Here is a 71,610-nt window from a genome sequence, read left to right on the forward strand (position 1 = left end):
AAGCAGGACCAAAAATCAGCTGGGCAAACTCCAAACTCTGCATCTCCATGTCTGATGTCAAAGCTCTTCAGATCTCCAACTCCATTCAGCTTTGTTGACTGCAGCACACTTCTCTCTCTTGGGCTGGTTCCACTCCCTGTTAGCAGCTCTCCTCAGTAGGTATCCCACTCTGGCATCTCCAACATCTTGGGGTCTCCCAGGCAATCCAGGCTTCTCCTTCACAGCTTCACACAATGGCCTCTCTAGGTATCCATTCAGGGACACCTGTTGGGAAATATTAGTTGAAGATGTGTTATATTTGTTTATTTGTGGAATATTTGTTTAATGATGCAAAGATGTGTTGCATTCCTTTATGTTGCCTTTATTTAACTCTGTAAAGCTGTGTTAAGCTGTGTAAAGCTTTGTCTGTCTCAAACACCTGTCTGGTCTAACAAGAACTGAATAGCCAGTAGCTATGGAGGAGAGAGAAATAGGCAGGGCTGCCGGGCAGAGAGAATAAATAGGAGGAGAAATCTAAGCTTGAGAGAACAGTGAAGAAAGAGAAGAGAGAGGAGTGAGAAAAAGGAGAAGAAAAAGGACACTAGGGGCGAGCCACCCAGCCACACAACCAGCAGCAGAGTAAGAAGGGAAGAAAGACATATAGAATTAAAAAAGGTAATAATGGGAGGGAAGGGATGGCCAGACTGCAACCCATAACTCCAGAGAGGCTAGCTAACAGGAAAAGACCCTAGGAGGGACACATGGATGACCCTGTGAAGGAGAAGTGGATGAGATCTACATGAGTGGACTCGTGGGGGTGATGAGAACACAGGGAAATGGGAGGGTCAAGCTGGAACAGGGACAGAGTGGGAGGGCAGGGAGGAAGATACCATGATAGATGAGGACATCATGGGAATAGGAAGAGGCAGGGTGCTGGGGAGGCTCTCAGGAATCCACAAGGTTGACCCCACCTTAGTCTGCTGGCAGTGGTCCAGAGGGTGCCTGGACTGGTCTACTCTGGTGACCAGCCTAGCAAATAACCTAGCTGTCATCATAGAGCCTTTGTCCAGTGACAGATGGAGGCAGATACAGAGATCCATGACCAGGCACCAGGCTGAACTCCAGGAATCCAATTGATGAGAGAGAGGAGAGATACTGCAGGCGAGGGACGTCGAGATCATGATGGGAGGACTTGCAGAGATGACAGGCCACACTAGACGAAGCCCATGAACTGTGGACTAGTGGCTGTGGAGCCCCCATGGGACTAGACTAGGCCCTCTAGATACGGAAGATGGTTGTTTGGCTCAAACTGTTTGGGGGGCAGCAAAGCAGGGGGATTGGGATCTGTCCCTGGTCTATGGGCAGGCTTCTGGAATCTGGTGCCTGTGGTGTGACACCTTGCACAGCCTTGGTGCAGTGGGAAGGGGGCTTGGACCTGCCTAGGCTCAGTGTGCTGGGCTCTGCTGACTCCCCATGGGAGATCTCAATTTGGGGGATGTGGAGATGTGGGGTGGCTTGGGAAAGAGGGCTGGGGGGTGGAAGGAGGGAGGAGCGGGGGTCTGTGGATAGCATGTGGAGTGAGTAGAAAATTTCCTAATAAAGAAAAATGAAAAAAAAAAAGAACTAAAAAAGGTAAAAAAAAAAAAAAAAAAAAAAAAAAAAAAAAACAACCCAGAGGCAAAACCCAGTTAAAGAGAAACAGGGTAATTTAAGTTAACTTAGAAAAGCTGGCAAGAAACAAGCCAAGCTAAGGCCAGGCATTCGTAAGTAAGAATAAGTCTCTGTGTATTTATTTGGGAGCTGGGTGGTGGACCCCCAAGACTAAAAAAAAAAAAAAAAAAAAACAACTACAGACACTCTTGACACACACCTGGCCTCAGAGGTGTTCCTTGGCTGTGGAGGGAGATTCCACAATCCCTTTCTTTATTGTTGACTCTGAACCCAGAACCACAAGGCTGAAGCTGCCAAGTTCTGCTGCTTGATGGGGCTAGAACTCAGCCTCTTCTTTAATTCATATTTGCATCATCTTTCTGTTGTTGACGCTTTCCTTCAGTGCTTAAACTTTTCTTTAATTCCTTTTCACAAGATGGAAGTTTTACTGGGCGGGATCTTGCCCTGAGTCACCACTCCCTTTATTCCATTTAGCATCAGGCTTTTCTTTAAACTTTTTATCTCCTTGAGCATGAGGAATTACACTTTCTGGTGCTCCTTTTCTCCTCAAGCTACACACATTGTATTTCTCTTTGTCCAGCTCTCTCTTTTTCATTATAGATCTGCATAAGGGTGATTACTGAGCTAGCAGGTGAAGGTGATTGCCACTAACCCTATAACAATGAGTTCAATCCCCAGGACCCACTTGGTGGAAAGAAGGAAACAACTCCCACAGGAGCTGGTCCCACTCGGGTCCCACTCTGAGCTCCACAGGACTGCCATTGCACGTGTCCCCACCCCCATAAATACGTAAAACACAAATCTGTTTTTCTTAAAAGAGTGATTACTAATAATCACATGAACAATCAACACCAGGCTATCTTGAAATCTTCTCTGCCAACACCATTAATCCAAAAATTCTTCAGTTTAGCTTCAGGCATATTTTTCAGACAAGGGTAGAAAGCAGCCACAATTTTTACCAAAATATCATAACATTCTCTAGGCCATTAATATTCTTCCCCTCTGAAACCTCTTAAGCAAGGCAGCCATATTCTACATCACTCTCAGCACCACTGTCTTCCATGCTTCTGCTAGGATGGTCCATTAAGCCCTGCTTAAAGCATTCAACTGCTTTTCTAGTCCAAAGTTCCAAAATATACATTCTGCCAACAAGCAGCCAACAAGAGTATTGCCTGTCACAGCAATACTCCACTCCTGGTATCAACTTCTGTCTTGCTCACAGCTCTGTTGCTGTGAGGAGACACCATGACCAAGGCAATTCTTATTTTAAAACAACAACATTTATTTGGGGGTTTGCTTATAGTTTCAGAGGTCAGTCCATTATCATCATGGAGAGGAGCATGGAAGCATGCATGGTGCTGGAACAGTAGCTAAGAGCTACATCCTGATCTGCAGACCAAAAGGGAGGAAGGGAGGGAGTGAGAAAAAGAGAAGAGACAGACAGAGCCTGGGCCTGGCATGGGCTTTGAGACCTCAAAGCCCAGCCCCAGTGACACACTTCCTCCAACAAGGCCACACCTCCTAATCCTTTTAATCCTATCTGCTGTGGAATAATCCTTATGTACATTGTGTGGATATATGCTGCTATGATTGGTTTAATAAACAAGATGACTGGCCAATAGCTGAACAGGATAAAGTTAGGTGGGAATGTCAAAATAAGAATGATGGATGAGGAAGGGTGGAGTCAGAGGAGTTGCCAGCCAGAGGCAGAGCAAGCAGGAGATAACCTGCCATGGTAACAAAGGTACTGACATGTGGTAGCACATAAATAAGAAATATGGGTTAACTTAAAATGTAAGAGTTAGTAACAAGCCTGAGCTATTGGCTGAGCATTTGTGATTAATGTTAAGCCTCTGAGTGATTATTTGGGAGCAGGCAGTCGGGACAAGAAATGTTCAGACTACACCTGTCATAGAGTTCCACTGCCTGGTGACTAAAACATTTAAATCCATGAGCCTATGGGGCCGTTCTTGTTTATAGCACCACAGCACTCAACAAATTTAGGTCAATATTCAGTCTCTACTACCCCCCAGACGCAGTGCACAAGGGAAACAAGGCCCTCAGATAGCACTTGCTAGTTAGCAAGAGTGCTTCAGTTCATATTTATGCCTTGCTTGGTTCTTCCATCTTAGCTGTGGATGCTAAAACAATGTGCCATAAGCTATTAGCTCCCACCATACATATTTACTTCTCAAAGTTTTGATGTCTAGGAAGTACCAGCCTTTCAGTTCCTTGAGAAAGCTCTTCTTGGTTTGCAGGTGGAGTTTTTCTCACAGCCATCACTCAGGAGGAGGGGTTCCTCATGTACTATCTCACCTCTTCTCACCTTTACCTCTCATGGGCCCCACCTTCAAACACGATGGAGACTGAAACTTCACCTTAGATTTTTGATAAAGCTCAGCCCACATGGAGCCAGACGACTGGAAAATCCCTTTTCAAATGTTTGTTAAGCGGATAAGCCAGCAAGAGCTCAGTAATTGGAAAACAAGATAGTGAAATGGAAACGTGGGAGTATACACTGATCTTGGATGGCATCACAGGGAAAAATCAGATGCTCTCTATAGAGTGTTGTCTTTCTGATCGGATGGTAGAAGTGCTCCTTAAGGCAAAGGCTTGTTTAGTCCCATCTACTTTTCTGTTCCTTTTAGTTGCTTTTCAATTTTGTTGTCCTGCTTAATGAGGAAAATATTTTAGCTTTTAAATTTCTTCAAAGCTTTTTCAAAGTAGGGTGCGGTATAAATACTTTTTAAAAATCCAACTGGAGTGAGAACAATAGCTATCCCCTGGGATGAAGAGCAGGAAGGGCTGGGGTGGAGAAGGGCATTTGGAGGACAGAAAGTTCCCTGAGAGCATGATTGCTCCATGGAGTCCTGAGCATGGAGTTCTGTGCTGATCTAGACAAAACTGACCTTTGTGAAAAGAGTTGCTTTTCTTTGTTGTTTTTTTTAAGCTGAATTCTTTTGATATAAGCCCTCCTGCTCCTTAGAGATGGAAACCCATTCCCATTAACTGCACAGAAAGAAAAGGTAGTACATGCCTTTAATCCCAGCACTCAGGCAGGCAGATCTCTGAGTTTGAGGCCAGCCTGATCTACAGAGCTAGTTCCAGGGCAACACAGAGAAACCCTGTCTCAAAAAACAAAACAAAACAAAACCAAAAATAAAATAAACAGACCAAGATCAAGAAATATAAGACTAGAGTTGAACTTGGGCAGTAACTCAGTTGTCTTTGTTAGCAGAATCCACTGGGAAGGGGTTCCAGATCTTTCTGGTTTTGAGCACGTGGGCACAAGTCCTCCGGCCTCACCCTACTTCTTTGAGAGGTACAGGTGAAATCTGAACTCCTTATTGGAGACAGTCAATAAATCTCATTCCTTTTTCCTCCAAAGAGCCTCCACAGATCCAGGCAGTGGTTCTTTCTTCGCCCTTTCAAGGGTCGTTTTTTTTTCCCCCCTGAGATGGATGGTCCATGCCAAAGCTGTGCCTAAACTAAGCACTTGTTAGGGGTTCAGGGCTCATCCAACATACATCATTGCTCATGCGTTGGTAGATTCCTGGGGCTGACATTGGAGGAACTGGCTTCCTATCACATGCTGGCCTTCCCAGTCCTTCACAAGCAGGAGAAGGGGCTCCCCCACATTCTAAGAGTATAACTTGGAGCCGAGTGTATAGTAAGTAGATGCTAGTAGTTGTTGGTTTTCTGTAATTTGGACTTTAAATATGTTTCCCAACCCCAACTCCCCGAAGGCCTGCGTACTGGAGGTGCACCTCAGAAGGTGTGAGCAGGGTGTGGGAACGATAAGCAGCAGAGCATACTGGGAAGTCTTTAGATCACTGGGGTGGACCCCTCTTCCTCTCTTGATTCCTAGCCTCAAGGTTAGTGGCTTTACCTTGGCACTGGCTCCTGCTATGATGTATAGGGCCAACAGAAGGTGGGGTGACCCTCTAAACCCGTGAGGTAAAATAACCCTCTGCTCTTTCAAGGATCATGGTCTCAGGCATCTTTATTTTGGGCATGTGCATGACATGATGAAGCAGATTAACTCAAACAAAACTCAGATTCACTTAACAGGTCGCCATTGCTTTTAAAATGTGTACAGCTTTCCAAAATGAAGTGAAAACAGAACTGGTGAAAATCCCAAGTACTAGCCATGATGAAGAAAAACTACCACTTCAGCTGAGTGTAACACATGTTATGGCTGTTCTGAAAAGCAAATTGTAATTTCTTACAAACCCGAACATTCACTACCATATATGTCCAAGCAATTGCACTCCTAATAAAAACCTGTATTTACACAAAAAACCTGTATATGAATTTTATAGCAGCTCTCCTTACCACAGTTGCTAAAATATAGAAACAACCCAAATGCCTTTCACTAAGAGAACAGACAGATATGTAAATTCTGACCCTCACACATCATAGATTTCTGTAACAAGAAGAAAACGAACAATGTAGAAAATGACTCAACCAGACCTCAAGGAAATATACTGTACAGGAAGGAAGGAGAAAGAAAAGAAAAATAAAAGATCAAAGGCAGCAACCCAGAGCTGGTGTCCTTACTGCTTCTTGTCCTGGGAACCCACGTTCTCGGGTGCCTGTTTGTGCTTGGTGTCTAGTGCACAGGCCTCGAGGGGGCCCCCAGCGGGCTCCCAGCATACATGTGGGACAGGTGCCACAGTTCCTGTTGCTGCCCAAACAGCTCTGCTTGCGGTCTAGCCGACACAGAGTTCTGTTGAAGATCATCACAGTAACAGTTGTGGTAAACTTTCACATGCAGAGAGACCAAGACATGTTGACATGAGACCTGCCAAGTGAGAGTTGTGCTGTGCGGTTGTTGGAGGCCCCCAGAGTTGTCATTCATAAAACACAGTGAAGAGACTGAGGCAAGGCCAGACTGATCATCATGAAAAGGAAACATTTCTGAGTCTGCAAACCAGCTTGTCAAGATGTCGGCTGCAGGTTTAACTAGATGACCACCACTTCTGTCTAACTTATCCGCCGGGGTGTACCATGGTACGCTGCCAACACCAGTTCTCACGTCCATGTTGTTTGCCTTTCTTATTGAAACACTGTGGTACATATTTGTTTAAACAGAACAGGGATAAACCAACCTCATAGCTTGTAGGTTCTTTTGGTCTTACAAGGATTTGTCTCTTTGAATTTAAAATAATAATATTAGAATATAGTTTTAATCTTGAGGTTAACATATGAAATTATTCTCAAAGTCATATGTATATTCAGCTTGTACTCTGTAAATTTCTGAGAGAAACCACTGCCCTTTTATGTTAGTTTACTTAGGAAGTAAGTGGAGGCTGGCTAAGCTGTAAGCTTAGCTACCTCTTCCTGTAGCTTAGGAAAACCTATTGAGACCGGCATGCTCCTGACAATGGTAAGAACACTGGAAAGATAAGGTTTCCATGTTTCCTATCAAATTAGTTGTGAATGGTGTTCTGCTGAATTAGAAGCCGGACAGGTCAGTAATAAGGAGGTGGCGACTTTTGTGTTTGTCTTAGGAATATTTAATCAACCATAAAAGAAACAGATAGTGGAAATTACAAAAGAGAGAGAGAGAGAGACCTGTTCAACATGTGGATGAGTATTAAATTCATACCGCTAAGTGAGGGAAGCCAGTGTGCAAAAAGCCAGATTCTGTATGAAGCCAAGAAGACAAAGTCTGCAGAGGTGTTGTGAAGAACCCCAACACAGCAGTAACTCCCAGAGGCTGGGGCTTGGGTAGGCTGGACTAGGTCAACTGAGGCACGTTTTCAGGGCAGGCAGACTAGCCTGTATGACACTGTGATAGTCAAGATGAGACATTAAACATTTTCCTGGGCCTGGGGAACTTCACAGCACAAGGAAACTCTTTTTTAAAAGTACCTTTTCAGAAGGTGTGTGTGTGTGTGTGTGTGTGTGTGTGTGTGTGTGTGTGTGTGTGTTCATGCAGGTGTACATGTGGAGGTCAGAGGTCAGCCTCCAGTGTTGGTCTCACCTTTCATCTTGTTGGAGGCAGAGACTCTTCTGTTGTTCGCCGCAGCATATGCCCACTCCCAGGCTAGCTGGCCCATTAGCTTCTGGGGTGGGTCTCCTGCCTCTTCTTCCCATCTTGCAGTAGAAGTGCTGGGATTACAGATGCACGCGGCTCCACCCAGCCTTACGTGGGTTCTGAGGATCTAAAATGAGGTCCTTATGCCCTGTGCTTTGCAGCAAGCACCCTGCCCACCGAGCCGCCTCTCAACCCTAAGAAAACCTTTTTTAAACAAACAAAGGTCTCTTTATGCAGTCCTGGCATAGTCCATGTCCTGGAATTCTAGGTAGACCAGGTTGACCTCGAACTCACAGAGATCGGCCTGCCTCTGCCTCCTGAGTGCTGGGATTGAAGGCATGGGCCATCATGCCTGGCTAAGAAAATTGTAATATAAGCAAATTTAAAGCCTTTTGGGAAGTTGAAGGATTCCAGGATGGAATGCAGAATGTGACCAAAGAGCTTTTGTTTGTAATTAGGTGTGCATGTATAATTATTTTCAAATAAAAATCTAAGAAAAAAGTATGTACCAGAGGAGCCATATGTGGTGATAATGAGCCTCCAGGAGCTGACTGGAAAGGAGAGAGCTGAGAGGAGGAAATGGCTGGCTGCCGCAGAGCCTGGAGGAGGGCAGGCTGGACGAGGAGCAGGAAGGCGCACCCAGGCTGCTTTGAAGAGTGACGCTTTTATCAGGACCGGCCGTTCTACACTCAGAGTCTGTTCCCTGGGGAGGCTGTCATTTATTTCTTCTGTCATCTTTAGGAATCAGAGCTGAAGCCATGCGGGACAGGGACAGAGCCACACTCTGATTAAGGCTAATGTTCTTAGCCCAAGGCTTTTTCTGTAACTTATAATGTTCATCTACCAAGTCACTCAAAATGTTCAAAACCACCAAACTGGCTTCCTTTGCCAAGAATGGCAGGGAATCTGTACAAAATATGTTTGGGTTGCTAATACTGAAAATACCTTTTTTTAACTTTCAATTTTAAAATAATGCACACACATGCACACACACCACCACCACTATCTAAAGTGAAACTAGTACAAAGTGTGCCTTTCAGGTGACCTTTACAACCTCCAATGTTAAAAACTTGCGTTGGCTTGCAAACTTTTTTGTTTATTTTTAAAGGATTTTTGTTTGTTTCAAGACAGGGTTTTAAAGTTTTTATATTAAGTAACTTTTTTTTATTGGATTAAAAGCACAACAATATTAAAAAGAACAGGTGAAAATTCTTGTAGCTTCTGCCAGTCCTTTTTTATTGTTTTTTTTTTTTTGTTTTTTGAGACAGGGTTTCTCTGGGTAGTCCTGGCTGTCCTGGAGCTCACTCTGCAGACCAGGCTGATTAAGGGTGTGTGCCACCCCGCTGCCTCTGCCCTTCTTCTTTTTTATAATGTAATTATTGATTCTTTGGGAATTTCACATCATGTACCCCAATCCCACTCACCTCCCAGTCCCTCCATGTCCTCTCCTCACCCCTGCAGCACCCCCTCCAGAAGAGCCCCCCAAAGTCAATTAAAACAAAACAAACAAATAAATAAAAAAACACCTTGTTCCTGTCTCTCCAAAACCTCTTCATTCACCCTAGCGGCATCGGGAGCTGCGGTGTGTCACTCAGTACACCCTTTTGTCCAATCAGCCCACCCACAAATATTCATTGCAGTGAGTTATTGGTCTGGTTCAAGGCCTCTGGCACTCCATCACCTCTGGACCCTCACGGGAACTCCTCTCAGGTGTCCTGCTGTTGTTCCGAGTCATGACCTCGGCCCTTCTTTATACACCACTTGACCTCACATTCATGGGTGATCACTGGTACGTTCCTTTATGCAAACATAAACAAAATGTTTTTGTCTTATTTTTTAAATATTTTAAAGGTTTTTACTTTTATGTGTAGAAATGTTTTGCCTGCATGTATGTATGTACAATATATGTGTGCCCAGTGCCCTCTAAGTTTAGCAGAGGGCATCAGATCCCCTGGAACTGGAGTTACAGATGGTTGTGAGTCCCATGTGGGTGCTGAGAATTGGCCCCGGGGCCTTTTGCCAGGACAACAAGTGCCCTAAACTGATCTCGCCAGCCTCAGGGTCTCACTACATGGTATAGCCCAGACTTTGCTTGCACTCCCAGAGATCTGCCTTTGTCTGACTCCTGAGTGCTGTGATTAAAGGCACGCACCACCACATCCAGTAAAAATGTTTTAATTCACTTTCTGCACACACTCAGAAACCAGCATCCTGTGCATACTGGACCTTTGTTGATTATTTAGAGTACGTCCTGCTGGGGACATAGCTCAGTGCTAGAGCACTCACTTCAAGTACTTTCAAATAAGAATGTAGTAATGTATTTTCTTTTACTTTAATTTTATTCCATCTAAGCCCCATTTTTTTAGCATTACTTCAGGCTCTCCCTTTCCTATCTAACCTGAACTGCACAAATTCCAAATTCTCCAGGCCAGTTCCTTCTCTGTACTGACATAACCAGGTCTTACACAGCCCTCAGCCAGCATAACTGAAGCGGAGCTTCCAACGCTCTGGACTATCCTGAGCACTGGGATAGGCGTTCAAAAGCAGCAACAATAGGGTGATGATTGCCTTAGCTTGAGTGACACCCCAAAGAGATCACTCCAGGCCAAGAAGAGATGGTCTGGAACAAGGCCTTGTTGCCAAGCAACCCCAGAGGGATGAAATTAACACAGTCTGTTTTCATGTAACTGCATCTCAAATGAAAACTGAGTTGATCCCATGCAAAATTAATCATTGCTGTATGACTCTTTCTTTTAAATGGTTGCTGTCAGAAGCCAGGACTGAAGAAACAAATAGAGTCTTTATTTAAATGTTATCAGGGAAGGGGAGAAAGGCAAGCGCAAATGAATCCAGGTCTTGTGTTCTCCCATTTGCATCTTAGGTAGGAAATCTGATGTTTCTATCACAGACTGCTATTGAGTCTGCCTGACAGATTCTCAGGCACAATATGCCCCAACTTGCTGAGAAAAGATTTTACCCCTAGAGGCAAGAGAAAGCTTGGGATCATTTGAGACCACTTAGTGCCCTTCTCAGTAGATCTGAAATGTACTTCTTCCCATTAGTACGTTCAGAGAAGGCAAATTATTGTAAAAATAAAAATAATCCTGCCGCTTCCATTTACTGCTTAACCTCACCCCAAGGCTGCAAGAGCACAGCTTGATATGCCCAGCAGCCCTCGAGTCTGAGAGCTCATCAGCTACAAAGAGAAAATGGAATGGGAGAGAAGTCTTTAGCCCACCCTGCAGAGGCTACTTTAATTCCAGTAAGCTGCTGAGTGAGAGCAGACCAAGGACTTCTTACCCTGAAAACTCTTTAGATCATTGTTCTGTGACCATGTAATAATAAGACACGGAAAACAAAGCATTTTTATCCCAAGAAACTAATTTTATTTCAGATAGAAAACTTTCTTGCCTAAAGCAGTTAGAGCCAGACTTCGTTCTGAGGAAGGAAGCCCCCAGAAGTCAAGGCTTCCCTCTCTTGGCTCTCACACAGCTTATTTATTGGCTTTTGGTGTGTGCCCATGTGTGTGCAGGAGCAGGCTGGAACTGGCTAGGTAGCCCCGGTTGACCTTGAACTTGTACTCCTTCTAAGTCAGGGTGTGGACCACAATGCTGGCTTTATCCTAGCTTTGAGGAAATGATTCCCTTCCCTCCTACACCCCATCACCCTCAACTCCTACTGGGCCAGTTTGAGAAAATGTCCTCCTGGCCAATTTGCCTCTGTGAAGTGATGAGTATTTGCTGATTGTGTTGAGCAGAAGGTATTAAAATATAGAGAAGAACAGATAGTCACGGCCTAGACGTCGGGGATATGAGCCATGGCAGAACCAATAGCCAACATGCCTGGGCTCGAGTCTAAGAGTATAGTAATAATAGCTAATAGTATATGGCACCACTGCATACAAGCCAGCCACTCAGGGAATACTTACTGAATGAGACTGGATGAAATAACTCCTAAATTACAATTAGAAACCTCAGCATGGCTGTTCACACAGATCTTTTAAAATACAAAGCGCTTTGACATTTGTTGAGGATGTTGTTGATCCGCACGCAGGTCAAGGAAGCGACCTGTGTTTGGGCTGAGGAGACAGGTTAGCAAGGTGTGCATCCTGTTGGGCACAATGGCTCCTTTTTTCCCTAAATGCCTGGCAGCGGTTGTTGGCTGGACAGGGCTGGGCTCAAGTCCATGAACAAAGGAATATCCTGCAATAGCAAGAGAGCAAGAGGACTGCGGTCACAGTGCTGTGGCGACCGTGACTCTGTGCCAGTGACATGAGTTTACTGACTGGATGCAGGGAATGACATGCCATGGAGTCTGCGTGGAGCAATGCCCGCCTTTCAGGCGGTGAACTGCGTCGTCCTTGCTGTGTGCCGCAGATACGCTTTTTGCCTGGGTGGACGTGGGGGATAGAATTCCTTTGATGTAAACTGGAGCTAAGGCCTGGAGGAAAAGCTTCTGGAAGAAATGCCTCTGGGCGTCCTACACGTGTGGCTTACAGTTTCTGAAACAGAAAGTGATCACCTCCCTTGTAGGACTATGGCTGGCACTTTCTACCTGACAGTTTTCCAAGTCAAATGCTTAAAGTCTTGGAAGACTCGATCACCAAGAGATTAAGGTGATGTCTAGGTGAAGTTTCTCCCAGAACATTAGGCATTTAGATACCTCAGGAGGGGAGGGTTTAAATTAACACCTGAGACACTTCCAATGCCTTTTTTTTTTTTTTAGCTACTGGGAAGTGTGTTATAAACTGTAGACATTGTAAGGTCCTTTTGGAGACCTAAAAGTGCCTTTGGGGAGCAAATTATAATAGCTCTCCTCGTCTGATAAAAGTCAGCAGCTAGGCTCTTGCCACTAAATAAGGGAGAAATTGTACCCGGGGCCCCTTTACGCACGGGATAGCATGTTTAACATTAGGCCTGAGGACTTACTCACGGTCTTGAGGCAGATTGCCTGCTCCATTGCTAACTATGAGGGTCTGATCTTCTCACAGTGCCCGGCCATCTGAAGGACAATCATTTATGTAGGGGCCAGCTGGGCAGCACTGACTCCAGGAAAGGGGAAATCATGCCTTTCCTATACCATGAGTTGTAACATCTTGGATTACAGGACACTATTGAGACTAACATATCTAAAAATGTCTGAGGAAAGGATGTGTGGGAAGCTTTCCAAATGAAAAGGATGTGCCGGATCCCAGAAGACCGGACATGCCATTGTCTCTGTTGCCAGGACGGCACATCTACTTGGAAGAATAGAGCGGCAATCAAACGCCGCTGTGTGAAGGGCGCGACCAGGCCCCCTCTTCTCTGTCTCGTTCATAGCACACAGGTACTATTCCATCGATGGTTACCCCGAGGTAATGCAGCTTCTTCCCCTTCTCAGATGTCTCTCTCTCGTTTTCAGACAGGGTCTTTCTCTGGATAGGAAACTGCCTCATGCTCACCATGTGGCCCAGGCTGTCCTCAGAGTCCTGGTTCCCCTGCCTCAGCCTCCTAAATGCTGGGATGACAGATATGGACCTCCATGCCCATCTTCTGCTGTCTAATGTTTATTTATTATCATTTTTTAATTAAAAAATATTTTTTGAGACTTTGTAACAGTCCTGGAACTCACTTTGTATACCAGGCTACCCTTAAACTCACAGAGATTCACCTGCTTTTGCTGGGATTAAAGGTGTGCACCACCACCACCTGGCTTAATTTTTCCTTTTTGTAAATGCAGTGTCTTTCCTAGCCAAGTTGTGGCCATACATAGAAATTTACCTTGAAACCAAACCAAGCCTAAAGGAAATGGGAGTTGATTTCTCATGGAGCCTAGCCTAATTTTTCAGTGGCACACCCTGCTGATTTCTGGTCACACTGACGGAGCTTGTTTTTCTTTAATCGTTATTCCCAATTGCCCGTGCTGTCATTTAAAAACAACAATGAATGCTGATTGTGAAAACAGTAAGTACCGTTTGGAAAACAAAGCACACTGTCCTCTCCACTAGTACACTTAAAAAGTGTGCCGTGGCCTTGGCCCTTCCCTCTCAGGGTGTGCTGGAACCCTCATCTCTGACCCCATCTCCTTCAGGCACCATAGGCCATGAAGAAAGAGCTTTGGTCCCCGTGTCTGGGACTTCACGAGCATGGCAACAGCCAGCAGTTATTGTTAGCCAGATCTCATTTACATAAACTGAAGGAGATGGGCAGGCCAATAGTGAACTTCGTATTTATAGTGGAAACAGCACCAGACTGGGGCCTGACCCTCGGTGTGAGCCCCGGCTTTCCCAGACCGAGGACTGACCCTCGGTGTGAGCCCCGGCTTTCCCAGACCGAGGACTGACCCTGGGTGTGAGCCCGGCTTTCCCAGACCGAGGACTGACCCTCGGTGTGAGCCCGGCTTTCCCAGACCGAGGACTGACCCTCGGTGTGAGCCCCGGCTTTCCCAGACCGAGGACTGACCCTCGGTGTGAGCCCCGGCTTTCCCAGACCGAGGACTGACCCTCGGTGTGAGCCCCGGCTTTCCCAGACCGAGGACTGACCCTCAGTGTGAGCCCGGCTTTCCCAGACCGAGGACTGACCCTCAGTGTGAGCCCGGCTTTCCCAGACCGAGGACTGACCCTCGGTGTGAGCCCCGGCTTTCCCAGACCGAGGACTGACCCTCGGTGTGAGCCCCGGCTTTCCCCCCAGACCGAGGACTGACCCTCAGTGTGAGCCCGGCTTTCCCAGACCGAGGACTGACCCTCGGTGTGAGCCCCGGCTTTCCCCCCAGACCGAGGACTGACCCTCGGTGTGAGCCCCGGCTTTCCCAGACCGGGGCCTGACCCTCGGTGTGAGCCCGGCTTTCCCAGACCGAGGACTGACCATCGGTGTGAGCCCGGCTTTCCCAGACCGGGGACTGACCCTCGGTGTGAGCCCGGCTTTCCCAGACCGAGGACTGACCCTCGGTGTGAGCCCCGGCTTTCCCCCCAGACTGAGGACTGACCCTCGGTGTGAGCCCCGGCTTTCCCAGACCGAGGACTGACCCTCAGTGTGAGCCCGGCTTTCCCAGACCGAGGACTGACCCTCGGTGTGAGCCCCGGCTTTCCCAGACCGAGGACTGACCCTCGGTGTGAGCCCGGCTTTCCCAGACCGAGGACTGACCCTCGGTGTGAGCCCCGGCTTTCCCAGACCGAGGACTGACCCTCGGTGTGAGCCCCGGCTTTCCCAGACCGGGGACTGACCCTCGGTGTGAGCCCCGGCTTTCCCAGACCGAGGACTGACCCTCGGTGTGAGCCCGGCTTTCCCAGACCGGGGACTGACCATCGGTGTGAGCCCGGCTTTCCCAGACCGGGGACTGACCATCGGTGTGAGCCCGGCTTTCCCAGACCGAGGACTGACCCTGGGTGTGAGCCCCGGCTTTCCCCCCAGACCGAGGACTGACCCTCGGTGTGAGCCCGGCTTTCCCAGACCGAGGACTGACCCTGGGTGTGAGCCCCGGCTTTCCCCCCAGACCGAGGACTGACCCTCGGTGTGAGCCCGGCTTTCCCAGACCGAGGACTGACCCTCGGTGTGAGCCCGGCTTTCCCAGACCGAGGACTGACCCTCGGTGTGAGCCCCGGCTTTCCCCCCAGACCGAGGACTGACCCTCAGTGTGAGCCCGGCTTTCCCAGACCGAGGACTGACCCTCGGTGTGAGCCCGGCTTTCCCCCCAGACCGAGGACTGACCCTCGGTGTGAGCCCCGGCTTTCCCAGACCGAGGACTGACCCTGGGTGTGAGCCCGGCTTTCCCAGACCGGGGACTGACCCTCAGTGTGAGCCCGGCTTTGACAGTTCTGAGCTGTTTTCTGCAGAGTCTCTTGTTGCCTTCACCCCCAATTTTTTCTTTCATTTGTGAAATAGTGCAATTGATTTTACTTCTCTCAGGTTCTATAAATTGCTCCGATCTATAGAGCTGGGATAAGTGTTTATTACATTAATAATTACATTGATTACACCTTGACTCTTCCTCCTTTCAGCTCAGCATACTGGCTTCCCTATTTCCCATTGCTCAGATCTGCTGCTCTTCCATTTGGCAAGAAGTAACGTGCTCTTTACAACTCGTCACGGCGGCGAGCAGCTCTCCCCCCCACTTCTCATTTCTGTGTTCTCTCTGCTGTTTCCCGGCCTCTTGTCCCAAACCGAGGCCTCCTGCAAGCAAATCTGCCCCCGACCTGCGGCCTTTTTGATACAGCGAATGAAAATGCCTTTATTGGGAACCTACAATGAATACCTCCTTTCAGTGTTGTTCTGAAAAAGACAAAATGGGCTGCAGCTGTGTCCTCAGCCTTCTGTGAGACAAGGTCTTTGGGGCCGCTTCCCGGCCACCCATCTCCATGAGGTGAGCCAGCTCTGAGCCACACGCTGAGGTTTCTCCCTACTTCTTCCGTCTTCCCATTGCTAGATTTGCCCTCTTGAATCTTCACTCACGAGGCTCTAGTCTTCATCATAAACACACATGTACACATGCAGGTGTATATGTATTATGTATATGGGCACACACACACACACACACACACACACACATGCACACAAGACAGAAAGAAGTGCTTCTGGCCATCAAAAGATATGGCAGGTTGGGGTCCTAATTTTGTATTTTGAATTATTTTTGTAGACCCAATATACAGGTGGCTGGGTGTGAGGTGGTTCCCATTAGACATTCATTGTGCCCAGAGCAGGAAGTGAACAGTATTTTTTCCCTCCCTGCCAATACAAGCCTTTGAACTAAACCTTGATTCTCGAGGACCTACTACTCTGACCTCAACTGGGATTATCTTTTTGTCAGATTCCAATACCAGTCCATAATCCTCATTCAAGAGTTAGAATTTTCCAAGTTTTAGAGATGCCATATACTATCTAATGCCCTCAGGTTTTACTACATTCAGATTAATGTATTTCTGCCAACACCTTTGATCAAACACATATGTAATGGGACATGGTGTAAGTAAAATGGGGTTGATAAGCCATAGCTACCATCCCACAGATTACTGTCTAATTTTGTAGTAAATCTGATTTTGGTGCCATCTTGTGAAAACACTTTAATATTCCAATGCTCTGTGGGCTTTAGAACCTCAAAATGGGCTTAAGTGTAGCTCAATGCTAGAGCAGGTGCACAGTGCATGGCAAGGACCCCCCCTCCATTTGATCTGCAACAACAAGAACATTAACATAGAAATAAAAAGAATTGTATAGAAGAGCTAGGTTATGGAGGCACATACCTGTAAGTCCAGCACTCTGCAGGCTGAGGCAGGAGGATCCCGAGCTTGAGGTCAGCCTAGGCTTCACAGCAAGACAAAAACAAAATAAACAAACAAGAAAGAATTGCTGAGAAGAATTTAGCCCTGCAGGGAGTAGGGAGTGGCCTTTGTCAGGCCAGAGATGGAAGAAAGAAAGGGGAGGAGGAGGAGGGGGAGGGGGAGGGGGAGGGGGGAGAGGGGAAACACCATTCTCTGGAACAACAAACTGTTCATCTACACAAGCAGTGGCTTCTGGTGCTTCTGTCCAAGGAGCTCATGTGTCACTATGCTAGACCAAGGTGTCAAAAGCAGCTTCCCCTATTACAACAGAGTTGGGGCTCAAACTGTGGTTCAGGGGGGTCCAATACTTGCTCAAATATACCCGAGGCCCAGGTTCCATCCCCAGCACCAGGAAGAAGCAAGTAAAGAGAGAGGAGAATGAAGGTCTAGAGCCAGGTTCTCAACCTCCCTAACGCTGCGACCCTCATGTAGTACAGTGCTCATGTTGTGCTGACCCCGACCATAACATTATTTTTGTTGCTACTTCACAACTGTAATTCTGCTACTGTTGTGCACCATAATGTAAGTCTCTGTTTTCCAATGGTCTTAGGCGACGCCTGTGAAAGGGTCACCGACCCCCAGGTGGAGAACGACAGCTCTGGCCCCGCAGCAGCTGGCAACATTAAAGCTCCTCAAGCCACCTAGTCACATGTGTTGCTAAAGTTCCTTCCCTGGGAAGACATAAATAACACCTTCCTGCTTCTGTAAGGTCCCAACAACAAACCAAGATACCATGCCACCAAAGTTCACACTGGGCACCAATGAGTTTATTGGGCTTGCCAACAGCATAGGTGAAGGGTTACTTACAGGAATGTGCGTGCTTCCCACCCCCAAAGGCCATGCTGGGAAGTCTACCCAGCAGGTTTCCCTGGAGCCTAATAGATGGGAGTCCCCTCTACCTCCCCTGTATACTCTTGCACTTAGGGCAGAATTGCATACAACAGGTAGTACAGAGTGACTTGATGCTCAGGTGAGGATCCTGGAGTCCTCCCACCTTCCCTTCTGTGAGGATGTCAGCAGAACAAGCCCAGCATGTCCTTTTGCACGTGACCACAGCTGAACTCCCAAGGATGGCGGTTGTTTGGTTTGAATGAGTCCTGTACAATAACACGGTTGAGATGTTTGAGGTAAAAAGAAAAGAGCAAAATAAACCCCTAAAAGAAAAATGTGAGGTTTCTGTAACATAATCTCTGTGTTTCCTGTGCATGCACACAATGCTTGTGCCACACTCAGGTATGTGATGTTGATTCTTGGGTATCCAATGAGGTAAATAATATGTACAAAGTAATTTCCCCAGCTCCTTTCAATGACAACTACTTTCACACCCTAGCACAACACCCGCTGTGAGCTGGCCCTGCAGCCGTATTGTAATGGAGCTGGGGAATGTTCAAGGGCTAGAAAGTGAGTAGGAGATGGGGACAGGGATCAGGGCAGCCCAGAGAGGCTGGGTAACATGTGATGTTAGTATTTTCAGTGACACAGAAGAAATTCCATATCAACATCTTCCCTGCCCCTTTCCTTCTGTTTTGCGAATTCATTGTCCACCGTGAAGTTTCAGTAAACCCCAGGTAAGGCTGCTTTGACCTGTATATCTCTAATCACTCCACCTACTTTGACTCTCCTCTTGTGTCAACTGAGTTGGGAAGCTTGGCAGGAAGCACACTTGGGAGATGTGGAACTGAGCAGTCCACTGGGTGTGATTTGGGAGATACAGCAGATGCCAGGGCTTAGCAAACTCTCAACTTGCTCAAGACTAATCCTGGGGATTTTCATTCTGTGGGCATCATGCCCCTATGTCTTAGGGTTTGGGTTCTGTTCCAAACTCAGTGACACAGCCATCTTCTCTCTGTCCTTTAAAAACCAGTGTAATAGCTGACATTTGGAGGTACCTGTTTTCTAAGGAAGTATAGGGGTAGGAGATAATGGGGCTCAATTCCCCCACCATTCCTCAGTGTGATGGCAGCAACTATTAGCTGAGCCCCTCTCTGAGACAAATGTCCTTTGTTGAAGAGAGCCAGCTTCCTAAGGTCATGCTCACATTACCACAGGCAGCCATATCTAATGGCTGGTTGATGTAAGATTAAAAAGGCCTCATTCTTTCATCCAGCGTGGACCGACTCTGAGCCATTCCAGGCCCAGAGCTCTCTGAAAGATCAGCTAAGACCATGTCCATGACTGCACTGAAGTTCAGTTTCTCTCTGCTCTTTTCAGCGTACTTCGTCTCCCTGAGGTTTTTATGCTGGACGGTCCCCAGCAGACTTCCTCTCTGTAAACTCCTGTGTGCTGGAGACCTACCTGCAAGGCTCCTTTCTCTGGTCAGTTGAGCTCTGAACGTGTTTGGTGTAAACTCCTATGTGCCGGAGACCTACCTGCAAGGCTCCTTTCTCTGGTCAGTTGAGCTCTGGCCGTGTTTGGCACAGGGTAGATTCTTCCTTCACTTTTGCCAGTGATAGTCTTAAGGAGAGTCATGTGACTCCAACGCCAGCCAAAGACATGGGAAGAAATGTGTGATAGAGAACTTATATAGGTTTCCTAGGTTATAAAAGAGGTAAGGAAGAAAGACACCCTGTTCTGCTAGGTGTTGGCTCTGAATGAGATGCCTGAAGGGGCCGTAGAAAGCAAGCAGTGTGGGAAGAAACAAAGCCAAGAGAATGGCAGAGACCGCTGACCCAGAGTCACCATACACCAGGCCAGGGCCTACCCTGCTGTGGAATATTAGTTTAAGATTGTTATATTTGTTTAATTTTGTGGAACATTGGTTTAATGATGCAAAGATGTCTTGTATTCTTTTATGCTGCATTTGTTTAACTCTGTAAAGCTGTGTTACTTTGCCTGTCTAAAACACCTGATTGATCTGAAAAAGAGTTGAATGGCCATTATCTAGGCAGAAGAGGGATAGGTGGGGCTGCCAGGCAGAGGGAATAAACAGGGGGAGAAATCTAAGCTTGGGAGGAGAGGAGTGAGAAAAGGAGAAGGAGAGGAGGACATTAGGGGTCAGCCACCCAGCCACCCAGCCAGCCACCCAGCCACATAGGCAGCCACGAAGATAAGAAGGAAGGAGATGTATATAGAATAGAGAAAAGTAAAATCCCAGAGGCAAAAGGTAGGTGGGATAATTTAAGTTCAGAAAAGCTGGCTAGAAACAAGCCAAGCTAAGGCAGGGGACTTATAAGTAAGATTAGGTCTCCCTATGTTTATTTGGGAGCGGGGTGGCAGGCCCCCAAAAGTAACCAACTGCACTACCCTGCCTCGAGCTACTGTCCTGTGAGATAATGCCCACTTGACAGCACAGAACGGATTTCCATGCAAATACTTCCGGACAGAGTTGCTTCCACCGTTTGCTACTTGTGTGCTAGCTCCGGCAGCTAGCCCTGCTGCTGCCCTTTGAAAAGCCTGGGAGTCAGCACCCTTTTTCTGCGTTTCCTCAAGACCCACACCCCCCTTTCCTGACTTTTGATCATCAGCCACGTGTCTTTTGTGTTTAGCAAAACCACGCTTCCTTTTTTTTCTGTAGAGTTATGATATGAAGTCTAGAGACTCAAGCTTGCACAGTGACGTGTGTACTGACTAGCTGGGAGGGACACTGGCCCTGAAAAGCCACTTCCTAGGATGACCTTGGGCAGAAAGGAAGGAAATGGTGATGAAAGGCTTTCTACATGTAGAGGAATGGGGGCTCAAGTATAAACGTTTAGCCCAGAGAGGACATAATCTATGCCCTCCAACCCATAGTTGATTTGGAATGTTAGTTCATAGCTGCCCTGGATTTGGCACTAGCTAAATTGCCTAAACTGACGGGGAGTGGGATCAGTGGGTGAGGATCACCCCCTTCCCTGTCTAGATACTACTTTTTTTCCTTGTTCTTATTCCAAAGTATAATTTACAAACACCAAAATGTACTTGTTATGCATACAGTTAACTAATTTAAAGGACTATTGTTTTCAGTGGGGAAAGAAAAAACACAACATTGCTTTCAGCCCAGGACACCCCCCCCACCCACCCTTTGCTTCTTTCCCGTTAATTCCGTCCTATTCCAGTGGCGGCTAGTTTCTGACTCTGCCAACAGAGCGGGACTGCACCGGCTCTGGAACTTCACGTGGGAGTCTTGTGTTTGACTTCTTTCACTCGTCACGTGGTGACTTGCACACCTTGTACATTATCCCCCTTCCCCTGGGAGTGGGGTCCACTGCTCTCCCCTCCCCCTGACTGCTGTCCTCTTGGAGGAATCTCTGTCCTGTCTCCCCAGGATGGTTCTGCTGTGAGACAAGCTTGCCCCGTGAGTTTCAAAAGTCATGGGATCCTAATGACTAATAGAGGTGGTTCCTCTTAGGGACAGCCTAGTGGTTTCCATTCAACATGATGCTGAAACTGCCAGAATGACGCCTCCCCCTGTGGGTCCAGGGCAAAAGTTGATGATTCGAAGATACCTCCTTTAGTTTATCCTTGTGAGGATGGTCCCGTGGCCAAGGCAATGGAAACACTGAACACCAAGTGGTGCTTAGTCACAAATAATGTCATTTCTTTTTCCTGGAACTCTCTGAGATAGGTGTTACCGTTCCCATGAGAAACATACAGAACTTTGCAAAGTGGGATTTGAGCCGGAATCGTGATTCTTCCCTAGCAGCAGCCAAGATCCGGGCCACCGCATCTGAGTTGGCTCATGCCTACGGCAGTTAGACCTCACAATTACATCCACAAATGGATGGCTCTCCTGCTCCGCAGGACTTGCAGCCACACACACTTTCTCCGAAAGGGCTGATTAGAGTTGTTGACCAGTTTTTATTCTCCAGAAATGTTCTCTTTCCTTTGGGCCAGGCAGCTTTGGCCTGTGGTAAAGGTTAGCAGAGTTTCACTGCGGTTTTGTTTCAGCTTGATGATAATTAAGACTCTGATTTTGCATTTCTCCTTACTGAGTGCTCCATTTCCCAAATATGATGACCCTAATAGGGACAGCCAGTTGGCCACACCCCTTCAAATGGCTGACCTTGTGCACCATGGCAGCGTCATGTACAGGTCAGACTTCCCAGAGCTGGGGACTTTGAGTTGTTCGAGCATCAGGCTGTGTGTTATGGAGTCCCCTGGGAGTCATGACATTTGTTTCTAGCATCTGCATCTGGTGACAAGCTTTCTGTTTTCCTCTGTTGCAAGTCACCCTGGGAGCAAGTCGTCTGGTTTAGGGCTTGGTGATTTTAGCTTGTGACTTGCTTGTCCACCATTCAAGATAGCATCTGTGGTATGTGGCCTCTGGAAATCATGTTAGGGCCTTTTCCCCCTCAGCTGCCAATTTCAAAGGACTCAAAATAGAATTCTTAGAATTCCAGTGCCAAGATTCTACACTTTCAATCAATAATTACTACTTCACCCAATGACAGGTGTGTTTATAGTCCCACTGAGATTAACAGACTAGCAAAACCGCTCTCCATCCGCAACAGTGGTTCTCAACCTTCCTAATGCTGTGACACATTAATACAGTTCCTCATGCTGTGGTGACCCCAACCATAGAAGTGTTCTGATTGCTACTTCATAACTGTAATTTTCCTACTGTTATGAATCATAATGTAAGTATCTGTGTTTTCTGATGGTTTTAGGTTGATCCCCTGTGAGTTGCGACCCACAGGTTAAGAACCACCGGTCTAGAAACACCTAAATTCACAGTATATATGAATTTAGGGAGTTTTGCTGTGGATGCCTGCTGGGTTGCGCCCCTTAGCCACGCTAGGCCTTTTCCTAGGCCTGCAGGTGAAAGGCAGAGTGAGCTCCAAGCACTGACGAGGCCACGGGGCTAAGAGGCTCACCACTGAGGAAGGGAGGTCTTCGTCCTCAGAGTCGCATGAGCTGGATCTGACAGAACTGAGGAGGTAGACGCCAGCTTTGGGCTGGAAGATTGGTGCAGGGTCCTGGCTGGTGAGGCAAAGGCAGTCAGGAGCAGAGGGGATAGTGTGGTCCGGGGCTTTGGTTCTGTAGGCATGCAGGAGCTATAGGCTAGCCAGGGGCACTGAGGGGGCTGCGGAGCTCAAAAACATCCAGATCTGCTTGCTCAGAAGTTTGCGGTCTGCATAGGCGAAAATACTAAATGGGCACTATGGTGTTGAGGAAATGTGTGCAGGATTATTCTGGTGGACAGGAAGTGTGTGCAGTCATCTTAGGTTTCTCCACCGTTTTAGGTGACTGGAGAGGCACAGTGTAAAATGCACTGATTCACCATGTGGCCCAAGCTCTGAGTCCTGAGAGGGGTCAGGGACCCACAAGTAGCAATATTCTGAGTGAAAAGGGTATAGTGAAACCCATGACCTAAGATCTTTTCCTAGACCCATGTCACACTGTGGTCACCAAGGAGCGGGCCTATCTACAAATGTCCTCTTCAGGCTGGGTGAGCTATCTGGGCGGCTTCCACAGTATCCTCTCCAGGAACCCTCCCAGGCTTCCCCAACCCTGGCTAATTGTTCCTTTTCTGATCTCAGAGCTGCTGTTGTAGGCACCTAACAATTTAGCACTTAATCGGGCCCAGCTGTGCATTCCTCTCTAATTGTTTTGGATGTGTTTGTCTGTCTCTGAAGCAAAATTATAACCTCTTCTGGAGCAGAGAGTCACAATCTTTTGAAGGCCATGAGAGAGCTGTGGGTGTACCTGGAGGCACTCTGGGGGTTACGAACAAGGAAACTCTCTCACATTCACACAAGGTTTCACAACGTGGAAAGCACTCGTGTGCAAGCCGCCCCTTCCTTGCAGCGAGAGAGATAAGTGCATTTTAACAGTCCCATTTTATAGACAGTGAAACTAAGGCTAAGGAGTTAACACGTGTCTGGAAGAGGTGGCAGACAGAGTTGGGCAAGCTTAGTATCTGGGATTCAGCGCTGCAGAGGGCCTGCAGGGGCTTATTTGGAGGAGGCTGGAGGCTTGGATACCTTGCCCTGATGGAAATCCTGGGATGGAAAGAAAGCAATGGGGACATGGCCCTGGTTTGCAGATTCAGAAAGAAACAATCGAGGCAGACTCCACTGTGCCTCTCATTCTTCTCGTCTTCGTTCCTTAGGGTTGATTCTCACTCCAGCACGCCATTAAGCGCTCTGCTCTTCCTGCAGCTGACTTAGCCTACTCCCGAGAAGCTGAGCGCAAACCCTCCTTTTCCACGAGGTCCGGGGAAACTGCAGACTCCAGCAAGCAGAGCGAATCAAGGCTGGTTCACCTCTGCCCAAGTCTGTGCACTCATCCCCCAACAGCAGCTGCTGCTCAGAATTCAATTCCTGCTTTGCTCTCCCTGAGGGGCTGTGAGGTGAGGCTGCTGATTCTCACCCATGTTCTCCAGGGGCCCAGAGGCAGGGATGAACCTTCCTTCTACCTCTGCCCCCTCACATACTCCTTTGAGAAGACTGACGTCCAGCCACATTCCCTTCCCTTTTCTGGTGCTCCCCGCCTCCTGGTCTCCCGGCCCCTTACTCTCTTAGGACTTTAGCCCCTGGCCCAGTGTCTTGACAATGCTGCATTCCCAATTCCTGCCCACATCCTGGATGGCCTCACTCACAGCAATGGCCCATCCACTAACCTTGCCACTTAATCCCTTGGCCTTGATATTAATACTCTTAGGGTGTTCACCTCTCCTCTCCTCCACCACTCTCAGGCTTACCCATGGCTCCAAAGTTCACCTCTGAGCATCCAGATCTCAGACCCAACCTCCTTTTCTTACGTGACTGGAGTCGACTGGTCTCTTGTCCTCTCTCTCTGGTCATGCATCACTCGGACCGGGCTGTCCACTCCTTTGCTCTTCTCTTCCAGCGGTTCCCTCACCTGAGCCTGGACCACAGCGGGCAGCGGAGCTGTTGGAGGAAACCCAAAGGAGGGCTGCAGCCACCAGGCTCAAATGGATTGTCGTGCTGACCTGCTTGTCTGGCTGTCTGTCTGATCACTCCAACCCTTCCAAACCTTCTGAGAACTCTTCCCCACTCTTCAAGTCTCACATCAGTCCTTGTCTCTAGCCTCCCTGTCTCTAGGTGTAAAGGTTCAACACCAAGCCTCTTTCTTCCTCACATGAGCTCAGCCTTGCCTCCGAAACCCTGGTTCCATCTTCAGCCTTGGGTACAGACCTTTACATCGTCTTTTCCTTGCTCTGCCTTCCTCTTCTCTGTGAGCTCCTCCCGTGTGCACTTACAAACTATCAAGTTATGCTATCTTATAAACAAGGACAAGCATATAAATCACAGCCCATGGTGACATAACATTCCTCTCTGGCATTTTTTTTTTTTTTTAAGATTTATTTAGTTTGAGTGTTTTGCTTGAATGTATGTCTGTGTTCCACATGTGTGCCTGGTGTCTGTGGAGGTCGGAAGAGGGTGTTGGATATTCTGGAACTGGAGTTAGGGATAACTGTGAACCACTATGTGGATGCTGGGAATTGACCCTGGGTCCTCCACAAGAGCAACACATGTTCTTTAACAGCTGAGCCATCTCTCTGGGCCTCTGGCTACTTCTGACTTTTCACAGTCAAACTTTTTTAGAGTTGCCTACTCTCAGTAACTGTCTCTAAAAAAAAAAAAACAAAAAAAAAAAACCAAAAAACCAAAAAAAACCTTATTTATATTTTGGGGGCAAGTGCTCTTATTTGTGTGTGATTTTTTTCAATTTTTTAAAAATTAAAATATAATTACATTATCTCTTCCCCTTCCATTAGTGCGTTTCTTCATCTCATTTACTCCTTAGGTCATTCTTTTCTCCACCAGCTATGACCTGCAAAAGTCCCAACATTAAAGCCACTAAACCAGGCACACTTCGCTTGAGTGTCTCTGCCATTTGAAGAGCTGTTAACTCCTGTTAACACAGTCTCTACTAACTGTGACTCCCACCTCCCCAACCTCCCACCTTTCTCCCTGCCTCATTACTGCTCTCCCTTCCCCACAGTGAGCTAGCTCACTCTGTCCATGCCTTAGCTAAGAGACGTCAGGGGGAAGCCTCTGGGCCCCCTTGATCTAACTCTACATTCTTTTAGTCTACCTTATGAATTTCATTGCTACAGCAACACCAGCTACTCCAGAGCACAACCTGCTCAACAGGACGTCTCACAGGCGCCCCACACCTGCCCTGCCCAGCTAGAATCTTGACCTTCCATCGGGCTAAAGCAGCACCACTTAGGAGTTTTCCCTGACCCCTCCCCTTCTAAGCAGTGACCTAAGCCTGTGTGATGGCATCTGTTCTCTACTGCTGTCTACACCAACACCCTCCTGGCTGTGCTCTGCCCCCTTCATATGGCAGAGAATAACTTATGTTTAGTGCCAATTTTAGAATATAATTTCTACCTCAAATGTCTCATTGAATAAAATCCAAACTCTGCTTATTTCTACGGCTTCCCCCTTAGAGCTAGAAACTTCTTGTTCTGGTTGTTTTCTTTTTGTTTATTTGTCAACTTGACACAAGCTAGAGCATCTGGGGGCAGGCCCCCCCAAAAGAGCAAAAACAACCAACAATATTTTGGCGTACCAATGTGGGCTGAACTTCCATGTAGGTCCTGAGAAAGCTAAAAAGGAAAAAGAGAAAAGGAGGAAAAGCAAAAGGACGTGGCTCCTTTAAGAGGTGCTGCTGTTTAGTCAGCAGCACTAAGTAGAAATGGCAAGATAAGTGCTGTGACAGTGCAGATACCAGCTTCCTACAGCTAGGAGAGTTCTCAAACCTCCCACTGGGTGCAAGCTTTAGGTTTGGCTTTCAAGAACAGAGAAGCAGACAGAGCCAGCTGAGAGCCACGTGGAGGATCCAGGTGTAGGTTAGAGTTTAAAGGTTTTCTCACATGGTCAAAAAGGGCTAAAAGACAGGCAGAAAGTTCCAGACAGTTCCAGACAGAAAAAACTCTAAACAGGTTACAGTGTGTTTAACAATGTTAATAGGCTTAAGAAAAGAAAAAAGGGTATAGTCATAGAAAAAAATGAATAGTTTAAAAATAAAGTCTTTAAAGAGAGAAGTAAAGTAATAAAAAATAAGGCACATAGAGATGGGAAATACACAGGGAATCTGGCTCTTGTGTATTATTGTGTTGATTTCAAATTTTTTTTTGAATGTTGATAAGCAAACAACAGCTGCTGAGAGACATGGGATTGAATGAGGGACTGATGAGCTCGGTGGTGGTGGTGACAGCAGCGCACATCTTTAATCCCAGCACTCAGAGGGCAGAGCCAGACAGATCTCTGTGAGTTTGAGGCCAGCCTGGTCTACAGGACAGGAACCGAAACTACACAGAGAAACCCTGTCTCGAAAAACAAAAAAACAAAACAAAAGAAAGAGGGACTGATGAAATATCCAGCCTAGATATTTTAGGAATGCCTTAACTTTAAAATGGAAGTAAAAAATGTATTTGTCAAATGGAAGTAAAAATGCTTTGGAGAAGAGGCTTTGCTTTTGTTTCCACGGGAAATAAGAGGCTGTGAATTCGTTCCAGATTAATATGGATCAAGTTTGATCAAGGGAGACCTCCTGATCCTTGACAGGTGATATCTATCAACAAAGGTGTGGGAGTCTGTGGGAGACCAGCTCCGACCTGCTCCCACCTTTTGAAGGGTTCTTGGGTGGAGAGGAGAGGAATGAGGAAATATTAGGTAGAAAGAGAGACCTAGATGGTGAGAAGAAAGACAGAGACACAGGATAGCTTTGGGAGGGCCTGGGTCAATACCCAACAGCCCAGAACTTTATTCAAAAGGGCTTTTTATAACAATGCCAAGGGGAGAGGCAAAAGATCTCCCCCTTGCAAGACCAAAGCACACCATACAGCCAAGTTTAGATCCTTCCAAACACCTGATAAACATGCCTGAAATCAAATCATCTCCTTCTGTAGCCCTGCTGGATAAAGCAAGCTCAGATTCTCTGACCCTGAGTAATTTGGGCCCCCACACAAAGGTTATAGATGGTCTGCCCAGGATCTGGCCATTATTATCTCAAATTTTCTCAGGGATCTTAAAGATACTTTATCCACAGACAACAGGAAGCACTTTGGAGAACACAACACCCACATTTCCAAAAGGAGTGTGAGAGGCTTTTGGTTAATTTGTTGGTCATGGATGTTTGTTATATTTAGGGGAATATAGGAATATAGGATAAAAAGACAACTATTAATCTCAGATATTTTGCATTGGCATGGATTTTGGTAAATTGATACAAATTTAAAGTTAATTTTGTTACACTGTATATATATATATATATATATATATACTCTTGTTTGGGGTATTGTGTTTATGCAGTTCATTTAAAAATGCAATTCGTAAATAAGAAATGAGATTAGTAGTTTATGTATAATAATCAAACTTGTAGTCACATTAGGTATGTTTTCTAGGTTAAATAAATATATTTTAGATAGATAAATGGTTTTCAAACACTTCAAAGACATACAGAATATGGCATTTAAATGTTTTGTTAACCTAAGGTTTTTCATGACTATGAGACCCATCTGCTCCTGGCAGCACCAATTTACTTCATAAAAGAATGATGGGCAGTGAAGAAACTCCTTATGGTGTTTGCTGTCATTGTGGCAAGGTTAGCCACTGGGCAAGAAACTGCTCTTGCCTTTGACTGCTGACAGTGTGTTGTGTAGACTGGACATGCAGGACCCACAGGAAAAAGACTGTTGAACTTTGCCAAACAAGGCAGGACAGTTCTTCAAAATTCCTACTTCACAGAAGTCTGCTATATATTCTGCAGGACATAGAGAAAAGCAACTGATGAACTTTGCCAACACAAGGCAGGGCAGTTCTTCAAATTTCCTGCTTCACTGTAGCTGGAAGGTTTCTCTGGTCCCACCTGGCCCTGTGGTCCCGTGGCTGCTTATAAAATAATCATTCAGAGGCTTATACTAATTACTAACTGTATGGCCTATGGCAGGCTTCTTGATAGCTAGCTATTATAACTTAACTCATTTCTATTAATCTATAAGTTACCACGTGGCCGTGGCATTACCAGTCTGCTGGCATCTTGTTCTATTGGCGGTGGCTGGTGTCTCTCCTCTCCATATATCTGCTTGGATTTCTTGCCTGCCTCTAAGCTGCCTTGCCATAGGCCAAAGCAGCTTTATTTATCAAACAATGGGAACAGCATATATTCACAGCATACAGAAAGACATCCCCCAGCACTTCCTCTTTTCTATCTAATCAAAAAGGAAGGCTTTAACTTTAACATAGTAAAATTACATATAACAAACAGTTATCAAGCAAGAATTACAGTTACAAAATCTAGTCTATTTGTATTTGGCAAAATTAAAGAAAATATTTTATCATCTATTCTATATTTGTGCGTCTAAAGTTTCATATCTAATTTATCTTTTATCATAACCAAAGAAAATTGTAACTATTTAGTCTTCAACTACATCAAAGACCCCAGAACTAAGTAAACAGGAAGTGCATTGTAAGCAACTTCCAAAAATCTAGAATGACAGAGACAGCTGGCTGCCTGGACAATCACCCAAAGTTCCTCTGAAATGCTGGGGGCATTCATCTTCAGCCCATAGGTCTAGAGTCTCACAGTCATTTCTCCCTGTGTCCTGCAGAATGTCTGGAAGTCTCCTCTATGAAGCAGGAACCTGAAGGACCATCTCGCCTTGTTTTGGCAAAATTTAGTGGTCATTTTCCCATGGGTCCTGCATGTCCAGTTGATACAACATTTTGTCAAGCAGTCCAGGCAAGAACAGTTTCTTTTCCAAATGGCTAACTTTTGCCATAAGGAAAGCAAACTCCATATAGAGTTTTTCGATGCCCATCATCTTCTTTGAAGTAAACTGGTGCTGCCAGGAGCAGATGTGTCTCATTGTCCAGAAAGTCTAAGTTCTTAGAACATTTTAAATGCCATATTCTGTAGGTTTTTGAAGTGTTTGAAGATTACCTTCCTAATTGAAATATATCTTTGTATACCTAAAAAACTTAACATGGCTATAAATTTGACTATTAATTTGTATTTCTTAACTATTCATTACAATTTCAAATGAGCTGCACAAACATAATACCACAAACAGGAGTAGAAATATATACAGTATAACAAAATCAACTTTAAATTTGCATCAATAAATCATAATGCTTAGTAATGTAAAACATTTTAAACAAGTTGTTGCTCTTTAAAAGTAGATTCAAAAATTTACCCTTTCATCCTATCATATCTATAATATCCCCCTTTCTTCTTTAGAAAGAGGTTGCATTTATAATCAACCCCCTTTAAATAAAAATAAACATTTATAAATAATATTTTGGGAATTTGGGCATAGCTTCTCATATTACTTCCTGATGGTTGGGGCCCATTATTAATCTTATGGAGATCTTGAGAAAATTTGAGATAATGGTCAAGTCCTGGAAAGACTGGCCAAAATCTTTATTGATAGGTACCCTCTGTTAAGTTCAGGAGGTCTCAATTGATCAAATCTGATCCATCTTAACCTGGAACAAATCCATAGCCTCTTGCTTCCTATGGAAACAAAATCAGAGCCTCCTTTCCAAAGCAATATATCTATATCCTTAGACCCAAAATTTGAAGTCAAGATACCTTTAAAATACATATATTGGTTTAACTCAGCAGCCTTTACAATCAAATGTCTCTCCAGTTAAAATCCCAAAGACAGCACAATTCAGACTCTGTGTAATCTTCATTTTTGTGTGGCTTAACTTTAATATTACTTTACTATCTCTTTAAAGACTTTATTTTTAAAACTATTTCTTTATATAACTGCATATATTCCTTTTCTCTCTCTTTCAAGCCTAAGTACATTTTTACATACATTGTAAACAGTTTAGAGTTTTATTCCATCTAATTCTTCTTTGACCAGGAGAGGTTGTTTCCCAGCCCCGCCCCCCCAGGGTTTCTCTGTGTAGCTTTGGAGCCTTTCCTGGAACTCACTCTGTAGCCCAGGTTGGCCTTGAACTCACAGAGATTCATCTGCCTCTGCCTCCCGAGTGCTGGGATTAAAGGTGTGTGCCACCAATGCTTGGCCCAGGAAAGATTTTAAACTGTTAATCTGCATGGCTAGGCCAGATATTCTGGGCCTGTAGGCTGAAGATGGATACCCCAACATTGCAGAGGAATCTTGGGTGACTGTCTAGGCAGCCAAATGTCTTTGTTGTTAGATAATATTACATCCTCTGGGGCTTTGATGGAGTTGAAGACTAGATAGTTATATTTGCACTTTTCCTTAGTTATGATAGAAAGTAAGTTAGATGTAAGACTTTGGACTCACTAAGATAGGATAGATAATGTGTTATTTTCTCTGAATATGCTAACTACAAATGGACAGAATATTGTAAATGTAATTCTTACTTGATAACTGTTTTTGTTGTATATAGTTTTACTACGTTAAAATTAAATCTTTCATTTTTACTTAGACAAAAGGGGGAAATGTAGAATATTATTTTAAGATGTGTTGCATTTTTTAAGGCTGTGTAACATTTGTTTTAATGATGGAAAGATGTGTTGCATTCTTTTATGTTGCAGTTGTTTAACTCTGTGCAGCTGTGTTACTGTGCCTGTGTAAAACACCTGATGGTCTAAAAGAACTGGCCAATAGCGAGGCAGAAGAAGGATAGGCAGGGCTGGCAGGCAGAGAGAATATATAGAAGGAGAAATCTGGGAGAAAGAAGAAGGAGCAAGAGAACAAGGAGAGGAGGGCAGCAGGGGCCACCCAGCCAGCCAGCCAGCCAGCCCGCCCGCCAGCCCGCCACAGAGTAAGTGTGAAAGTAAGTACAGAAAGAAGTAAGAAAAGGTAAAAGCCCAGAGGCAAAAGGTAGATGGGATAATTTAAAGTTAAGGAAAGCTGGCAAAAAACAAGCCAAGCTAAGGCTGGGCATTTATATATAAGAATAAGCCTCCGTGTGTGATTTATTTGGGAGCTGGGTGGTGGGCCCCCAAAAGAGCAAGAACAACAATCTCAGAAGAGGAACCTCAATTGAGAAATGCCTTCACCAGATGGCCTGTAAGCAAGTCTCTAGTGCATGATTGACGCCTGATATGAAAGGCCCACCCCTTCTGGGGTGGTGCCGCCCCAGGCAGGCAATCCTAGGTGGTATAAAAAAGCAGACTGAGGGCTGGAGAGATGGCTCAGCGGTTAAGAGCACTGCTTGCTCTTCCAAAGGTCCTGAGTTCAATTCCCAGCAACCACATGGTGGCTCACAGCCATCTGTAATGAGATCTGGTGCCCTCTTCTGGCCCGCAGGGATATGTGCAGACAGAACACTGTATACATAATAAATAAATAAATCTTTAAAAAAAAAAAAAAAAAAAAAAAAAGCAGACTGAGCAAGCCACGGGGACCAAGCAGGGTTCCTCCACCTGTATCAGTTCCTGCCTCAGTTTCCCTTGATGTTGAATTGTAAGCCAAATCAACTCTCCCCAAGCTGCTTTTGGTCATGGTGTTTTATCATAGCAAAAACAAACAAAAACAAACCCGCTTAAAGACACTTTACTTGGACTCCCCAAATGATTCTGTGCTTACACTTCCTTTGGTCCATATCAAAATTGTAATTAGTTTTAGTACATTGAATTATTAAGCACCTCTCCAGGGGGGCTGTGAGCTCCAAGAGAAAGTGTCATGTTCAATGCCCTGGTACGTGCCCTGTGCTTGCACCTATGTTGGGCAGCATATTTGTTGAGTGTCTATCTCTGCCTACGGATGTTGAACCCCAGTCCTAACTGTAAGAGTAAGCACAACAGCAAAGTGGGCGTGGACTCCAGCACTGAGTTATTTCCCCAAAGTCATACTGTGGAAGGAGGACGGTACACTTCAGCTGTACTCAGTGGCACCAGGGAGAGAATGCTTTCCATTTCTTTTTAAACTTCAGGGCCCAGCAGCTTTTGGCGGCTGTGGAAGACACAAGCTTTATTTCCCTGATGCCTGCCAGCTGACTTTACTCAAAACTCTTTGGCTAGCAATCCTTGAAAGCATGTCTGTGGCTACTGAAAGCACATTTAAGGGAAAACAGTAACATCTGATGGTGGGAAATAATCCAGCTTTGTCTCCTCACAGTATTTAAATATCAAAACAGCAGCCTTCAGCTAATCAAATACACAGACCTAACTTCTAATTTACTTCTTTTAAAATGTTTTATTAGCTTTCTGAATTATGAATAAAATCGTGGGGGGGGGGACACGCTCAAACCCCGGGAAGGTATACAATTTCCCTTCCTTTCTTGCCCCCGGTGACAGTGGTTAACAGTTTGTGTGAGGAGACAAAAATTCAACTTGTTGCCGGGACTTCACGTCGCTCTTCAGAGAATCGTGACCAACATAAAAACAGTTTGGTCTGGAGACTGCCAATCTTAACATTTCCAGCGCCACCGACTCAGAATTCCTTTTTTTTGGTGACTCCATTCACGTGGCTCGAAGCATCCAAAACAACACGCACTTCTGTAGGCTGCTGAGTTTCGCTGAGAGTACGCGCTCGGTGGTCCAGCGGGCTGAAATCCAACCCCCAGTGCTCGAAATTCAATGGCTTCCCTTTGGCTAACTCCGCCTGACAGCCTTCTGCAAAAAATCAAACAGGTGCGGAGTGTTAATTTCTCAGCGGGATTAACGTTCTAAGGCCTCGGCGATAAGGACGGAAGGGGAGCTTCCAGGAGGGCCCCGAGCGGGGCAGGGCGGGGCGGGGCGGGACTCGGTGCTCTGGGCTACCGGCCAGGCAGGCCCACCCAAGCCTTGTAAACTAGAGCAACTTCACCATCCGGTCTCGCCGGCTTCCCAGGGGCCTCACCTAGGCATGCAGCACTTTGGGGAGCCTGCGGAGGCGCTGGGTCAGGGGCGAGCATGGTGGGTGCAGTGCGCTCTGCGCGTGGGTGTGGCTAGTGCTCACCCCAGTAGCGTTGGGGGGGCGGGGTGTCAGCGTCGAGATGGCAGGCTGCACCCGGCTCTTGGCATCACGGTGCGCCCCCCCCCCCCCCATTCTTACATTCCTGGCTTTCTGACGCACGAGTGGAACCACGTGGAAAGCCCATGTTTTTGACCCGAAGGCGCCGAACAGGCACCATCCTTAGGCTTTGAGCAGCTAGGTGACTGCAGGTACTGGGTGCGCTGAGAGGAAAGCTCAGGTCCACTGAGGTCCAGCTTTCCTTCTCACCTCCCAAGGTGGAACCCTCTCACCAACCACACGGAGCCGTCCAGGCCTAGCCACACGCCGGCCCTGGCCGGAAAAGGCCACCAAAACTCTCACCGAGCGCCTCGCCGACAGCACAGAGAGGCCCCGGTAGCGGAGGGGTTTGGACTAGACCCTGAGTTGGAGACTCTGTCGCTGCTGTTTTTCCGGGGCAGGCTACTTCTTGGGGCGGGGGAGCGCGTCTTTGGAGATGCGGCTCCCCAGTGGCGCCTAGGGTTTTCTAGGTGCACCGAGGGGCGGAGAGCCCCGCGGGGACGGGCGCCGACTGGCGGGAGGGTAGGAGTTCGGCCTTTCCCAAACTTGGGCCAAGGGGCGGGAACGCGGCCGTCCCGGCGGTGACGCGCGCGGGTAGCGCGGCGTCTGATTGGTGCGCTGGCCGGGGGCGGGGCCGAAGGGACGCTGTAGGCGGCGGCGGTGCCGGGCGCCGCGGCGGGGAGTGAGGCGCGGCGGCGGCGGCGGCGGCAGCAGCAGCAGCAGCAGCGGCGGCGGCAACAAGTGCTGGAGCTGAGGCGAGCCGGAGCCGCCCCGACCCCGCCGGGCTGCCCGTCCGCGCCTTGCGCATGGAGCAGGAGCGGCGGCGGTCGCGGGGCTGAGCCGCAGGCGCGGCTGGGACGTGGATGCGGCCGCGGTCTCCCGCCCCGCCCCGCCGAGCTGGAGCTGCCCCTGGACAAGGTAGGGCGGGCCGGGTGGGCACGGGCCCTGCGTCCCCGCCCCGCCGCCGCCGCCGCCGCTTGCCAGTTCCGGCCGGTGCGGGCACCCTGCGCTCCCGCCGCTCCTCTGTGGCTTCTGTGGTGGCGGCGCCTTCGGGTCCTCCTCACCTCCCCCAGGCTCCTCACTTCCCCGGCCTCCCCACCTCCCGGGTCTCCTCACCTCCCGGTCCGTCTTCCCTCCTTCACAGCCTCCTCACCTCCTCCCCACTCTCCACCTCCTTCCCGACCATCTCACTTGCTCGCCCCCCAGCACCGGCAGGGAGAGGGCAGTGACCCCGGGGCCGCGCTGCACCCCGCGGGGCGGGAGGTGCGGGCCTGGGCGGTGGGGGAGCGTCGCGTGCGGTGTGCTGCCCCGCCCGCCCGCGCACTGCGCCGGTCTCGGGTGCCGCAGGGGCAGATCAGGTGTTTGTGAGCCGCTGGTGGCCGCTTTCCACACTCCCCCCCCAACCCCCCCAGCCGCTGGCACTGTTACCTCCGGGTCCCCAAAGACTGGTTTCTGTGAAACTTCGGGAGAACCTTTGGCTTTGACCTCTAAAAAAAAATATTCCACGCCGCCCGCGTTGAATGATTAACCAGACTCAGGACTCAGGAGCTGGCCCTGAGACTGGCAGGTGGGCGCGCCTGCGGGGCGGGGACCCTTCGGGGGACGTGACACCCAGCACCTGGTTAATTGCACTCGCCTGGGGTCCTCTGAGCTCCGGGGTCTTGGGTGGAGAGGAAGCTCGGTGGAGACGACTCTTTAGTGTCACGGTGTGCGAGGTCATCTTGGAAAGTATTGCACACATTTAAAACCTGGGCTGGCTGCAGGGTGGCTGGTCTTTGCCCCCCTCCCTGAGGTGGTCGCCTCGACGGTCCCAACTTGGAAGACTAATGGGGACGATTAAACCTGTTCTTCTGCCAAGCACCCCCACCCCCACCCCGCAAGCTGTGCTTTTCAGGTTTCGAAGCCAGTGGGTGAAAATGGGCTTCCTGTTATAACAGATTCTTTCAGGGGGTTTGCGTGTATTTGGGGGAGTGTTTTGTGTGTGTAGGGGGGGACGAAGGGGGATGGTTCATGAGGAGGCCACTGGACCTTGAGTGGAACTAGGCGATTGGGACCAGGACCCAGCCCAGAGCGCACTCCAGTGGGGTTCAGACCTCGCACCGAGAGGGACCTGCCCGAGCCCCCCCCCCCCTTGACTTCCCACCTGACCTAGTCGACTTCTGTTTCTTTTCTAATAAAGATTATGAAACGGTGGAATTTTTTACGTACAGTCCGAGAGCTCTTCATATTTGATTAGGTTTTAAGACCAAAGAAGTGTGCTGGAGCTGGAGCCCTGTAGAACTTGCCGGAGTAATTTCCGCCCTTTCCAGCGCGGTGGTCTTTTTTTATCTGCTCGGAACTTCTTTCCCAGCGTGGAATACTGCTTTTTCCCTCGGGACTCTGCCTGCCGCTCTTAATTTAGTGTTTTGTGCAGATGGCAAATACAATAAACTGCCGAATTCCCCGTTAAACTTGACTGAGTCCCTTCACCAGTCCGTTTCTCTGCCACGTGCTGTTAAAAGACTAGTTAGTTTTTCTGTATGAGCCTTGGTTCCCCTACTTAGTTTCGGAACGGGATACTTGCTTTGTAAGATTGTTTTTGAACACAAATAGGATGCTTTAAGTACTTAAAGAGATCACAACGAAGTTCGCGCTGGTTCAGCTTCCGCTTGCCAAAAACAGTGATCTGTTGTTGGAACGGTTCAGATGTCTAGCCTGGAATCACCGAAGCTTGACAGATGGAGATAGCCGCTTTTTAAGACCTAAGGAATGAAGTAGTCTTTGAGAAAACAAACATAATTTGCTTATGAATTGCTTTCACCCAGCCCACGTGCTTTTGAAGGCCTGGGCATAGAGATGGCTTACGGTTTTGAAGATATCATTCAAAGCTAGACATGGTGGTACATGCCTCTGATCCCAGCACTCAGGCAGAGGCTATGGAGTCCCCGAGTTCCAGGCCAGCCTGGGCTATACAGAGAAACCTTGTCTCGAAAAACCAAAAAAATTTTTTGTTTTTTTAGATTTCCCAAATTCTAATATACTAACAGTTATGCTAAAAATGGAGAAGGGGAAATGGATAATTTACTGTTGTTTCCACTAACTATACTGTTTGTTCAAATGTGTGCATGTGCTTAAGGGTTATATTAGGAGACAAGATCCAAATATTGCTCATCTTAAAATGATGCTGGTTGGTTTAAAAGTTGGGATACTCTATATTAGAAATTTGTGGGGCTTTTTTCAAATGATGGAGAGAAAGGATGAGTCTTTGTTTCTCAAACTTTGAAATTACGTTTTTAAACCACAATTTAGGGTCAGGTGTGGGACCTGTATCTTTAATCCCAGCACTTGGGAGGCAGCTGGCAAGCAGATTTCTAAGTTCTAGGAGAGCCAGGGCTACATAGAGGACTCTCTAAACAAACAATAATCCGTAATTTCAGATCTCTGTCAGACCTGTCTTCACATTGGATGGGTGCTGTTAATTTGTCCTAACTCATTTAATGAGCATAATATTTGACTCTTTGGGCATTTTAAAACAGCTTTATTGGACAGTCTGTTCATACTTCAAAACTTAATAAGGATCGTTCATAAATATGAGATTTTGCAACCAGGCTAGTATTTAGTAATACAACCTATTATAAATTTGGTGGTATAGTGGTATATAGATTACCAAAACTCAGAAATTATCATAGCAGTCTTTTGTCTTCTGTAATTGCTCTAGGGTCAAAAAACATTGTGATCAGTTGTCTGGCATTTTTTTTGGTGTGTGAGGTGAAAGAATGGAGTGAGGCTGGACTCTATCCAAAGCGGTATTTCCTAATTGCTTAAAGAAATCACCCAGTGAAGGAGATAACCCCAGCCCAGCTCACCCTGCACTACCCCAGATGTAGTTCCAGCTGCCTTCTCCCCTTCAGGAGTGGGTGTTTGATGGCTATATTAAAATGGTAGGATGAATATATGCCTCTCTGGAGAGGCAATTACTGTTTGGATAAGAGGCGTGTGCATGTGTGGGGCGAGGCTTTTTGAGAATTGATGTAATGATTTCATCATCATCTGCTGGTAGAGAAGCTTTGCCAGTCTGAACAGAGCCTGAGAACCATTTACGGTTTGATGGAGGACTTGTTCCTGGGCATCCTGGTGCAGTTACTACTGGAAAAAGTTACTCCTCCTGAGTCTCATATTTGTTTCAACTGTATGTTGCCCCTATTTTGAGTTTCTTACTTTTGCTGCCAGCTTTGTTTGCTTGGCATGGCTTCATATTGTAACAAGACCCAATGTTTTTGACAGCCAGCATTGTATCTGATTAAATAGATGCATATTTTAACATTTATGCACTTTCAGGTGTCTACATTTTATGTAAATGTAATAAATTATTATAAATTGTTTTGTTTCTCTATAGACATTCCCTTCAGTTTTTTTCTTTTGGTTTTTTGTTTTTTTAATTCTCAGGGGAAATTCCCAGTAGTCAGGAAATTGATACTTTCCACTTTTCATTCTGTGACATTTTAAACTAGGTTTATTTAGGTTCTTCACATTTTTTTTAAACAAACAAAAAAAATCCTTACTAACCAAGGTAATCGGTTTTAAGGATGTAGGCTCTCTGAGCTGTGAAAAGGTGGTTTGATTAGTTAGGAACAGGAACTTGGAGTCGATTGCCTGAGGTTTTTCTTTTTGTTAATGGCACAGTGGTGTGTTTATGAAGAAATGGGAATTTCGGCTATTCCATGAGGCTCCTGTGCTCACCCCTACAGGGTGACGTCATTGCAGATGTCACTCACAGCCCTGTAGGTTGGTTTTACCTGCCCCCTAGTTAATCGGAATCAGTCACAGCATATGTAGTGTTTTATAAACAATGGGGTTTGAATCTGGTTTTACCACTAGCTTTGTGATTATGGTGAGTTGCTTGGCCTCCCTGAACCATGAGATGCTAGGAAAATTAAAGCAAAGGATACAGCTAAGATACCTGGGTGAGTGAGATACCTTAGTGAGTGTGGGGTCCCTGCCATCAAACCCGACCGTCGGAGTTCAATCCCTGGACCTCATGGGCTTGGTGGAAGGAGAGAAGCAACTCCTCCAGGTTGTCCTCTGACCTCTACCTGTGTGCCATGGCTGATGCTCACATGTGTGTACTCATACATGCAAATTTAATAAAACACCAGCACTACACCTGGGACAGTGATAGCTAAAGGAATTACATATTCTCTGTTTCAATAAGCTACATTATAAAAGCTAATTAAGTCTCGTTTTGAGGCTTGGAACTCAGTATATAGATCAGCCAGATCTTTAAACTCTGATCCACCTGACTCTGCCACCCCAGCGCTGGTATTAAAAGTGTGCAGCCCCACGCCTGGCTGACGTAGGGCTTTTATTAGAAGTTAGAAATAAAATCTGTTGATGAATACCTTGCTATGGCATTTAGTTTAAATAAGATGTGTTCTTAAAGTTGATGACCTCCTATTTTTCCTAGATTTATCTCTGATAATCCACACTGAGATGTCCCACCCAGAGCTGTTTGGGCACCTGCATGGTATGAGTGAGCTTGTAAAAGGCGAGGTGATAAGTGCTCCTGAAGTGCCCTGACTAAGCACCCTGAGTGCTCAGACAGCATTTACCACTTCATGTTTTGTGAGTGAATTGTTTCAGAAGTGAGAGCACATTGCCAGTTGTTTTAATTGCATGCTTCCTTCTGGCCATTTAAATCACTCTGCTGTATCAGTGCACTCCTGTCCTGTGCATGTTAATGGGTACTTCTCATTCTTTAATTGCAACATCAATGATACTTTGCTGTTTTTTTTTCCTAAAAGGATCTTTTTACTTACATTTATTTAGAAATGATATTCAAGATCTCTTAAAGGAAATTGCCTTTGGTTGCCCTGCAAGTTAAGGATGACTCCTGTCACCAGCTTCATTTGTACCCCTCTAGGAGCTCACCTCTGCATCTCAGCATTTCTGGAATGGCCAGGAAAGCATATTGCTGGGTTAGGTGACACTGGCCCCTGTGGGTCTGCCCGACAGGGTGCCTGACAGACGTAGCAGGCCTTTGAAAACCCTGCACACCCCGGCCTCTCCTGGGATTGACTTCTTTGCCCACAAAAGCTGGCACATTTTTGCTAGCAGTGTTTGAGGGAACGGCTGCTCGGGGCAGCTGTGTTTGCAGGTAGATCGCCGTGGTTCTGGGTCCTGTCTGGGCTGTTGGGTCTGGAGAGTGCTCGGCCAATAGTGCTCCCATAGAGGGTTACAGGATCCCATGGGAGCAGGCTCAGCAACCTCCTACCTCAGCTTTGGAGAGCAGGAAGGTGGGAAAGGCCATGCAGAGACAGGAGTTGGTGAGCGTTGGGAGGGCCATTGGATGCTCTTGCAGTTGTTGATGAAGATGAGCTTGCACAGAGAGGTGGCTCAGAGGCCTGTTACAGTTTGTGTCCCTGCAGGACTGTCTGCTTCCTGTTACATGGCCTGATGGGTTCTCACGAGCTGAGGATCCTGTAAAAATCGAAATGTCTGGAGGTCACTTCTGTGCTGACTCCTCCTGTCTCTGTTGGAACACCAGAAGTTCTGGTGTCTCCCACGGGAATGTTCCACCTTTGTTCCTCTCCCCCATTCCCATCCTGGCCTTTGACTCTTGTGCCCACTGCTCCGCTCAGTGGCGTCAGTCCTCCCCTTCTCTGGCCATCATTCCTCTTTGCTCAACATACTTACCAGCCTCTTCAGTGAGCCTGCAGCCTTATTTTTATTGTCTATTTTAGGCACTGCATGTTGGTATTGGTTCACTTCTCCCATTACTTTTGGGAGGGAAAATCTGAGGGCCTCAGAATGGGTCCAGGGTTATAAAGTGTACGTTGCATTTGACAGAGGTGAGAGGTGAAAAAACCAACCCATAGGGGATGGGGTGGCATTTGGAAACATTAAGGAAGGTGTGGAGGAGGGTGTGAACCCCCAGGCAGGTCTGATTGGGTGGAGTCTGGGGTAGTGTCTAAGAGGGTCCCAGCCCAGCAACAGACTTGGCCCAGCTCTACCGAGGTGGGGCGAATTTTGAGGACTCTGGCCAGGATCCAAAGCTGCCAAGAGTCAGGAGAAAGAGGTGTTGCGGGGACGGGAGGGCTGAGGTCATGACCAGCAGTGTTGGGCCTGGAAGTCAGCAGAACTCAGGAACTATGACAGTCTAGAAGGGAGGGAGATTGGGAAGGTCCAAGCAGGGGTAGGAGCATAACAAGGACAGTATGCCTGTGACCACCCAGAGTGCAGACGTTTGGGATTTGCTGTTTTACCCTGGCTCTAAGGGAGCAGTGTGGGAGTCTAGGACAGTGGCCTTGGGGCAGGCAGCATGACAGCCCACTGGGGAGTTTGCTGAAGTTGTTTTGACTGTGGCTGACAACCAGAGTTCTGGCAACCGTGGCAAAGGTTAAGGGGCTGTTTCCTACCCCTTTGCAAAGACAGGGTACATCCTTAGGGTTGCCTGGTAACACGGCTGTAATCCAGCACTGGGATGCAGAAGCAGGCTAATCTCTGAGTTTTACATCCAGCCTGGTCTACATAGGGAGTAAGGCCAGCCCAAGGCTACATAGTGAGACCCTGACTTCAGACGCCTTGGGGGGGGCACATTCACACACAGGTGGGTAGAATGAATGCTCTAAGTCTTGACTGCGAAGGCGTTAACATTCTAGCCAGATTCTGTGACCCTTGAACCCCACACTTAAAATTCATGTTCAGGTTTTTAAGAAATTGTTTATGTTCTTTGAAATGCACTTTGAGAGGGACGTGTGTGTGTGTGTGTGTGTGTGTGTGTGTGTGTGTGTGTGTGTGAGAGAGAGAGAGAGAGAGAGAGAGAGAGAGAGAGAGAGAGAGAGAGAGAGAGAGAGAAATGGACCCTTTAGGTCTGGCCTTAGATTGTCAAGGGGAAGCTCAGTGATGTTAAAAATCAAATTATTTGAATTATTTGTCTAACACTAGAAAGGATCCAGGTGGGTGGGTGTATTGACAGATGGCACCTCTGAATCTTTGAGCTTGGCAGTAGAGAGTTCAACCAAAGATGGAAACTATTTAGGGAGGGGACCAATAGAAAATGATACAATAAGAGATAATGCTGCAGCAATAAAAGTAACTCAGGTTAAAGGTACACCCTACTCCTGTAGCTCCTGAATTGTATTAGTCTGCCCGGCTCTGTAGGGCATGCTGGATGCTCAGCCTTCTTATGTGAAGGCTCATGGGGGGCTTTGAGAGTCTTGAGGTCCTGGGGCTACTCCCTGATGGGCACCAGATGTACCCTGGTTGCTTTGATTGTTGAAATGGGAGACAACCATTTTACTTTTCCTTGCCACATAAGGAATTATTCCCTTCAACGGAACTTAGAATATCTCCCACGAATACTACTATTTTTAACTGAATGTTTTCTTTTGAGTTTTTGTTCTCAAGGTTCTGGTGGGTCTGCTTTGAAAAGAAAAACAACAACAACAACAAAAAAACCCAACCCCCTTTATAATGGAAACTTTCAAATCGGTAGTGTGGTGAAGCCTCTGGGGCAATCCTGCTGTTCTTGCCCCACCCTGCCCATATCCTGTCTGCCTTGGGCACTGAGCAGGAGGGAGAGGGAAGGGCCCCTAGGTGGGGTGAGGCAAGCCAGCCCAACCCTGGAGATGGCTGCAGCTCTGTGTCCCTACAGCACATGCTGGGGTGTAACTGAGGTGACTGGAATCACCTGTAAAGAGGCTGGGGCTGGGTTTCCAGGCTGTTGTTCTGCCTTGTGCCCGTATACTGAATGAACACTAATTTTTCTTGGCAAGTGGCCAGAGAAAGGTACATTACTATTTCACCTCTTGAAATATGTAGCCATTAGTCTTGGTTGAATTACTGAATGATTTCTCCATCCACCTTTAACAGGACTTTTAGATGAAAGGCCAAAATGTCACTATTTTGAGGATGTGTATTTTAAATCCATATGCTTTGTTTTTATGTTTAAAAACCTTAGCTGAAACAGTCTGCAGATATCTCTCAGTAAGTAGTTGAAGTCCAAGCAGTGTCCAAGAGGCTGGAGGAATCAGAGATGGGGGTTGAGAGGAAGGATGGCTTGTTTGTGTTACCCCAGGGTCACATTGCACTAGGAACATAGTCTTCTGGGAGAGGATGGCCCCTTAGCCTAGAGAAGGGGTGGCATTGCAGAGGCTGCTGCATGCGTAGGATGATGAGTGATGCCTGACTTTTATTAGCAGAGTGCTGGGGAGCATCCATCTTGTAGGGCTGTGGGGCGGGGGGGGGGGGGGGGGGGGGGGGGGGGCGGGGGACTACAGTACAGCCTCTCTCTGGGCTCAGAGCCAGTTCAGCTTTCCTGAAGCTGTTTGGGAAGCAGGCCTGGCAGGGAAGGTACATCCAGGGACTAGATCGTCTCTTCCTTAGTGGGATGGACCCCTCGTGATTATACAGGGCCCACAGAGGAAGGTGGAGATTGAGCCTGACCCTTCAGGGATTGGGTAGAGCTGAGAAGCAAGAGATCCCCAGCAGCTTTGAGAGCAGCACTCCTGGCTGGACAGGGGCCAGACTCTGTGAGAACACTCAACAAGGATGGGAGCGGGGGATGGCCATCTCCTCTCCACCCCGCTACTCCATGCTGTCCTAGGGGCAAAGGGTGGAGAGCATTTGGGTTTCTAGTTCCTGCTGCCTCCTGCTTCTCTCGGGAACCTCAGGCAGGTTTCTGATCCCAGGGGCCAGCTTCTCCCTAAAGCGAAGAGACTTAGTGACTGCTTTCTTGGCTTAAGCATTCTGTGGGCCTTTGGTATTCTTATGGCTAGGAGGAACACTCAGTCAGTGCCTGAGGACGACTTAAGTGTGCAGTTTGTTATTTGAAATTTTCTATTTAAAGTAAACCTGGACCGAAGTTATATACAAAGTAATGAGCGTCATTATTCTATTTTATTTTGTTACTTTATTTTGCCTTGCTAAGAATGGAACCCAAGGTCTGGGGCATGCTGGACAAGTGCTCTGCTACTGCGCTGTATCACCAGGCTCCATTATGGTTTTCATGCTCAGGATTTTGTGTGAGCCAAGACCTATGTATTCCAAACTGACCTTGAATTTACTGTGTGGTGGAGAACTTCCGATCTTCCAGTTTCCATCCCTACTGAGATTACAGGCATGCATGCACCACTACCCCTCGTTTGTGCGGTGCTGAGGATCAAATCCAAGGCTGCTTTCGTCTAGGCAAGCGCTCATCCAGCTGAGCCACATCCTCAGCTCTCAGGCCTGTTTTCAGAAGAGTCAGATTGCTGCTCTCTAAGAGACTAAAGCTGTAAATCAAGGAGCCCTGGAATCTCAGACTGCCATCTCTTCCTTGGTGTCGTCTTCACAGTAACCAAGGACATGGTCTTTTAGGAGAAATGTGTCACCAGAACGAGAAGTTGAGACTTCCCACAGCAATTTATTAAGTTATTTAAAATAAACACAATGAATGTCATTGGTATAAGTTTAAATATTTATTGAAGTTACAAAAGAAGATAATTATTAATGTGCTCAGTGTAGTCCCTACTGGCAGCTCATTTACACAATGCTTTCCTGAGTTTTAGAGGTTGTATCTTTTATTTGGGAACAGAGATGCCTTCAAACTATTTCACAGGGCATAGGAATTACCAAATATAATTTGTTAGACTTGAGAAAGGCAGAGTTTGCCCATAGAATACCTATTGGGAATAACAGGTCTGTGGTGTTGTGTGTTTTAAGGCAGAGTCTCATCGAGGAACCCAGACTGTCTTTGCACACACTTGTGATCCTCCTGACTCCCCAAGTGTTGGAGTTACAGGTGTGACACCAGGCCTAGCCTTATGGAGGTGATGGAAAATGTTTATTTTTGAAGTTTTTACTTAATATGTGTATGCATGCATGCCACATATGTGGATGCCTAAGGAGGCCCAGAAGGCTTTGGATACCCTGGAGAGGTGGTTGTGAGCCACCCCATGCTCCACCTCAGATGCTGGGAACTGAGCCTGGGTTCTTTGGAAGAAGAGTCAGTGTTCTTAACCACTGAGCCATCTCACTATCCCTTAATTGAAAATTTTTAGAAGATTTACTTTTATTTTAAAGTGTGTGTGTGTGTGTGTGTGTGTGTGTGTGTGTGTGTACACGTGTGAGAGGGAAGAAGGGGGAGAAAGAGAGAGGGGGGACATTTGCCGCTGGGGCCCCCCGGGGCTGGAAGAGGGTGCAGAGCCCTTGGAGCACAAGATGATTGTGACCATTCTAATAGTTACTTTAGTTTGCTTTCCTAATTGCTTTTACTGGCTTTTGAGGGTATGAGTCTATAGAAATGGGTAGCCAACTCCCAGCCCATCTCTACACTAAGATAACCAAGTCAAGACCAGTGGCCTCTTATTTCCAGAAGCAATTACACAGTTTATATAATGGGATTCTGTTTCTAGTCTAGTGCTATAATCTATGCTTGTGCATTTTTATTAATTTTTAATTGCCTTCTTCCTCCCTTTCCCTATCCCTCGGGCCTGTGTGTGTTTATAGACCTACTTAATTGTGACTGTTTCCTGAGAGGTATTTCAGGTATCTCCTCTGTCTTGAGGATGGTATCGGATAATGTCCTAGTAATATTAGTGAGGTATTAAATGGAAGAGGATTGTGGCAAGGATTGGCAAGTAGCCAGCCAAGGACTAGAGAGGGGAACTTATGGCCCTTGGATGAAGTTGACCAAGAATGATCGTGTCAGGCAGTGTTGAAAAGAGTAAGCTTCCCCTGAAGCCATGAGTGGCTACGAATACTTGTTAACTCTGCCAACCTGGGAGGTGAAGTCTTGAGGACCAGGAGCTCAGGTCATTCCTTGTTCGGGAATTCAAGGCCAGCCTGGTTAGACACCCAGTCTGGAAACAACAGAAAAGTTTTCCTTTTAGGCCCTCCTGTTGCCTCCCCTGCCCCTGGAGCCTGGTATGTTCCTGTCCTCATATTTGTTGTCTGTGGAGTGGCAGACTGACAGGAGAGAAGGGTCCTGGTGTTCTGTCAGACTTGCAGTAAGTCAGATAAATGTGGAGGAGATGCCAGAGGGAGAAGCAATAAAAGCCATGGGGTGGGGACTGAGAGGTAAGACAATGGACGTTTTGTTTTGTTGTGTTAATGAACCAGAATTTGTTTACTGTGCAAAAGGACTTTGTCACCAATAATTCCCACTGCAGACTGACAGTGACATGTCGATTCTCCCTGTGGGTGACTTCAGCACAGCAAGGCTCTTGTCTCTGGGGCCTCTGGTCCTCTTCTGTAAATGAGGTGAAGGATCTGTAACCCTGGTCTAGGAATTAGTTTTCTCTGCACTTGGTCTGGGCTCTGGAAAATGCATGTGTGTTGTTGGGAAAACATGTGAGTGTGCCTGGAACTGCCTCTAGTTACCCTTTCTGTCACAGGCTGGTTATTTTCGGGGCAGGTGAGACTAGGTTGTGGCCATACTGGTTCCCTCCAGTCAGGCTCTGCTGCTGGAGGGCAGCTGAAAGCTAAAAGTTCTAACAGAAGGTTTGCACGAACATGTTTGTGGCTGGGCTAGTGTAAGCCTTTGCCAATCTTTCATTCTTTAGTGTGAATGAGTAACTAATCAAGAGAACTCATGAGTCATAAAACCCATGGCATGAATGATGCCTCTTAGCAGACCAGTGTGCCTCAGTCCAGAGATTGGTACCTAGTTGGCCATTTGCTATATGTTGTTATTATTATTTTTTAACAAAAATTCAGTCCTTGGTTTTTCTTAGAATTATGTCCCTTCAAGTATCAACAAATGCTGTGGTTTCAGTTTCTCCATTATTTAAGAACTGCTCTTCACTAGAGAACCCTGTCCTCTTTGAGGCTGTTGATGGGAGCAGACTGTACAGGAGCACAGCCTCTGGGGTGGGTTCAAAGGTCAAAGCTCACCTCCACGGGGATTAACTCTTTGTTCTCAACCTAATTGCTTCACTTTTGGGAGCTTTAGTGAAAACTAAATGACATGAGAACATTCAGACAGAATAATGGGCAAAGGGCAGAGTAGGAAACTTAGGAAGTTCATGAGAAGATGATAAATGAAAACCAAGACATGTTCTTTTCTGGTGAAGTTAAGGGCAATGTCCTAGGGTGACCTTGTGTTCCTGTGTGTACTGTGACAAAAGACAGTCTGGCTTCTCCCTCTTCTGGGTGTGGCCACAGAGCCTCCACTAGCTGCTAAATGACTTCAGAATTGTGTGTTCTCTGTGCCATTTTCCTGAAATGCTCAGAAGATGGGAAAAGATAAGTGGCATGGTTATCACTTTTTATCGTAGTTGGGTCGGTCACAAGGGTCCGTCCACGTTGTTAGTTGGCAGGAGTGGTCCTCTGTGGTAAGGTGTGCAGAGCTGAGGAGACAGACTGCTTTCTAGAAGACATGCCATTTCATGTCTGTGTATGATACAGCTGATCAGTTTTCACTTTTAAGCAGAGGTGTGAGAGAAAGCTCAGTGCTGTAATCTGTCTGGCAGCCCAGCGCAGCATCTGTCAGGTTAGCGTTAGCGGCAGGTTTCTCTGGCTGGGAGAACCCCTGGGTCCACCAGCTCCTGCCCCCTCTGCCTGTAGTTGCTTTGTGCTCCACCCACTCTTGTACGCCTGCTGCTCGCATGCTTCTGAAGTTAGCCCTGCTGTGCAGCCCCCTCAAGGCCTGTCTCATCCCTTGCTGTCCGTTAAAGCCCTGCCTTTTATTGCCTCTGCTCATCCACTGAGCAGGACTCTGTTTGGTGGCCTCTCCTTAACTCCAGAGTTGCAGGAACAACAGCATTATGCAGAGATGACCCTGGGTTGACGGTGTAGAGACTGTCAGCTTGCACTGGTTCATTGGTCACTTACCGCCTCTGCTGCAGGTGCCTGACCTCTGAAAGTAGATCTGACCCTTTAGCTGTTTCCTTTACTCTCTTGGTAAGTTGGTGGTTCTTGCTCTGCTGGTAGGGTAAAGAGATTTTCTTTCCTGGGTTCTCGTCTATAAATGATGAGTATGTGGTTCTCTTTGGAATGTTGGTTGCTTTTCTCACCCTCCCTGGTGCCAGGGCACAGCTTTCCCCAGTACCTGGCAGTGCCGTGTTCTCGCTCTGGCAGCATAGTGAAGTTGTGCGGCTGAGACACTGGTCTGTACCCAGCCCTCGTGTGCACCCACGCGGGCCCCTGGGGCTGGCTGTGTAGTGAGCTAGCCACCTAAGCTGTGTCCTGAGCTGCACCGAGCCGCTCTGGTCGCCTGTAGTGATGTACAGCTCCAGGAGCACTGGGACATTTCCTGAGATTTCCTCTCAAATCTGACACTGACCACTATTTCTGAAGCTCAGGTCCCCATACTCCAGAAAGTCTGTGCTTCCTGTTGCTCTTCAGTACTTAGGAGAATGAGGTGGATTTATGTAATGTACACATTTCATGTAATTCACTAGCCCACATGTAAGTGGCTTTTCTGATATCTTTTTGAGAAAAGGTTATATGTATTTAATTGGTCCAGTTTCTACTTTATATTCACTGTTTTCAGTGACCTTGTCAGATGCTGAATGAATGCCTTTGAGGCACTGTGTCTTGGTGTGTAATAGTACATCAGAGACCTTGCCTGGAGCAGATGCCTATGTTTGGGCCACCCTGACCGGGAGAGGAAAGTGAGCTTGTGTGTGTGTGGGGGTGTGGGTGTGTGTGTTGGGGTGGGGTGAGGGAGAGAAGACTCCAGCTCCAGGAGCAGGGAAGACATGAAGTGAGGCTGCGTTCAGTAATGCCTTGACTTCACTGGGGAGCTGCATGAGCAGGGAGGTCACGTGTAGGCTGGTCAGCTTGGGTGTAGGGCATTGTAGTGAGCAGTGAGCTTCAGGTTCTCGGGGTGGGTATGGGCTCAAGGCTTGATGAGTGGAGAGGGGACTAGGAGGAGATGTGAATGACAAGATGGAGGTAGGAGCCCAGGATGTGACTCCTGGGTAAATGTAGGGAGCAGGAAGAAGCAGGGAAAGAAATTCTGGGGTTTCCCCATGCCCAGAACCTGACCTTCTGCAATGTAAAATCCAGAGAAGCAGTGTCTGTTAGACGTTCTGAAACCATTCAACGCTAGTTTCAGGAGTTAGAAGTGTTAAACATGTGCCCTCCTTTTGGAGGTTCAGTGGGTGGATGAAAATGTCTTAGTCAGTGAAGGACAGAACTGAAGAAATATGCTGTATTTAGAACTTGGTGCCAGAAGCAGGAGCCCCAGAGGAGAGCTGTTGAATGACATGGTATGTAGTGTCTCATTCCCATTTTACACAGGAGGAAGCAGCTTGGAGAGGTCAAGGAAACAGTCAGCACTGATTAGCCCAATGGAAGATGTCAGACCAGCTTTCAGCCTGAACACGGGTCTAGGTTATCTCCATCTGCTACCCCTGTTTTTAAATTACATAATCTTTCCACTGAGGAATGTACCGTTCTTTTCAGCTCTATTAAAGACAGGGCAAGGTGACCTGTTTATTTTCCCCTCCTTTTCTGAATGTCCTGCATGTGTTTATTTGAAGGATAAATACAGAGGTAGATTTAGTTTTTTGTTTTGTTTGTGGTGCTGAAGATGGAATTTAGAGTTCTTGCATGCTGGACAGGTGCTCTGCCACGAGATAAACTCTAGCCTGGTGATTAATTTTTTTAAAACGATAAATTCCATTTGAGCAAATTGGCCATAATGGGTTGTAGAGGAATAGGTGAGGATGAGAATATGCCCTGCCAGACACTGTGGTCTGCACTTCTGCCTGTGGAGACATGCGGTTAAATAGACTTATTGGAAGTACTTTTCCCTTTTAATTTTGGACATGAGAGGAAAACTAGTACCTGGGAACCAGTTCCTTAGACTCTGCCTGTTCTGTGGCTTGCAGATAGAAAACACTGGCAGGCACACTTTCCTAACCTGGTGCCATGGGGGATTCCTGAGGCTCCCCTGCCCAGGCCTTCTGGCCCTGCTGATCACTCTCTCTGGTAACCTGCCATCTGCCATTTTGCTGGAAGCTTTTCTCCCCACGAACCACTTAGCTGCAAACTGTGTCTGCCTCTGTTTGTTTGAACAGGGCCCAGAAAAGGCTGGCCAGGAGCAGCCACAGATGGGAGGTGAAGGTGTTAGAGAAACAGTCCTCGCCAGGCTCCCACAGCAGCAGGGCACGGGAATGGACAGTGATGAGGAGCGTGCTTGGGCTGGCTCCTCTCTCCTCTGTTCTGAGACTGGTCGGATTTGAACAGCAGCGAGCAAGGCTCCGTTTAGAGGCCTCTGACTCCTTCTCCTGAGTACAATCATAAGTTGGACTTCTAGCCTTGTCTTAGCCTGATTGGGTTGGGGTGACTGATCACGTCTACTTTATTAGAAAGGTCCTGCCTTTTTTTCACTCTTAACATTGTGTGTTGGCAAGATTTCTGTGCTAAGTAGACTTCAAAGCAGAAAAGTTTATTTGGCCTGTGCCAAAAAAAGAGGTTTATTTAGTCCATGCTCACTTTGTCACATTGCATTTGGGCCTTGGTGGCTCCATACATCATGGTGGGAGCATGTAGCTGAGGGAGCCAGCCACCTAATGACAATCGGAAATGAGTTGGAGAAAGAGGAATAGATTGGGTCCCACTTTCCCAACTCCTTCCCCTAGAGCATACCTCCGAAAGGTTCCACCAGCACTGAGTAGTGGCGAGGCAGGGGACCAGGATATTTGGGATCCTTGGTACTGTGGGCAGTGCGAGGCATCTTGGTGCAGGCGTTAGGTCTGGCTTGGATGTGTTGCTGGCATTGTCCCTGGTTGCCTGTTGTTGCCTGAGACCCTTGAAATGGGGTCATGGCTCAGTGAGAACCGGTTGTCAGGGCTACCCTGGTCACCATCAGGTGTTTGCTGACCAATAGCTGCATAAGTGTGTACATATCTTTTAGAACTGGAAGGAACCTCTTAGCACCTTGAAGGAAGGAGGCTGTGGCCTGCGTAGAGTTAAACCGACTGGGCGTGGTAGTGCCATGGTCTCCTGCGAGTGTGTAGGTAATAGGCCAGGACACAGCTGCTGGTTAGTACAACAGGAAAATCTTAAAATTGGTGCCGTTTGACAACCGTGTTTTATGTGGGGAAAAAGAAACTAAGACACAAAGTCAAGAAACTGAGGCCCCAGCATCTGGCTTGGTGAAGGTCACAGAGAAAGCGGAGGGTCCCTGCTCTGTCCTGATGGTATGGTAAACCTTTCTGGGTTCCAGGGCAAGTCTGCCCAGCTCAAATCTTGACTCCCAACACTGGCCAGGAACTGGGGAAACTTCCCTCATTTATGAGAGGGCCAGCGTGGGAGAATTCTTCCTGCCTCTTGCATCTGATTTCTGACTTATGGTACTTCTGTGGGTTGAAATGTATAAATATAAAATTTTAATAATTTAGTAATTTTAAATAAAATAATTAAAAATTATCTAAGATTAATCACTGAAAATATGACTAGTGCTCCTGAGTTCTTTTCACTCATGGTCCTGCACTCACTTGCATTGAATCCCGGCCTAGCCATTAAGCAGCTGTGTGATCTGGGGCAGCAGGTCCAGTCACTTTGTGCTCAGTGTCTCCATGGGCCAGTGAAGGGAAGAGCATTTAGAAGAGCTGCTTGGGAGTATTGCCGGTTCCAGGTGCCAGCAGATGGATTTCTTACGTTCCTTCTGTGTCTCAGAGCCTTTCTAAAAAGTGGCATGGCACTCTGAGCGAGGTGTAAGCAACCTGGGTGGGATTCGGACAGAGCCATGGGAGGGTGGAGGCAGGCTTGGAGGGTGGAGCCAAGCGTTGGGGCTTTCTGCAGCGGCTCCATATAAGAATGGCGGTGGGGGCAGCGCTAAGGAAGCTAAGGAAGCTTCCGCAGTCTCCGTTACAGTTGGTGTTATTGCCCCGGTGGCCATTAGTGTGTTGTACTTTCTTGGGGCATTCGTGTAGCTTGGGCACGGCAATTATGTTTGATAACACTTTCTTCTATGTTTGGTAATCACTTTCTTGCCCCAGCATCGCCTTTCCAAATATTTTAGTTGCAAAATAGAAAGGAAGTTCCTTTTTTTGTTAAATTCAGTTATAGTGTTGTAGAAGTCTGTTCCTAGCTGGGTGTGGTGGCGCACGCCTTTAATCCCAGTACTCTGAAAGCAGAGGCAGGCAGATCTGAGTTCGAGGCCAATTTGGTCTACAGATTGAGTTCCAGGATGGCCAGGGTTACACAGAGAAACCTGTGGGGTGGGGTGGGGTGGGGTGGGGTGGGGAGGGTCGTCTCTGAAAAGTATCCATCCCTGTTGGAAAAAAATGCAAAAAGTTAAAATTTTGGTGTTTGCGTACAGAGTTTTTCCTTGAATTCTGGGTCTCATAGGTGGTGGTGGTGGTGGAGTTGTGCCATTCCTCCAGCTTTGGTGTAAGTATTTCTCAAATTCTTTTAAAGCAATGTAACTTCCTGGGGGGAAAACGCCAAAGCCACAAAATGGGCTTTATGTCTGCAGTGGGAATTACTTAACTACTTAAGAGCTTTTCCCATGTGTTTTTTTCCTTCTTCTTTTAAATGGGATCTTTGCCTTATTATCTCCCTTCTATGAACTTCTCTTACAAGAGTCAGTGTCTAGGTCACAAGTAAGATGCCATCTAATGCTGGGGGGATATGCAGTTGAGAATCTGGGTTTTTTCATCCCTCCCCTCAGGTAAGTTTGAAGAATACCTGTTTGAAATTGGTGGAAAGGGTTCCTTCAAACCTTTGGGGACTAGAAGTCTTCTAAGAAAGGCTGGCATTTCCTGAAGGGCCCAGGAGCTTTTCTGCTCTCCTCTTTTCCTTTCTTCAAAGGCTCTAGGCCACAGATGTGTGTAATACTAGACCCCAGGTCTCCAACCTTTTCATTCTTGAGCCAACCCCCAGACTTCACCAGTTACCTGGGGCAGAATGAGGTTGTACCAAATTGAGAAAAGAATGTGTGCAAAGAGCCCACTCCGGGATCCAGCTCACCCTTGAATCTTAGGTGATACTCAACCCCATCCCTATTTTCTTTACTCATAAAGTGGCATCCTGTGAGCTTGGCAGGGGGTAGGGTGGGGTTGGTAACAGCAAATGGGGTAATAGGAAGATGCTCCATAGATGACCTCTTGAGCAAGTACAGTTGAAAGGATGGTGTCCCTTCAAGTGCATTTACATGTTCTCAAGAAGGATTAGTGGACTGGAGAGATGGGTGGCTTAGTGGTTAAGTACACTGGCCGTTCTTTCAGAGGACTTAGGTTTTGTTCTGAGCACTCACGTGGTGGCTAGCAACAGTCTGTAATTCCTGTTCCAGAGGATCTTAGCCTCTTCTGGCTTCTGCAGTGTGTGCACAGATATACATGCAGGTAAAACACTCATATATATACATACATACATATATATACACACACACATATATACATACACATACATATACACATGCATACACACATACATACATACAAACATTTGTACATGTATGTATATGTAGATACGTATGTATGTATATGTATATAAATATTCAATAATTTTTAAAAAGAAGGACTGATGGATTTAGGAGAAATGTCTGACTGGATTTCAGTAATCCCTGGCCCCACAACCTAGACATGTGGCTTGTTGGTTTACCTGCAGTCATTTTCCTCTTACTTATACTGCATCTTCGGAGAATTCACTCTAGAATTTCACAGCCTGCTATGTTAAAAGTAGTGTGTGTGTGCTTCACTGTCTTCTTCTGTAAGCTGTTGCCTTTTATTTACTGATATTTCAATTTTTTACTAAATTGAAACTATGTCTAAGTGTTCAGCTTTTGCCTATAATTACAGTGTGTACAGTTTTTGTTGTTTTGTTTTTGGCTTTTGGTTTTATCGAGACAGGGTTTCTCTGTATAGCCCTGGCTGTCCTGGAACTCACTCTGTAGACCAGGCTGGCTTCAAACTCAATAGAGATCCACCTGCCTCTGTGTCCTGAGTGCTGGGATTAAAGGCGTGTGTAACCACTACCTGGCTTGTGTGTACTGTTGTTGTTGTTGTTGTTTTCCTGAGCACCTTCCCAAGTGTTTTCCTCACGATCGTTCTCTCTGTTCAATCCCATACTTTTCCTTGTTACCTCTTTCAGAGGAGAAAGAGCCCACAAGAAAGAGACTAGGAGTTCTGAGGGAAGCCCCCTCTTTGTGTGCACAGGTGCTTGTGGACATACAAACATTTACCTGCCACAGCACAATGTAGGGGCCGAGACTAACTGCTCGAGCTGGTCCTCATCTTCTGCGTTGTGTGATGTGGGCTCTCTTTTGTGGTGGTGTTGCTGAACCCAGAGGTTCTGTGACCAGTACCTGTCCTCCTCTAGGAACACAGGGATTACAGGCATGCTGCATGTGCCCAGCTTCGTGTGGATTTTAGGGGTTCAAACTCAGGTCCTCTGCTTACATAGCAAGTGCTGCACCCTCAGCCCAGAACTACCAGTTTAAAGAGAACCATTTTCGGGGGGGGCGGCGGTGGCGGCGGCGGTGGTGGCAGCGTGGCAGCGGTGGTGGCGGCGGCAGCAGCACACACCTTTAATCCCAGCACTTGGGAGGCAGAGGCAGGCGGATCGTTGTGAGTTCGAAGCCAGCCTGGTCTACAGAGCGAGATCCAGGAAAGGCGCAAAGCTACACAGAGAAACCCTGTCTCGAAAAACAAAAAAGAAAAAAAAAAAGAGAACCATTTTTGGGGCCTGGAGAGATGGCTCAGTGGTTAAGAGCACTTGCAGAGGACCAGATTTGGTTCCCAGCACCCACGTGGCAGCTCCTAACCATCTGTAACTCTAGTTGTAGGGTAATCTGATGCCATTTTCCAGCCTCCATGAGCACCAGGCATGCATGTGGCACACATGAGTGCATGCAGGTAAACACTCAAAACACATAAAATGAAAGAATTTTTAAAAAGAGAATGGGAACCCTTTATTTTTGAATTGTGTCTTTTGAAAAGTCTATATTGGGTGTGTGACCCTGTTTCCAAAAGCAGTCAAGCTTAAAGGTGTCTGTGACTTTTCTAAATTAAACTATTAATTATTTATCAGCATCAGATACTAACAGGATTTTGTAAGATGTACTCAGAGTCGGCCTGAGAAGGATGTGGGCAGTTAGCTACTGTTCACCCCTGTGTGGCCAGGGCTGCTTTAAAACTATGATTAAGGGGGCTGGAGAGATGGCTCAGAGGTTAAGAGCAATGAATGCTCTTCCAGAGGCCCCGAGTTCAATTCCCAGCACCCACATGGTGGCTCACAACCATCTGCAATGAGATCTGGCACCCTCTTCTGTATACATAATAAATCTTTAAAAAAAAAAAACAAAAAAAAACTATGATTAAAAAGGCAGGCGTGTTTTGTGCTTTTCTTGTTGTAGTATAGGCAGCTTTCCTTTCTGCTGCTCAGAGGTGGGATCCTGGAGAGCTGGGAATGGGGGAGTGGCCTGTGTGAGTGTGTCACTTTCTCATGTGCAGTGGCCTGGGGAGTGGTGGTTTGTGTTTTTGTGGAGCTGTTTTAGATCAAAATGAAAACATTGAGACACTCGGGAGAGACCCTGTGCACTTGAGCTTTGGACTTTGGGCCCTAACAATATAGCAAGACTCTGCCTCCACAACAAACTACCCAAGACAGACTCTTGGATTTACTAAGTTGCTCTTTGTATTTGATGAAGTTTGGTTCCTGGATTCCCTCAGACATGAGAGTTCGTGGGTGCTTAAGTCTTATAAAATGGCAATTTGTATATAACCTGGCACTCTCTCCTGGGGTACGTGTAGTTTGTTGTTGTATGAGAGTCTGGTGTAGCTGATGCTGGCTTTGAACTCCTGGTCTCCTGCCTTACCCTCGTAAGTAAGTCCTGGGAATAGAGCTCTACACCACCGCTCACAGCTCCCTCTTGTGTGCTTTAATAATCTCTCCTTTACTTAGGATGCTTACTTGCTACAGTGTAGACACTGTGTAAATAGTTGTTATACTGTATTGTTTAAGAAAGAGTAGCAAAAAGGAGTCTGCAATGTTTGTTAGGCACAGGCAAGTTTGGTTTCCTTTTTTAAAAATTTTCATTATTTTATTTTGTATGTACGTACGTGTGTGTGTGTGTGTGTGTGTGTGTGTGTGTGTGTGTGTGTGTGTATCTGCATGTATTCCTATCATGTGTGCCTAGTGCCTGAGAAGATGGGAAGAGAGCGTTAGATCCGCCAGAACTGGAGTTACAGATGATTGTAAGTTGACATGGGTGCTAGGAACTAACCCTGGGCCCTCTGCAAGGGCAGTAAGTGCTTTCTCTGCAGAGCTCTCTCCAGCCCCTTCTGTGTGTTTGCTCTACAGTTACACAGGGCTTAACTATGAGCTGTCTGTAGTAGAGCCGTTCGACAGTCCTCAGCACAGACTACTAGATATATACAAGCGACAAAGTAGCCTTGAATTCCTGTGATCTGAGCGGTCTGTGATGGAAGTTTCTCAGTGTTCTCAGAAGAACAAATCCTTTTCTCCTTGGAACTTTCGGTTAGGAGCCAGTGGACCTAAAACAACCCACTAATTTGTATTCTATTTATGTTAGTAGGTTAGGACATAATTCAGTGTTGGGTCTGCATTTTTAAAGAAATGACAGAAATTCAGAGTAAATGATGTGACATTGTATGTAGTGTCATGTAATATATAGTGATGTTGTGTGCACCTGTGCATATTGGATCACAAAAAAATGATGAATTATTGGCAAGTTAGTTTGCACAGCACTGATTTGTATGTACCTTTTTAATTAGAGTAGTTGAACAACCATGAAGTTATTTATTTACTGATGCTTGCCTCTATCCACTGAGTGTCTAAAATAATGTTGATAGTTAGCCATTACTTACATAGTGACTGCAGTGGGCCGGGCATGATTTCAAAAGCCTTGTATACAAAAATCATAGTTTCTACAACCATCCCACTTTATAGGTGGAAAATTGATATTTAATTTGAACCAGAGCTAGTGAATCTGGAGTCCTTATTCTAAAACATTTCTTTTTGCGAAGACTTTAAAAAAAAAAGAATGGGTCTCACTGTGTAGTCCTGGCTGGCCTGGAACTCAGTGATTCATTTCCTCTTGAGTTGCTGGAAGTAAAGGCATTTGTCACCATTGCTAAGGAGCTTTCATGAAGCTCCTTAAAAAAGTAAGAAGACCTAAAGTGTACATGGAATTCAAATTCAGAGTTAATTAATATGCTTCCCTAACTCTTATTCCAGATATGAGAAATGAGTGTTGGACGTCGAAGAATAAAGTTGTTGGGTATCCTGATGATGGCAAATGTCTTCATTTATTTGATCGTGGAAGTCTCCAAAAACAGTAGCCAAGAAAAAAATGGAAAGGGGGGAGTAATAATACCCAAAGAAAAGTTCTGGAAGATATCCAGCCCTCCCCGGGCGTACTGGAACCGAGAACAAGAGAGACTGAACAGGTGGTACAATCCCATTCTGAACAGGCTGGCTAACCAGACAGGGGACTTGTATATGTCTCCTAACACAAGTCATCTGGGCTACTGTGAACCTGACCTAAGGGTCATGACAGCTGTGACAGATTTTAATAATCTGCCGGACAGATTTAAAGACTTCCTCTTGTATTTGAGATGCCGAAATTACTCACTGCTTATAGATCAACCGAAGAAATGTGCAAAGAAACCTTTCTTACTGCTGGCAATTAAGTCCCTCATTCCACATTTCGCCAGAAGGCAAGCAATTCGGGAGTCTTGGGGCCGAGAATCCACAGTGGGGAACCAGACAGTAGTGAGGGTCTTCTTGTTGGGCAAGACACCCCCCGAGGACAACCACCCTGACCTTTCAGACATGCTGAAGTTTGAGAGTGAGAAGCACCAGGACATTCTCATGTGGAACTACAGAGACACATTCTTCAACCTGTCCCTGAAGGAAGTGCTGTTTCTCAGGTGGGTGAGCACTTCTTGTCCAGATGCGGAGTTTGTTTTCAAAGGTGATGATGATGTGTTTGTGAACACTCATCACATCCTGAATTACTTGAATAGCTTATCCAAGAACAAAGCCAAAGATTTGTTTATAGGTGACGTGATCCACAATGCTGGGCCTCATCGGGATAAGAAACTGAAGTACTACATCCCAGAAGTCTTCTACACTGGGGTCTACCCACCGTATGCAGGGGGAGGTGGATTCCTGTACTCTGGCCCCCTGGCCCTGAGACTGTACAACATAACTGACCGGGTCCACCTCTACCCCATAGATGATGTTTATACTGGAATGTGCCTTCAGAAACTGGGCCTTGTTCCAGAGAAACACAAAGGCTTCAGGACATTTGATATTGAAGAGAAGAATAAAAAAAATATTTGTGCATATATAGATCTGATGTTAGTACATAGCAGAAAACCTCAAGAGATGATTGATATTTGGTCTCAGTTGCAAAGTCCTAATTTAAAATGCTAAGGTACATCTGCGCTACCTACATTTCACACAGAGGCCTATCCTGTCTAGTTCCCACATTGTGCTTTCACAGTAGGGCGACTTCTGTGTGAAGCCATCAGCCTTGATGAGTAGCATCTGGGCCTTCAAGCCCTTCAGTTCCACACCTTTGTGGCCAGAGAAAAGCTGAAGATAATTCACCATGGCAGGATGATTAGTTCTGACCCTTCTTCTGGCTGCCGGTCCTCAGTTTCTAATTTTTCCTTCTCCAAAATCAAGTTTAGAATTTGACCGTGAAGATCTTTTTTTGTCCTTGTAATGGTATACTCCTGTTTCCATTATAACTGATTGGCTAATTTTGATTTTGTAGGGCATGATCTGGTGTTTTTGTGAAATGGAATTATGTTTATTTTCATAAGATTTTGGTCGATTTTTAAAATTGTCTAGAAAGTAGACTGATGTCGAAATTCCTGTCACCCCAACAGTATTCTCCTTGTTATTAGAACCCGTCACTTTCTTGACAAAGGCAAGTCACTGTGCAGCATGCGCAGTTCATCTTGTCTGGCCTCAGGCCGTGAGAAGGGCAGAGGATTTTCTTTTACTTGTGTTTGATTTGCTGGGTGGTGGCATGATAGCTGACCCAGTTTTAGTGTTTTGGAAATCCTGAGTGTGATTCTCTAATGGCCAACTGAACACTGAGTAGCCCGACAGCCATGTGGGTTTGTGAATGTTCACTGTGGGTCAGGGAAGCATTTGTGACTTTTGAACTTGAAGTGAAAAGATGGAATTTGAAGGCATTTGCTTATGTGGTTTGTCAGTTTAAAACTGCAGGACTCTATTCTTGCCATATTCTCACACTTTGCTTAGATGAAGCTCTTCGGGTAGTGATGCTTCCCTCTCTGAGTGTAGAAGTGCCTGTGTTTTTATTTATTGTTCAGATCAAAGACCAAAACATTTTCTTAAAAAATATTTTGTGTAATATTTTATTTGTATACAGTGTTGTTTGTGAAATATTTAACTAGAGCATGATATTTTATTTTATTTTTCTCATTTTTTAATTAGTTTTTTGAGAATTTCATACAACGTGTTTTGATCACATTCACTTCCCCCAACTCCTCCCAGATCCAGCCCCCAGCATGATGTTTTAAATGTTAAGCTGTAACATATGTTGAATAAAGTTAACTCTTATTTTTGAAATTTAAAATTTGGATTGGGGGTATGAACTGCTAAAGCCGATGAAGTTCTGCCAAATTGCTGCTTACACCTTGTGTCTTGTAACATGCTTTCTTGAAATAGTTTTGTGTTTTAGAGGGTTCTCATCTGTGCTACTGGGGACTGGGGAAAAAAAGGGGAAATAAAGTGACTGTATTTTTTAATCATCATGTGTAATAATTATCTTTCTGTTCTTGTTTTCTTGTGTTTATTACGTCTTCCCCAAGCCCTCTCTCCCAGAAACTGTTATATTAACTGTCTATCTCTGGGTTAGCCACTGCTGCATCTCTAGTCTCAAAATGCTTCCCAATTAAGTCATGGAAAGGTACTGTTTGTGGCTTCCTGGCAGCTGTCCATCCCAGCCAATGCTTGCTCTCTCTGAGAACCGCTCTTGGTGTAGTCCTGGCTGTCCAGGGGCTCACTATGTTGGCCAGAGCGGCTGCTCCTCCTGCCTGCAGAGTGGTTGAGTTAAAGGCGTGTACTCAGCTGTCACCTGCCTGGAGCCCTTGCATCCTAAGTGTCTGTAAGAAGGACCCAGACACTCCCATCCAGTGGCTTGCACTGTTTTTCCCAACCTGTCCACTACTGCACACCTCCATGCCCTTCAGAGGCCTCCCTGATACTGACTTGAGTAACGTAGATCTGGAGCACCTGCTTCTGTCACTTCTTTAAAAACATGTGAGAGGTATAGAAAACTCATGCCCTCTCCTTGACTTGGGACCTTTCAGAAGCACACTCTAAGGTGAGGCTTCTAGTGTGTGTAGTTTTGGACCTGGGAAGGGAAGGCAAGCTGCCTTCTGGGACTGGAGATCTATTGAGAACCCTGGAGGGAGTGCAGAATGTATAGTCACAGTATCTGAAGCCAAGGGAGCTGGGCTGTTTTCTAAAACAGCTTTGTCGATGGCGTAATTTTTCACAAAGTGTGTACACTAACTTAAAAAAAAAAAATGGGCTGCAGGGTTACACAGCCACTCTTACTATAATGTACTCCAAAAGAAATTTGGTTGAACCCTGACAAATGTTAGCTTTCTATAGGATTTCTGTTTATTTGATAGTCTTACCGTGTGGCTTAAGGTGCCCTTAAGCTGTTCCCGTCTCAGTTTCTCAAATGCTGAGGTTACAAGGTTTGAGGCACCATGCCTGGCTGTAGACATTTTTCTCTTGCTGTTTTTGCTTTTTAAAACACTTTCTGGGAGCTGGGGTGTAGTTCACTCAGTAGAGAGCTTGCCCATTATTCACAGAGCCTTGGAATCAAACCCAGGGCCAAATAAAGCTGGGATGGGGTGTGGTGGCACATTCCTGTGTCCCAGCACTCCGAGGTGGAGGCAGGAATGTCAGAATTCAAGGACATCCATCCTTTGGCTACCTAGGAAGTTGGAAGCCAGTCTATGGTACACGAGACACTGTCCCATTCACTTGCACTCCACAAAAAACCCAGCAATGTCTTGTTTTCTGATTGCTTGTTCCACAGGAACCTGTTGTTTATGAGTTGATGCCAAAAATGAATTTGACTTGAAAGTATTTAATAGTTACCTCACATTGTGTTGCTAATATTTTCATGGAGAGAATACTAAGTGATCTTGGCATTTTTTATGAACTCAGTTGATACGTAAACATTCATAAGAAGTCTTTAAAACATTCTTTGACATGTATGATGTGTATGTGCACACACGTGTCATGCCACCAGAAGACAACTTTGTGGAGGAGTTTCTCTTCTCCCACCTTTATGTGGGTTCCAGGATCGAATTTAGGTGGCCAGGCTTGCTTAGCAAGAACCTTTACTCAGCGTGAGTGACCCTGTTGGCTCCTCCGGAAATGTTTTCAGGTATGTGTACCCCAGGTTCGGCTTCCATGCTCAAAGGCTGCAGGTGGGTCTCATTGAGTGTGGCTTCCTTTACTTTCATGGACTAAGCAGGTTGGGAGCCTGTGGCTTTGATCTCAGATGCCAGGGCTGTCTTCTGTCCTCTGCAGCTCCGTTTCCTTCCAGCCTGCAGGGCAGCTCACTTGAGGGAAAACCTCTATAGGCAGGTAAGCCGTTGAGCTTAAACTTGACCCAGGTAGTTGTGTGTGCACAGGGTCCACGGGTCTCCCACCTCATCACCCCACTGCCTCCACACCAGGAGCTCCTTTGGGAAAGCACTGTACATCTTCGGCCTGTTTCCGCTTCCATTATCTGTTGATAGAATTCCAAGTGTCTGAGAAACTGGTGGTGCCATCTCCATTGCCAGCCTGCACTGGGTCTTTTGGGATCTTCTCACTGTGATTTTAGTGAGGGGACAGGCACACTTTCCATTTACTTTCCTCCACTGGGAACACTCAGGTCATTTTGTCATTCCTGACCTCTGTAGTGGCTCACAACGTTAACCACCCCACCTAGAAACCCGAGTGATGACGTAGCAGCGCCATTGGGGCCTTTGTTCCTTGCTGGCTCCTTAGTCCGGATGACAGCCTCACCCTTGGATACATCAGGGTCTCCTCGGCTCCTTGGGCTTGGACACCCGACATGTAAAAATTCCTAGGAAGTCATTTTTAAATGTGATTGTGTTTGCCTTCCGTCAGTCCACTGTTTAGTCTTCCTTTCTGGGAGGCTGTTGGCCCTTTAAGCCAATAGGAAGTCTTCCGTATGCACTCCCTCCGCACCCCTGCCAGGCGGCGGCAGCGGCCTTGCTCTCCCTCGCACCCCTTCCTTGGTGGTTGAACCTCTACAGAGTTTCCTTCTGAAGTGCAGTAAGGACTCTGAGGAGTCCCACATGTCTCATGGGCTTTCTGGTGACACTGCCTGCCTAGCAGTGGCCTCTGGCCCTGTCTTCATCCTGGGCATCAGTCTCTCCCCACACTCGGTAACCTAGGAGGAGACTTGGTATGAAAATGGAAGGGCTTCCATTTTCTGATTTAAAATAACTTGTCTGACTTTCTCCCTTTTTCCTTTTTGTAAACCTGGGGATCCTCATGGGTGCCAGGCAGGCATTCTACCATGAAAGCATATACTTACCCCCCCTCCCCATTCTTAACTGGAGGAGGGTTCCTACCTAGTGGGTAGGCAGGGAGTGGGGCACACACCTTAGCTCTCCGTGGCCTCTGTAGCTCTGGGTCATCCCCTCAGATCAAGGCAAGAATGTGTTATCTAAGGTCAGCGCCTGTGTGTCCCTTGGATCAGACCGTTCTTTCTTGACATGTTGGCACCTGTCTGGTCAGGGTCAGCGCCTCTGTCCTCTACAGTGGAGGAACTGCCCCTCCTCTGACTGTCTCGGAGTGGTGTCTGCTTGTTGTTACCCTGTTATGACTGCTGGAGTTGACCTGGAAGGACCAGCAGCAGAGCTCTCCCTGTCCCCTCCACACTGCCACAGAGGCCAATAGCTGCAGGTGACTTTGAGGAGGCTCCAGGATTCTTCATTCAGTTACCCAAGCCTGCCCAACAGCTCCTTCCTGGGGTGGGTGGGAGTGGCCAAGCTCCCCGTGTCTTGTCTGATTTTACCCAAGATCTCCTTGGACCCTAGAGAAAACCCCAGGTCTTGCCTCCCTTTGAGTTAGTGATCCTCTGTGGCTCTCCCCCTCATTCAAGGGCTCAAGGCAGTTAGGGTCAGGATGCCTTCTTCCCACTGTAAAACATGGCACAGGACTGAGATGAGAATGACCACGTGTACACTCTGCTGGGCGGAGAAGGGAGGCTGAGTGTAGAGCTGTGCTGGCAGAGCGTAACACCCGCAAAGGGAAAGTTGCAAGAAACACACCTGGACAGAGACCCAGTGCGGGACAAGCCACAGACCTGCCTTGTTTTGGCTCTTGTAGTCCTGCATTCCAAGCTGCCCCTAAGGCCAGAGCTCAGACTCTCTGGCGGCAGAATTGTCCTCCTGGCTGCTGAGATGGAGGACCCCGGCACACAGGAAAAAAAAAGACAGTAATCAAATGTGGGCACACGTGAGCTGCTCACATAGCAACAGTCTCACATTCTTGTTTTTGTCTTGTGGGAAATGAGAAATGAGTAGTGCGCATTGGCAGACACAGTATTGGGCTAAAACTTGGTGGGGAATGCCCTTATTTATCTGATTGCAAAAGCTTCAAGTGAGTCACCATGGAAGGAATGAAGGGGGTGACTGGTGTGCTGTCTAGAAGGCTAGAGAACTGTGTTTTACTCACAGACCTGCTGGATCCAAGACTAAGATGTAAAGCAGCCTGATGGGGAGCCTGCTGGCTCTCAGCTGGGAGGGAGGGGCACTTCATGCTTGAAGGCAGACTCTCTACTGCTCCTACCTTCAGAAGTGGGCGAGGTACTTACGTTAAGTGCTTAAGAGTACAAGCCTAGCTAACAGATCAGAGCTGTGAGACAGAACAGCTACAAACAGCCAAGGTGGACGTGCTGGTATGTGCCGGTAAGGCCAGCCTGAACTACCTAGTGAGACCCTGTTCCAACAAAACAACAGTAAAAAACCTACCTCCTGTGTCATATTTTAAATAATAAGTCAGAAAATTTAAAAGTATGTTCTTTTTTATCCTAGGACACTTTTCATTGCCAATAGACTAATCCAGTGAGCTTAAATGTCCTAAGTGACTTATTAAGTGACTCATTTGGAAAACCTGAAATTAAAAGATAATTTAAAATGTAAAATTTTATCTTTTTATATGTGTGTGCGTGTGTGTGTGTGTGTACCCACAGAGGCCAGAAAAGGGTGTCAGATCCTCTAGAGCTGGAGTTACAAGCAGTTGTGAACCCGGCATATGTGCTGGCAACCAAACTGGTCCTCTGAAATGAGTACAAGTGCTCTTAAAAAAAATTAAGATCTGTTTATCTTATTATTTAATGTATATAAGTGTTTTGGCTTCATGTATGTTTGCACACCATGTGCATGCCTGGAGTCCACAGAGGTCAGAAGAGGGAATGTGTTAATAGAGAGTTGTGAGGCACCATGTGGATGCTGGAGCTTGAACCCAGGTCCTCTGTAAGATAACAAATGTTCTTAACCTCTGAGTTATCTCTCCAGCCCCAGTATATGCTCTTCACACCTGAGCCATCTATTTAGCCCCCCAATTTTTTAAAAAACATGTGTGTGCACTATTGCCTGAATGTATGTATGCGTACCACATGCCCTAGGAGCCCAAGTAGGTCAGAGAGGTGTCAGATCCTCTGGAACTGGAGTTACAGTTGTGAGCTGACATGAAGATGCTTGGAATCGAACCCAGGTCCTCTGCAAGAGCACTAAGTGCTCTTAACTGCCAAACCATCTCTCCAGCTGCCCCTAATTTTTTTTTATTTTAAATTAATTTTTTTGATACAGAAAAGTTGTAAAAACAGTTCAGAGCATCTGTGTACCGCTGTCCAGCTCTCCTTAACTTTAACTGTGTGCTAATGATCAAAATCAACGGTAGACCAACCAGCAACGGAATCAACATAGCGCCATTGCTTGTACTGCAGACTTGGTTGGATTTGACAGTGTTTCTCACCAAGGTCCTTTTGTGGTTGCTGCAGGCCTCACATTACATACAATTCTGTTTTCTCCTTTGTCTCCCATCTGTTTCCCAGTCTTTCCTTGTCTTTCATGACTGATTTTTTGGCCAGTACTAGTTATTCACAGAATGTTCTTCAGTGTGGGCTTGTCTGTTGTCTTCTCATGACTAGAGTGGGTTGGGTGTTGTGGACAAGAATACCACAGAGCCATGCCAGTGTATCACATCGGGGTTCATGATTTTGTGTGTCCCCATTACCAATAGTGCATGCTGAGTTTTTCTGTAGTAAGATACTGTCTTTCTCTTTGTAGTTAAGAAATATGAGGGATGTTTGTACATTGGAAATGTCCAGATAAATGAAGGCATCGGTGTGTGTAGTGCCCAGAGCCTGGTTTTTAACAGCTGCTCAAAGTGGACTAGCTCTTGCTTCCATATCAACGTTATCTCCTTCGGCTTCTGCCCCTCTGCTGTTTCACACTTGGACTGCCCATTGTCCTGTCCTCACACTGACCCACCCAGGGGCACTGGCTGTCTCATTCCATGTATCTCTGGATATGAAGGATATAAGCCTTAAGAAGGGCGCAGAAAGGCATGTGCTTGTATCACAGCACTCAGGAGGCAGAGGCAGGAGGATTGCTGCCGGGTCAAGAGCAGCCAGGTATGACTGTATAGCAAGACTCTGTTTCAGGAAACAACAAAACAGAGGAGCTCAAAGTAGAGGGGAGGGTGGTGGTGCCGGCCCACATCCCTGGAGGCCTGGACAGGATGCTGCTGGACAGGATGGAGAGAAAACCCACATACCAGAGCCTCCGAGGCAGGAGTGAGCCCCAGCTACAAGAGTAGTAACCTTTAGGAGGAGGGCCGAGCCGGGTGCAGAGAGCCCCCAAACCTGTGGGAAACTAACGCTTCCTGAGAGAGGCAGGCTTGCCTCGCTCTCAGAGGGTGGGCTTCAGAGCCTCAGCCAGCGGGCAGGCAGGCACAGCAGCTGAGAGGTTCCTAGGAGGAGGCCTTCACACCAGCACGCCACTTCATTTGCAGGATGGCTGTTCTTGGCAGCTCTGTCCCCCGCCCAGACTCTTCCCTGACTTTGGAGCATTTGGCTCTATTTTTACCCAGAGATGGGATGATTCTCATGTTTGGAAATAGCTGCCATGGAGAACACTGTTGTGGCTGCTGCTTTGGCCTGCCAGGCGGCCGCCTTCATCCTGGGAGACAGATGTGCGTAGGGCCATGGCGGTGGGGGAGTGCCCCTGCCTGCCTTGTCCGGGACCTGTGACAGGAAAGCTATTCTTTTGCGTGATTAACTGGGGATAATGGAGATACTGGCCATCTCTCTGAGGACCTTAAGGAAACTTAGGAGGGCAAGAATAAAGGCTGTGAGTCTGTGCAGGAGGGAAGAAAGGAGGCAGGAAAACACAGGTCAGCCTTTGAGGCCCTGACCCATATTGTCCTGGCCTTCCAGCCTGTTAGCTTCTGTGTGATTTGAAAGAAAATGGCCCCCATAGGCTCAAAGGGAGTGGCATGATTAGGAGGTGTGGCTTTGTTGGAGTAGGTGTGGCCTTGTTGGAGGAAGTGCATCACTGAGGGTGGGCTTTGAGGTCTCAGATGCTCAAGCAGGGCCAGTGCACCTCAGTCTCTTCCGGCTGCCTGCAGATGCAGATGTAGAACTCTCAGCTCCTTCTCCAGCACCATGTCTGCCTACATGCCACCATGCTTCCCACCATGATGATAATGAACTAAATCTTGAACTGTAGGCCAGCCACAATTAAATGTTTTCCTTTTTAGGTGTGGCCATAGTCATGGTGTCTCTTCACAGCAATAGAAACCCTAAGACAGCTTTCTTCCCCCTTTTTGGGTTAAGCTAACTGGAAGTGGATGGGTTTTGGTTATGACTGAGACTGTGAGAGCCCAATTCCTTTCCTGGGATCTAAGTTGAATCTAGCTGCAGGTGCTTAAGATTCCTACCCCGAGATGCCCAAACTCAGGTCAGCTCTGTGACCCTGCTCCTAGTAGACATCTGGAGAGGGGCATGAATGTACCTGTCTTGAAGCAGAGAACATAAGTGGCAAGATGTAGGAAGCCATGGGGATGGCTGTTTTCTCCAAGTGTGTCCAGGGCAGGTCTGGAGACTCCTGGGTGAGAAGATCCCGCCTCACCAGGTTTTAGATGCTCTGATCTCCATATGATGCCGGCTTTACAGTTTGTGGGATGCAAGTTACATGGCCACAGAGATTTTCACTGGATTTCAGAGGGAATCCTGAGAGCATGCAGCAGGTTGGAGTCCCCTGTGGGGATTCCCTGAGAGGATGATGTGGGAATCTGTGAGAGCAAAGGGAGTTCCAGATGCCAGGATTGTGGAACATCTGCCAAGAAAAACCACAGACTACAAGTGGAGCCAGACATGTAGGGTACAAATGGTGAAGCTGTAAGAGTTGGAGTTACCCGTGTGCCCTGAAGGCTGGACACAGTTACAGGACATAGTTTTTGCCCCTTACGAGTTTGTGTTGCTTTGGCCTGGGCCTTCCTTGGTATTCTAATCTCCATTTTAGAGTGGGAATGTTTATACTGTATATCTTTTTTTTTTAAATTATCGGCGCAAAGCTACACAGAGAAACCCTGTCTCGAAAAACCAAATAAATAAATAAATAAATAAATAAATAAATAAATAAATAATTATCTCATACATTACATCTTTGTAGACAGTTTTCCTGTTCTGGGAGCTGCTTCCAAATTACTACACAGAGACTTATATTAATTGTAAATGCTTGGTCAATAGCTCAGGTTTATTACTAACTAGCTCTTATATTTTAAGTTAACCCATATTCCTTATTTATGCTCTGCAACATGGTGGTACCTTTAGTAGCATGGCATGTTCATCTCCTGCTTCCTCTGCGTCTGGCTGGTGACTCCTCTGACTCCACCCTTCTCCTTCCCAGCATTCTCAACTTGGCTTTCCTGCCTGACTCCATCCTGCTCAGCTATTGGCCAGTCATCTTCTTTATTAAACCAACCACAGCAACAGATCTTCACAGTGTACAAAAGGATTATTCCACAGCACATCCTGACTGCAGTTTCCCATCTCTTCCCTCCCCCAGTCTCTCTCCCCCCATTCCTGCTCCCCTTTCCCTCAGATCTACCCCCTCCATCTCCCCTCAGGAAAGAGCAGGCCTCCCTGTTATTGTTTTTGCTCTTTGTTCTTTTGGAAGGGCCCGCCACCCAGCTCCCAAATAAATCACACATGGAGGCTTATTCTTAATTATGAATGCCCGACCTTAGCTTGGCTTGTTTCTTGCCACCCTTTCTTTACCTGAATTATCCCCATCTACCTTTTGCCTCTGAGCTTTTACTTTTCTCTACTTCTGTATACCTTTTCTTTCCTTCTTACTCTGTGGCTGGCTGTGTAGCTGAGTGGCTGGTCCCTGGAGTCCTCCTCCTTCTCTGGCTACTTCTTTCTCCTCCCAGATTTCTCCTTGTATATATTCTTTCTGCCTGCCAACCCTGCCTATCCTTCCATTGGCCGTTTAGTTCTTTATTAGACCATCAGGTGTTTTAGACAGGCAAAGTAACACAGCTTCACAGAGTTAAACAAATGCGACATAAAAAAGTAACACACCTTAAAATAATATTCTTACAACACCTCCCAGGGATATCACCCAAACACAGCATAACAAGCCTTAGTAAGGTCAAGTACTTATCATTACATTAAGGCTGGATGAGGCAACCCAGTAGGAGGAAGTGCTGTGGGTATTTGTACACTATGAAGGGGTATTGCTAGGATTGGTATAATAAAAAGTTGAATGGCCAATAGCTAGGCAGGAGAGATAAGTAGGACTTCTGGGCAGAGAGAGGAAGAGAATAATTGAGGTACCCAGGGATGCTATAGAGATGCAGAAAGAGTTGGACACACAGAATGGGAGAGAGGTAAAAGCGATGTGGTAGAAAGTAGATAAATAAGAATTAAGGGTTAATTTAAGTTATAAGAGCTAGTGGGACAAGCCTAAGCTAGGGCTGAGCTTTTATAATTAATAAGTTATCTTCATGTTGTTATTTGTGGACTGGCAGTCCCAAAGAAAAAGCTTGCTACATTTGGTGTGGTGCATGTACATAGAGCCCAGTGCTCATGGTGTACAGAGGTGCAACACAGCTCGTTTAAGAGGCCCTGCTGTGAGCAGCCAATGCGCTACTCTGCAGTGGGAGACTAGATAGAAACACCTGTCGCAGCATGGCCACAGCAGCTTCCCAGAGTTAGCATGGTTAGACAGACCTAAAGTGGACAGAGATCCTAGCTGCCACCAAACAGTTTAAGATTTGTCTCATGCAGTCAGAGAATGCTGCAGGTACTTAGTAAATCCAAGTCCAGGCACAGAAATCCTCTAAAAATGTGCTTGGATGCTGAAGAAAGAAAAGAAAATGGGTATAGACAGTCATAGAAAAAATAGTTTAAAAATAATAAAGTCTTTAAAGAAAGAATAAAGTAATATAAAAAGACATGTAAGGATGGAAAATACAAAGGGCATCTGTTGACTTTGAATTTTTTAAATGCTAACGTACAAAAACAATAGCTATTGAGAGACATTGGGTTATGGAAACTACTAAATTAAGCTAACTTATATATTTTAAGAGTGTCTTAACTTTAAAATGGAAGTCAGAAAATATGTTGCGTTGGGGGAGAGGTTATGCCTTTGTTTCCACAGAAAACAAAAAGTTATGATTCTCTTCAAAATTAATGAAAATCAGATTTGATTGGAGGAGACCTCCTGAAAATCTTGGCTACAGACATGAAGAAAGAAACCAAGAAAGACTACAGGACAGGTAATGTATTAGCTTATCCATCTATTATGGGAACAGCTCTGAGACTGGATGAGACATGATAAATCTTGTTGGCTACAGAGTCCTCATGACTTATTATTATACGCCATCCTTTTATATGGGCATGGATAGAGGTCTGATTATACAGTCCAAACAAACATAAAGTTAACAAATGCCTTTTACCTGCTCAAATATAAAACAAAGAATTATCTTTAACTGACTTGTGCACACTGCACATTCCATACTGTGTTAATGCAGATATATATGTTACCTTTAAAAGTTTATGTGTTTTCAGAAATATTCTCAAAATTTGTTTCCTCAAAATTCTTCACCCGGAACAACTTCAAAGCTGCTAACAGAGAAGGTCCAGCCTCACAGACTATCCAGCTGAGACTTCAGATAAGACTTCTATACTTTCCTATCACACAGAGACCAAACAAAAAATAAAACAGCTAGCTCTCCCAGGACTTAACCTTTATCCCAATTTTCTCAGGTCCCCGACAAATGCCATCACCCCCACACAACAGGAAGTAATGTAGAGAACATGACACCCACATTCCCAAGAGGTGGGGTGGGTGGTTTCTAGTAATTTGGTGGGATATGGATGTTTGTCATTGTTTAGGGGATTGGTTACAAGTTGTTATTGGCTGTGGTCAGGAAAAAAAACTGAACAAAGGAGATTAGATTCAGGGATCTCTTTCTGAAGGAAAAAAAGGGGGATATAGTACAGAAATGATAGGATAAAAGGGTAGATTGTTGAGTCTACTTTTAAACTAAAAATGCAACTACTAGTCTTATAATTTACATTGGTTTGGATTTTTGTATATTGATACAAATTTAAGGTTGTCTTTGTTATACTGTATATATGTTTCTCCTCTTGTTTAAGGTATTATACCTATGCACCTCATTTAACAAAGTAATATAAATTTCTAGTCCTTGAAAGTTATTATAACAAACTATTTAGGATAATAAAGAAATGTGAGTTAGTAGTTAGTCACCTATAACTATTAAACTTGTGGTCATGTTAGGTATGTTTTCAAGGTCAAACAGATATTTTAGGTAGACAGATGGTCTTCAAACACTTCAGAGACCTACAGAATATGGCATTTAAGATGTTTTAATAACATAAGGCTTTTCATGACATTGAGACATATCTGCTCCTGGCAGCACCAGTCTACTTCAAATAAGATGATGAGCATTGAAGAACCTCAATATGGAATTTGCTTTCTTTGTGGCAAAAGCCACTGTGCAAGAAACTGCTCTTGCCTCAACTGCTGACAGTGTGCTGTCCAAAGTGGACAAGCAGGACACAAAAGAAGACAACTAGCAAACTTTGCCCAAACAAGGTAGGACAGTCCTTCAAAATCCTGCTTCACAGAAAAGTCTGTCAGTATCTAGGCCTGCAGGCCGAAGATGGATGCCCCAATGTTTCAGAGTACCCTGGAGCGACTGTCCAGGCAGCCCACCGTCTCTGTCATTTCTACAGTTTTAGAAGTTGTCTGCTCTGCACTTCCTGTTTACTCAGGTAATATTATTTCCTTCTTGGGTCTCTGATGGGGTTAAAGATTAGATAGTTATAGTTACAGTTTTCCTTTGTCATGGTAGAAAATAAATCAGGTACAAAACTTTGGAGTCACCAAGATAGGATAGATAATGGAGTATTTTCTTTGAATTTGCCAAATACTAATGGACTGGAATGTAATTCTTACTTGATAATTGTTCTTACTGTATATAGTTTTACTGTGTTAAAGTTAAAACCTTTCATTTTTTATTTAAACAAAAAGAGAAAAGTGTGTCAGGTGGTGGTGGCAGTGGCGGTGGCGGCGGCGGCGGCGGCACAAGCCTTTAATCCCAGCACTCAGGAGGCAGAGCCAGGTGGATCTTTGTGAGTTCGAGACCAGCCTGGTCTACAGAGCGAGATCCAGGAAAGGCGCAAAGCTACACAGAGAAACCCTGTCTCGAAAAACTAAAAAAAAAAAAAAAACAACAACAAAAACAAACAAACAAACAAACAAAAACAAAAACAAAAAG

At 46.3% G+C, this 71,610-nt stretch overlaps 1 protein-coding gene across 1 annotated transcript; it reads left to right on the forward strand.

The window, feature by feature from the left end:
• The first annotated feature begins 34,547 nt into the window (after positions 1 to 34,547).
• B3gnt2 (UDP-GlcNAc:betaGal beta-1,3-N-acetylglucosaminyltransferase 2) lies at positions 34,548 to 59,495 on the forward strand. Its single transcript, XM_059274987.1, has 2 exons — positions 34,548 to 34,740; positions 56,938 to 59,495. Exon 2 carries the CDS (start codon positions 56,947 to 56,949, stop codon positions 58,138 to 58,140), a length of 1,194 nt encoding a protein of 397 aa, XP_059130970.1. The 5' UTR covers positions 34,548 to 34,740; positions 56,938 to 56,946; the 3' UTR covers positions 58,141 to 59,495.
• The last annotated feature ends 12,115 nt before the right edge of the window (positions 59,496 to 71,610 follow it).

This window comes from Peromyscus eremicus, chromosome 10 (assembly GCF_949786415.1).
Source record: "Peromyscus eremicus chromosome 10, PerEre_H2_v1, whole genome shotgun sequence".
Classification (NCBI taxonomy): domain Eukaryota; kingdom Metazoa; phylum Chordata; class Mammalia; order Rodentia; family Cricetidae; genus Peromyscus; species Peromyscus eremicus.

Bases quoted from the DNA above. Each gene is read 5' to 3' on its own strand.
- B3gnt2 (XM_059274987.1), top strand. From the start codon at position 56,947: ATGAGTGTTGGACGTCGAAGAATAAAGTTGTTGGGTATCCTGATGATG.